The 60,948-nt window shown below is 35.5% G+C and overlaps 2 protein-coding genes and 1 long non-coding RNA gene across 9 annotated transcripts; 2 read left to right on the top strand and 1 right to left on the bottom strand.

Annotated features, from left to right (window-relative positions):
* Positions 1 to 454: 454 nt before the first annotated feature.
* On the top strand, positions 455 to 18,835 carry LOC131163755 (uncharacterized). Of its 7 annotated transcripts, none has more exons than XM_058120472.1 (7): positions 455 to 976; positions 3,192 to 3,232; positions 12,439 to 12,609; positions 12,721 to 12,859; positions 12,937 to 13,065; positions 13,140 to 13,230; positions 18,238 to 18,835. In XM_058120472.1, exons 3-7 carry the CDS (start codon positions 12,530 to 12,532, stop codon positions 18,408 to 18,410), a joined length of 612 nt encoding a protein of 203 aa, XP_057976455.1. In that variant the 5' UTR covers positions 455 to 976; positions 3,192 to 3,232; positions 12,439 to 12,529; the 3' UTR covers positions 18,411 to 18,835. The 7 variants fall into 7 exon arrangements, with proteins under 7 accessions (XP_057976455.1, XP_057976454.1, XP_057976453.1 ...); XM_058120471.1 differs by having other exon boundaries at positions 12,434 to 12,609; XM_058120470.1 differs by lacking the exons at positions 455 to 976; positions 3,192 to 3,232 and adding an exon at positions 7,379 to 7,880.
* Positions 18,836 to 26,347: 7,512 nt separating this feature from the next.
* On the top strand, positions 26,348 to 28,273 carry LOC131163533 (uncharacterized). The gene is made up of 2 exons (XM_058120127.1): positions 26,348 to 26,356; positions 27,248 to 28,273. The coding sequence occupies exons 1-2, from the start codon at positions 26,348 to 26,350 to the stop codon at positions 28,271 to 28,273; spliced, it is 1,035 nt and encodes a 344-aa protein (XP_057976110.1).
* Positions 28,274 to 31,794: 3,521 nt separating this feature from the next.
* Positions 31,795 to 33,353, bottom strand: LOC131164278 (uncharacterized). Its single transcript, XR_009139240.1, has 2 exons — positions 33,193 to 33,353; positions 31,795 to 32,034 (listed from the first exon to the last, which is right to left on the bottom strand). It is a non-coding gene; the product is annotated as an uncharacterized LOC131164278 (long non-coding RNA).
* Positions 33,354 to 60,948: the final 27,595 nt, after the last annotated feature.

Here is a 60,948-nt window from a genome sequence, read left to right as displayed (position 1 = left end):
GGCTTGAATCGAATAGGGCTGGCCTTAGAGTGGGACTCCACTGTGAAGACCTGGCATAAATAATGCCTAATGGGTCGTGTGGACAATGTTGGGGCACTGGGCTTTCCATAGTTGGGCAGTGGGCTATGGGCACTTCTTGGGTTGGGTTAATTAGTAATGGGTTTTTAAGCGGTTTGGCGGATATCCGCCGGATAAAACCGACCCGACCCGCTAAGGAGGCAGATATGAAAATTGAAAACCATATTCGACTCATTTAGCAAGCGATTGATTATGAGTCAGTTAAAACGGGTCAGATGCGGATCGGATTAACGGATTTTTATCCATTTTACCAGGTCTATCCCAAACTACCTAGACAACAAACCAGCGCACTGCACACTACCTACGCCTCACGCGCACACTGCTACACAGCCCACACCCAGCCCATATTCTTATTGGATTAACAATAGTATTCTAGGCATTTTTTTCGCCTAGACTAATCTGTGCCTACGCCAGCTGTGTCCACAGCCGTAGGAGGTAAATTGTGGATATGCAGCGGGAGTGGCAGGAATCAAACCCAGACCGGGGTTACCAGCATGTTCTAAGGCTCGCCCTTACCACCCGGCCCAGGCCAAGCCCAGATTCTCATTGAGATTCACGATTCATCAATTTCGTTTAGAAGATTTTGGGCATTTAGGGTTTCATTTTCAACCTCGCAGAATCGCAGTCGCCATCGCGGACTCACCGCCCATCGCTCGCTCGCTGCTTAGCGAATCACGCAGGGAGCCTTGTGACATCCCTCGCAGCCTCGCCCTACCTTCGCCAGTTTGCCCATCGCTCGCTCGCTCTTACAGTGTAGACTCTGTACACTCGACAGCCATACTGCCTGAATCAGCATCACCCTACCTTCGCCAGTTCTCCCATACTGATTTTCTTGCCAGAAAATCCTCGGTTAGCCCTCCTGCAAAGTAAGGCAGCGGCTACCTGCATCCCTTTTGGAGTAAGTATCACGTTGTTAAACATTATCATCTTGAGATTGTGATAGGCTTATTCATTTGAATTCTTTGACATTGTACTTATTCGTTAAATGTTTGGTTTTGCTTGATCTAACGACTACAAAATCAATACTGGTGTGTTATATCGTTAACAAGGAGTTCCAAAGGTTCCCTTCCAGAAGAGCTGCAAGGTAAGCTCCAGCCAGCTGCCTTGGGGCTTGGGCACATGGAAGAGACGAGTGGGTAGGGTAAAATAGGGGTCGTAGGCTACTTTTACTTCCAGGTTTTGTTTGGGGGACCCTAAGGGGGCTAACAGAGTTCGGAGGGATTTGCAAGGTGATCTCAAGGCTGCCACCATGGCTGGAGAGAAGGGGGTGGCTAGGTTTTGGTCGTGCTTTGGTATGTTCTGGGAAAACTTCCTACATATTGTTTGAATAGTGGGATTTACCATGCTACAACAATGGATACAAGCAGCTTATCCTGCAGTACAATTCATATTCACAAAGCAACCAGCGAAGTAGCACCACCATGTTAATGACTTGTATAGTCATTGAGGCACCTATCTTACACAGCTGATGGGAGAGTGTTTGTCTATGTTCTTCCTGGTTGGGAGGGACCTGCAGCTGATGGGAGAGTTTTTTCGTGATGCAATCAGTAGGAGACATGGGCTTAAAGTTCCGTATGGATTATTGTAGAATTACCTAGGTGCTTTAGATGGGACTTTTATTAGAGTTAGGGTACTCGTGGTGAATAAACCTAGATACCGAAATGGCAAAGGTAATATTGTAATGAACATGTTAGGGGTATGTACACCTGAAATCCAATTTGTCTATGTTCTTCCTGGTTGGGAGGGATATGCAGCTGATGGGAGAGTTCTTCTTGATGCAATCAATAGGAGACGTGCTTAAAGTTCCCTATGGATTATTTTAAAAATTTGTGAGTTGAATTAGTTTTATAGTGAAGTGTATGTAATTTGATATTTTGATTTTGGTTTTTATTAAAATTTTAAATTTATTTATATATTTATTTTTTTAACTTTAATATTTGGGAACATATAGCTCGATGGTTCAAATTATATGCATTTTTAATTTGTATTTTTGAAAATGTGATAATTGAAGGAGATGAATGTACTTGCATTTATTTATTTATTTGATAATCTGAAGCATATGATAAATATTTTCATTTTTTGGATTATATTCATGTGAAGGCAAATTGGAATTAAAAAGGTGAAATGCAAGTGGGACATGCTTAGGGAGAATTGGGAATAAAAACAATAAGAGTGGATATACCTTTTTGCAAACCAAACAAAGGAATAGGAATAGTAGTTCTATTCCTTCTCTATTCCATTCATATGGAATAACTATTCTATTCCTAAGAATAGGTATTACGAAAATCAAACGTAACTTTATTGTCTGTTTGGAACTTGAAAAATCTTAAGGATAGGAAAATATGAAGGAATCCACTTTTTCTTGTTTGTTTATCAAGGAAAGTAAGAAAGAAAACAAAAATTATACCAAATCAATGAATAAAAATATGAATTTACACATCATTTACATTTGATTTTTCTTTATTTTTAACCATTTTAAAAAAAATCATTTTTAGTAGTATTTGGTATAAAGGGAAAATATAGTGGAAAATGAGTTTTCTTTTTTTCTTCCTTTCTTTTTCTCACCCAAAATTCTTGATCCAAAAGGACCCGTGGAAAATTAAAAATTGAGAAATGGAAAATTCTCACAACTAAACCGTACCTAGTATTTTTTTAGTGCAAAAGATTAAATGACATCGTTATTAATGACCTAAAATCACCAAGGCAAGTAACTGTGTATGGAGAGTGGATGGGAGCATCAGCTAGCAAGGCCCCTCCATCAAAATGGGAAGCAGCAGGGCAGTGTTTATGCTTTGCCAAATACCGACAAAGCATTGCCTTTGTAGCCGCCAAAGCTGCTTTGGAAAAGAGTTTATGTGAAGAGTCCGGAGCTACTCTGCTCACTCAGCTCTGGATCCTCTTTGATGTGCCTCGTTTGGCTGAAACCGCTCGTATCTCTCTTACTCCATCTGTGGTTTAATCTCTGTCTTTGGTCTTGCATGATTTGAGTTTCTAGCAAGTTTTCGCCCAATCTAAGAAGTTGAATTTGTTCATTTTTAATTTTAGAAGAAGAAAAGCTCTTCCAAATTGTTGTTTTGTACTTTTTAACTAATTTAATTCTCATTTGTATGCAGGTTGAGGAATTTGCTCCAAAAATTCAACAAGTAATAGACTGGTACTCCTTTCTCCATCTCTCGCTCTTGTGTGCAGAAATAGTACGCACCGACTTGCACATGCTTAATTATTTGTGGTTATTGTATATTGCATGAACTTGAGGATTTGGTTTTTCTGTTATGCATCTGTTCCATTGTTGAGACAATGGAGGAAGATATACTAAAGATTTTTGAAGTAGTGCCTCATTTTCTTTTATGGAACTTAGTTTATTTCAAAACTTCGGCCTGAATACATAAAACTAAACCTTTTTTTTTCCTTTTCAAGAACACAATAACTAAATTACAAGAGTCCCAAATTCTTTTCTAAAATCTCAATAGAACCAGTACTCTCTGAGTTGAATATGGATCTGCAATTATTTTTAAAAGTAAAAATAAAAATAAATGATACTTTAGTAACGGCAGCAGTATCAGTTCCAAGAATGTCACAACATTTAGTCATCTACTGTTACTGTTACTGTTACTGTTACTAAAATTTGCCCCCATATCTATAATAGATCTATAGTTGCTCTTATAAAAATTTGCCCCTATAGTATTTGGTACTAAAATTTGCCTCTATAATTAATCCACTGTTGTTGTTCCATTCATTGGGTTTTTGTTGAACACTTGAACTTAGAATGGTAAACTGGTAGCTCGTGTATCATTTATTTTAAAATAAGGAGCAAATCCTTTAAACTAACAACATCATAGTAGACAACACCAACACAGGATCGGTTTTAAGAACAACAAAGAAATGATCCAGCAGATCTAAGAAATGAGCCACCAAATTTCCACAAAAAGCTATATCTTGTTAATTTAATATAATCTAAGCACACACATTTCAGAAGAAAAGCACCATGTTCCACCAGACGCTCGCGGATGTAATAAAACCTAATCAAGAAAAGCCGATGGAAATGAAGCACGGAGTATTGAAATTGACAGCGGAATAAGAGCTAAAAAGAAAAAGAAAAAGAAAAAGAAAAAGAAAAAAGAAAGACGAAGAACCAAACATTTCCAGTACAGAGCTTAGAGAGAGACTTCAAGCAACAAAGGTACCTGGTGAAGAACCCAATCGAAGAACAATGTAGTTGGGTTTGAAGAACCCTAAATCCAACACCCAACACCCGAAGAACTCAACTGGAAACTCAATGAACTTAATTTTTAGCAACTAATCAAAAATTTTTGGAATGTTTGTGTTAGAAAATGGGTACTATTCTCTCTGTGCTCCTTTTAAGCTAGGGCATTTTCTTTTTCTATTTAGAGTCAAAAGTAGAGAAAAGGGCGGGACATCTGAGCAAATGAAAAATTTTAATTATTTTATATAAAATTAATTTTCAGTTTTTTGTTCCTTTTTTTAGAATCAAAACAAAAATAGAATAAAATAATTATTGATTACTCCAATGTTGTAAATGAAATAAAGAGAGAATTATATAAAAGATTAAAGTAAAGAAATTTAGAGTTATAAAAATTCAGTCGTCTAGTTTTTCAGGAACTAGATGTTACTAATCATCTTTTTATTATCAATTTTGGTCGGAAATCATATCCTTGTATAGGTAAAGATTGGCATCCCAAAAGTCAATTCCTTAATGAATCATTATGTGGACAATCAATTTCATAATGAACCATTATGTGAGCATACCAAAAGTAATTAACTATTTTCAAGATAGTCCACATGTATAATATACACGTTTTACAACATCCGAGGTATATCAGTTAAAATTGACTTTTGCACCACCGTAACTCGAGAAGAGCGACTAGTGTTTTATGCTTAAGATACATTTACACCCCTTTGAAGCAACATGCCACAAATTCACTCCTTAAAATTATAAAAGTATTTTTAAAACTTTTAAATTATTTATTTAATTTCAAAAAAAAATATTTTCATTAAATATATTTTTTTATGCAATGAATTACGTATTTGAAAAATTTACAATAATAATTTTTCAGACAAAATTACTCTTGTAAGTTTAAAAGTGGTGAAGTCTATTTTGTGACATGTCTTGATTGTGCTTACTTATTATTTTGTGTGAAAAAAAAAAAACAAATCATCCATCCAAAAATAACTTAACCAACAAAAAAAAAAAAAAATTATCATCATCTTATTATACCAAAAGATTAACACAAAAAGTGGGGAAAACTAAGGGGGCATGTTTAGTTGTTGGAAACAATTTTCCTTTCCCATTTTAATTTTTTTTTTTAAAGAAATAGTGTACGACATTTGTTGCACATGGTGCTATGTTTTATTTGCAACTATAGGCATTAAAAAATATATAAACGTCTATAATTAATTTAATTAGTTAAAAAAATAAATGTATGATTAATGATTTTAATATGCTCACCCAACCCTAATCCCTTGTAATATTTTTAAAAAATTATAAATGCTTAAAATTAATTTAATTAGTCTAATCTAATAAATTTATGACTAATTATTTTAGTGGACTAATCTAACTTTAATTCCAACCTATAAATATTCTTTGTGGCCTTTCTCAGGAGTTTTTTTTTGGGGGGGGGGGGGGGGGGGAGGCGCGGAGGAGAGAAGGTACACATCAACCTATTCTTTGCTCTTCGACAATTTTTGTAATCGTGGAATATCAACATATTTTGGATTGTACTTGTGTTCTTTGTTCAAACATCTATCATTTATGATCAAACTTGCACCTACAAATATTAGATATGGTTCCATCTTCCTATAAATTTCTATTTTGTCATCTGGAAGATTCCCACTGCCTAATGGAAATTCACTCCTCAAGCCCTTAAACCAGTGGATCCACTCACCAGGATATTAAATCATAGGGATTCTTAATTCTTCATTGTAAAGAATTCATGCAAGTATTGTACTCATTCTTTATTTCATACAAAATCGAATATTTGTATAGAACTTTCCTATCTTAATTTTTAAGGCATGAATTTTGTCTTTACAAATTTCTAACGTGCTTAGTAGGAAATCTCAACATCTCATCTCTTTCTCTTTCACAACAAATTTTCAACAACACATTATCAAATTTGATGGCTCCCACCAATAATCAGGTCATCAATAATGTTGCTACTGCCTCCATGGCTTCTCGATCTGTAGGTGTCAATGTTAACACCACCAACAACTTGACTTTTGTGGGTCCACTCACTCAAAGCAAATCAAGGACTCTTTAGACTGTAAGGTCAACTCAAGGAGACCAAGACAAAACATACAATAATGTTAGATCTCCTCACAAGAAGATGTCAAATTTGATGGTTTCTCTAATATTAGAATAACCCAAGAGCATAACGAACCTAAATCCACATAACAAAATATTACACCTTTAATGGCTTATAGGGGTCATCCCCTGGAAGCCCTATTAAAGAGATCTACCCACGCAATTGATACCCTTTCATCCATTAACGTTATGCTTGTTATGGTGACGAGCAATACCATTGTAGAGGAAAATATCATAGAAATGGAAAAAATATGGCTTATAGGGGTCATCCCCTGGAAGCCCTATTAGAAAGATTTACCCACGCAATTGATACCCCTTCATCCATTAACATTATGCTTGTTATGGTGACGGGTTGTTATGGTGACGGGTACTATCATTGTGGAGGAAAATATCATAGAAATGGAAAAAATATCTTCAAATTGTCTTACTTATGGATAAGCTTGAGGTGCAAAACAATGGCGAGTCAAGCTAAGATCCAAAATTTCCTATTGAGTTTACTCCAATAATGTCAACAAAAAAAAAGTAAAGAGAAGGAAGTCCTATAAACTTCTCAAGCAAGCCATTCCACTTCAATTGCCTCATTATCTATCCAACAACCACAGGATATGATAAAAAACATGATTTGGCCAGAGTATGACTATTGACCTTACGGGTCATATCTCGTTTTGATTATGACAAATACCTTTATATTTAATGTTTGCTGAGTTTGTGTGCAGGATCAAATTGGCGATATCATACGGTGCATATGGGCTAGAAGGGAAATGAAGACCCAAAACTCATGTTGTGCATTTGGACAGTTTAAAATTAAAATATTATGCATACATTAAATCATAAGTTTGTTCTGAATTTTTGTAAATAATCACATTGGAAATATGATTCAGCATAGACATGAACAAAAAAAAAAAAAACATGGTTAATTAAATTTTACACAAACTAAAAATAAAGTTCAAATTTTACACATGACACGAAATAAATGATTAATAAAATAATAATAAAATTATATTTGAGAATGGCGGATTATCTATCATCCTTCATGAATTATCCGACATGAACCGCAACCAATCCGTCACTTAAACGTGTCGAATATGGATTATGATTTCTTCACCCGATAATCCGCCTAATTCGCCCCGAATTATCTAACCTGATTCGCTTTGTTAGGTCTACTTTCAAGTAATTTAAAGCGAAAGTGTCTTGAAAGTGTTTATTTTACACAATTAACTTTCAAATAGATTTTGGACTCCAAATGATTCAATATTCAATCACCGGGCTTTGAGTTGGCCCTAAACAAATTTATCAACTCCCCTAATACGCCGATTCCGTCTGCACTGCATCTTCCCAAATTAAACGCATTTTATATTTGCCCTCCTTAAACAACCTAATTAGACTATAATTCCTCAAACTCAAATCCCCTCCTGTCCTCTTCTCCAGGCACAGCCCAGCGCCAGTCCAATGCGCAGTTGCCTTTCCTCTCCCCTCTTCTGCGGTAAGCTTCTTCTTCTTCGTCATCTTCCAGGTGGTCTGCGTTGTCTTCCCAGTAGTTATGTTCATCCTTATTTATTTAAATATCTTGGCTTGTGTCGGCAGATTGTGTCCTCACTTTTTTGTGAGATCGATTTCAATTTGATGCATAGATTGATTTGGTGAATTATTTTGCTTTCATTTGTTTATTCTGTCTATAAGTTGGGCCAATGAATAATTTGCCCAAAGTTGATTAAAGAGTGGGAATCAATGAATTAAAATATTTCTATTAACAAACATGCTCTTTAATTTTTTGAGGTTTGACCTCAATCATCCACCCGAGAGACAAATGCTTCCTTGCCTCTCCCTGCCATTCTCTCCAATTTGTAAAGGGAAAATTTCCAGGATATTAATAATAAATTATTATTAATTTATTATTATTTGCTTTTACCAAACACAATATAGTATAGTTCATAGCGCAATGAAGGCAAAAATCCATCCATTATGATGTATTATATAATTGAAAAATGCAGAGAAATACATAAAAGGCCAAAACAACATTTAATGTTCCCAAGTTTGATCACTCTGCAATTGCCAAGGGTGACCACATACAAAATAACTATAGTTTCCTACTCCTAAACAGATTCACATGGCATATGAATATCATAGTTCTCGAAGAAATATTGAGGCTACATGTTTATTGTTTAACAATGAATGTATTCTTTTGCATTGTACAGGAATTAATTCAATCCAAATATTCACATTTTTCAGGAATATTTGAATCTGTACCACCCAAAGGTCATCAAACCCATTCAATATTATAAGATTATTCTAAATGGGTCCATTCATTTTTGACATTGCATAATATATTTTTCCTGATAATAATCTATTAAAGTGGGGTGCACTATTATTTTTGCTATAATAAAAAAAACATATTTGATTTCGGGAAATGCCTTTTATTTTAACAAACAGACCTGTTCTTGATGATTCTGAGGGTTAAAACTGGAAAAAGGCATATTTAGAGGTTAGTTACCAAACGAATGAAATAATTTAGCATTCAGATTTAAAGACTTGTTCCAGTTATATACAGAATCCAGTTCACAGATTCAGAATTGCATTCAGCGCTGTCTTTAGAGGTTAGTTACCAAACAACAGAAATAATTTAGCACTCTGATTTAAAGACTGATTCCAGTTATACACAGTACCCGGTTTACAGATTCAGAATTGCATTGAGCATTTAGCGCTGAATGCTAAATTTTATCAAACACCCCCCTTACAATACCTCCTTGAGGATCTTGGCCCTTAGTATCAGAGTCGGATTCTATTGGACTTCACTCCTTGATGGCCTGATTCTCAGTCCGTCAGTGGCTCGATCCTTCTTCCTCCTCCTCGCCACTTTGGGATGCTTGGACCCTTAAATCCTTCTGCACAAGCCTTTTCACTGCTTGACAGGTAATCTGGAAAGAGCTAGATTCTTTTATATGGGCATTCAATTCTTGGTGTTCTTTGTAGGACGAAGGCTTTGAATTTGGCGTCTCCATAAGCATTGTGTGTTTGTAGCTTCACTTCATTTCATACCTTCTTCTCTGCAAATCATATCAAAATTGTTCTGAATTGGAGGCTTTCAGAGTTTGGTTGGTTCAGTTTTATGCACTGCTGAAGCAACCATTTTGGTTGGTTTAGTCGTTGGTTCTAAGATAACTTTGGTTTGGTTTCGTTGGCAATCCTACCAAGCCAAAATTTTTCAGTTCTCAAATTTTTTCTCCCAAACATTGCACAACCTCATTTATAGTCTATTATGTTTTACCATATTGCCTTCACCTTCACACCTGTAGAGCCAGTTTCAATCCCCACAAGGACACTGCTCTCTCTGTCTATTCCCCCAATATTTGTTTATGGATGAAGCATAACTGGAATTGCATAGACAATTTGAGCTTGGGACTGCGAGATAGAGAAGGGCATGAAAGAAAAACTTGGAACACGTGAGCAATTCTATTCTCTCTCTCTCAATTGATGTCTGCATTGGTCCAACGCACACTGTCTTTGTTATTCTCTTTGTTCTCTCTCTAATCACACATTTGATTTTGTGTTTCTTTGTTTGGTTCTTCTGTGATACTTTTAGTTGCTCCAGCTGTTAGTGAGTTAGAGTTTTCTTGCTTGAGAATACTCTATATGGAAAGTTTCAATGTTTGGTTGGCATGTTGAAGAATTTTTCTTGTAAATCTTAAGAGTTCTTGTTACTGTGCTTGCTTCCTGTTTGATGAAATGCCTATTTGAATTGGATACTTTTATACGTTTTGTAGTATTTTATTCATGTTATTAGTTGGGGTAGCTTAATTTCCTGCCAATTTGTCTATTTCTTTTCCTGAATTTTATATGAAGGGCATTGGTTCTGCTAGACACTGGAGAAGACACACCTCCCTGGACAGTGGGTGCAACAGTTCTCTAAATGTGTTGTCTGCCAGTTGTGTCACAAATGTATTGTATCTTTGTTTATATTAAGGAGAGTGAAAAAAACAGGTCAAGACATCTTCTATTCACTAGCTTGCAATCCGTGCAGTGTGCAAGATTTTACATTAATGATTAAAATTAATATATTAGTTTAAAAAATAATAATAACGATAGAATATAATACTATTTCACTAATATATTTCTTCATTTTAACATAATTATTATACATAATGATAAGTAGAGCAATTCAACAAAGTGCAATGGTTAAACTGAAAAATATTACTGACAACCAGGAAAGCATAAGACCAAAGTATCCTTCACCCAAGTATAGGTTTAAGCCGTGGTCTTCCATACTTATCATCTGGGAAAAGTAAATTCCACTTATCAAAGGTTTCTAAACAGGTGAAGTAAATACACTAAGCGGCCAACCTCCACCACCATATAAGGACAAATATCATGTATGTCTGAAAAGGTAAAAGGAAATTACTGAGCAAAATACAACACCATAACTGATGGGAAATTTTGAAAGGGAAAGTTATTTTTTTTTCTGCTTAAATAGAGATAAATCATTTGTTTTTGCTAGGTTGTTTTGGATTCTCAAAATTCAAGTGTAACTTCAACATCAACCATTGAAATGCAATCTTTCAATCTCAAAAAAAGTAAAGCCAAAGAAGCCATACCCATTCTTCTTTCCCATGGCCAAGCATCTTTTAATTAGTGCTTCGACCATGCCTTCTCTTCCTCATGGATGGAACTTCATCCACCAAGAAGAGGGGGATGAGTGGGATCCATGCCACACCAATTTTGTTGCATTTTCTCTGACCCTCAATGCTGAATTAACGAATTTAGGAGGAAACTGGAGGTTCAAAGAAGACAGGTTGGGTGCATCTAACGAACCATTGATTGACTGCTACCAGGTATTCACCCTCCTGGAGAATTGGCTGATACTTTGCTTCTTCGTGGGCGGATTACAACACAGGCAGAAGTCTAGATCGGAATGACACTCGAACACTTATAAATGGAGAACTGGAGACAGGCATGCTTGAATGGAGAACTGGTTTTCTCTTCTATGTCAACAACAAAATGAGTTCTTTGAGAGGATTTGCAGCTTTTTATGAAAATATTAAGAGAAACTTTCTGATTAAATGTAATCCCTAAAAGGAAATTAAATGGGGAGAAGATCAAAGCAAAGGGGAAGGAATCAAAGATTTGAGAGGCAAAATGCCATTGCAGGGTGGTGAAAACAGTAAAGAAGGAATGCTTTGGACTGTGAGGTAGCCTCTCTCACATGGGAAGTGAAAAAACACCAAACACATGGATTGCTGAGAATTAGCTTCCATTTTTATATAGTTATTATAGGTGTGAGATTTTTTGATTTTGTGGTAGAGGAAGGTAGACACACTTTTAAGTGCTTATATACATGTTTGTGTACATGCCTGCATGTCATCTTAGTGCATTAAATTTTTTTTTGGGGTATATTGAGCTTGAGCTTGGCTCAATTGTTACTGAAATAAAGGAATTTTCTATGAGTATAATCCATTTTTATTAATTTCTCACCTTCTTCTTTTCCTCCCAATTGACTTCATTGCCCTTACTAGGGTTTAGATATTTGGGATTACTTGTTCTACATAGCTGGGATATTAACATTTACACCCTGCTTTATCTTCTTCATTTTTGTCATTAAGGTGACAAAAGGCACTGACCTTTCTTAAGTTTGGCAGAAAAGATGTTGACCCTCCCCTAGGTTAAAAAATTCCACAAACCTATCTTGAGGTTTGGTAGACAGATACCTTCCCTGAGGTTTCAAAAAAACCATGGATCTCCCTAATATTCAAATTTTTGGGACACTTATACCCTCCCTGTGGGCTTGCCTTTTTGCTGAGCCTTGGGGGTGGTTTGTGTCTTTTTGCCAAACCTCATGACAAGTCCTTGTGATTTTTGAAACCTCAAGAGAAGGCTATGTCATTTTGCCAAACCTCTAGGGCAGTCCATGAAAAATTTAAAACATTAGGGGAGGTCCGGTTCTTTTCACCTGACCTCAGGAGCTGTTAGTGTCTTTTACCCTTGTTTTTATGTTCCTTCTCATTTGTCAATGAACTAGAGCATTAACTTGCTAACTTGTTGCAGTACAGAATGACAACCACTTGACAAAAGTATTCAATAATTGAAATGCATGGTTGTGCCATTTTGGGCCCAAGAAGTTGAAGAGTTTGCTGTTCTGCAATGCATTATGCACTTGTGAACAAGTTTTTTCTACTCTACATTCTGGTCATTAGTGGCATATCCTTCAATAATGGGAATATGTTAGTATGCTTTTAAACTTGCATCTGTTGCAATCTTTTTGACATAAATATGTTATTGACGGAACCATTTTACATGAACCGTGTATCTTTTTGTTCCCCACTATTTTACAGAATTGACAACAAAGTTTTGAATGTTGGGGAAGAGCTGCAGAAGGAAACTCTTCCATTACAAATGGGTTCTCGTCTTTACCAACTGCAAGGGCTCAAGTCAAATACTTGGTACGAAGTGAAGATTTCCTATCCAGCTTCTGTATGTATAACATGGCTTTAGTTGTGGCTTGTACTGCATTCTTTTTGGGAAGCTTTCCTTATTTCATCTACAAACAGATTCCTTCAAGCTTTTCTGTACAACTGAGGAAGGGGGTCGTAGATTTTGGGCTGAATCAGAACAGAAGATTACTCAATACTGAGAAACTAATTTTCAAGACTGATAGTCTTAATTTGCTGGGAGATCAGGTTGGTTATGCTTCTGAATTTTTGAATATATTTGTTGATGTTTTGGGAAGCTAATAATTTGGAGTTCTCATCAGGATGGAATGTATGTTCTTGTGACCGTGGAGCCTGAGGGAATTGTTGCAATTCCTCGCGCACAGGAGAGGCAGTTTGTCATTTTCAATATAGGTAATTAGATTTATTATCCTATCACACCAAATATTCAAATCACAACTACCTGATGGAAGCCTGTTTATTTTTCATGCAATTCATCTGGTTGAATTGTTTGTTATCAGTAGCCTAAAAGTTTGCTAAGCCAACTGACCATATCTTCAGCCTTACAGCCCTCATGTCGGGTGCAACCTCTTTTCTTGATAAGTGCTCACGCAGAGCAACATTTATTCTCTCACATGTGCAATAACCTTTCATTCTTGGATGAAAAAAGGGGGGGGGGGGGGTGAGAAAATATACTACTGTGACAAGTTTCATGAGAAGCTGGCTGGGCTAAAGCCTCGCTGCTGCTGGAACAGAAAATTTAGCAACATTAGTTGCCTGCAGTTGAATAGGATTCTGTAAAATTTGTGTTAGTTACACACGCAGTAAGTATTTCAGTGTCCTGAATCTTTGGTCTGAAATTTATTCTATAGAAAATACTTTAGGCACTGGGTACCTTGATCATCATCACTAGTAATTAAAATATCATCTGCGTACATAAGCAGAATCCTATGGGATATATTGTGATGATAAAATAGAGAATGATATACCATGCACTGTTAAAGGCCAAACTCAAGTACTATAGTACTAAATTGTTCAAACCATGCTCTAGGGGATTGCTTTAAACCATATGATTTCTTGAGGCGATACACTAAGCCTAACTCCCCTTGAGCAAGAAACAAGTGGTTGCTCCATAATCCATATAAACCTCCTCCTGAAGATCACCATGTAGGGATGCATTCTCCAATCCAACTAATGTAGAGACCAATGATATATGGTGGCTAAGGAGATGAACAAATGAAACGAAGCAAGTTTAGCAACCTAGGATAATATGTTCAAATTATCCAAATTGCACACATGAGTATATACCTTATTAGTAAGGCGGGCCTTCAAATGGGTCATATAACCATTAGGATTGACTTTGATTGTATAGACTCAGCGACAACCAACTACAGAATTATTAGGAGGAAAATGTACCATTTCCCAAGCACCAATTTGTAATGCACACATCTCTTCGATCACTGCAGTCCTCCATCCAGTATGGGCCAAGGCTTTAGAAACAGACTTCTGGATGGTAACGTAAGGAAGTGTACTAATGAAACAATAATATGAGGATGATAAGAACTCATAGCTAACAAAATTAGAGATGGGATGTTGTATATGGATAGGGTTGTAATCAGTTCGATTCAGTTTGGTATTGAACATGACCAAACAGAAGCTATCGGTTTTTAAATTTGAAAATTGAAATTGAACTGAAAACCGTCGAATAAAAAAAAACAGTAGCTGGTTTTCCTTTTAAGTTATTTTTTTGTTTTTGAAAGTTTAGATATTGACTAATATTTGGTAAAGGCTGGGCTGAGCACAAAGGCTAGAAGGTTAGTTGATTTGATGGCCCGAAGGCTGAACCATTCAAATGTTAACCCCCATGCAATGAATTATTGACTTACATGAGCTTATTAGCAAATCACTGCGGCCTAAGAACTAGCATGGGTTGGGGTTGAGTTTTATAAGATGGAGAAGCGTCTTGCCTTCGTTCTCTTAGTGATGTGGGAAAAAATTATGTTCTCAAGTCCCAACACTACATAGAGCAAGCAATGACTCTGTTTGGGCTTGTCATCACCAAGGATTCCTTATCGTACAATGAAAATGAGAAATATTGGGGAGGCTCCCCTTCTCCGTAAAAGTCTCGCCCATTTGCTTGTACACATAGTCCCACTCAAACTCTAATTAACAAAATAACAAATAAAATTTGAATTAGCGATAACTTAGGCAAAAAATCAATGTATTAAAAGGCTCAATCGAGGCTCGTATTTGGGCAAGGCATGCATAAAATGCAAAATTAAGGCTCACACATTTGTACAAAAAGCATGCATTTGGCAGCAGTTTTGGCAGGTTCTGTGGGTGGTTATGATGCTGGAGGCATTTTGGACATTTTTTAAGGGATCAGAACAAAAAGTATAGCAAAACGAATTCTTGCACATCGGCACGTGGAGTAAGAGTTTCTGGCTTTTGGCTGGCGCATGGAACACCCTCTGGCTGTGAAATTTTTAGGGCAGCAGTTTGGCAGGTTCTGTGGGTGGTTATGTGGTTGTTTTGCAAAATATGAAGGTTTCTTTGAGTCTCCGAAAGGGCAGCAGTCTCCAAGATTTTTCCGGTGATTATGGTATTTTCTGGCATCTCTTGGACTTGCTTCTGGTTTTTGGTGGTGTGGATGATCCTTATACAGCAGTAGGTTTGAGGCTTAGGATTTAGTTTTGGTGGTGGCTATGCACTTAGGGTGTAGGTTGGATCTTGCTTTGGTACCATGTTGAAGTATGTGGTTAATCGAAAAACCTTTTCACAATGATTTGTCACATCCTCTATTTACAATATATATCAAGTACATAACAATGAACACAATACCTCCACTAACTCATGCCTACTAACATAGCAATAACTCATGCTAAATGACCAAAATAACCAGTGACAACCAAAAGAACCAGCAACAAGGTGTCTACTATGTCTTTCAGTAACTATGAGACACAGGAGTCTTATATTTGTTTCTTCTATGTATCCAACTTATTGGTAAGGGGATGGTACTGGTTCAATTCATCAAGCATCTCTTTTAAAGTGCCTCAACACAAAGCAACTGATTTCTCTTCTCGTGCAGCTTAAACATGTTACATAATACTCAGAAACTGATTTATCTTCCCAATGCAACTTAAATATGTTCTTGAATATATTATAAACCGGAGACATATTTTCATCCATAGAATATATCTCAACAATGACATCCTCGATTTCCTTTGCTTCACATTTGAACTAATAGATGGCCCAAGACCATTCCATAGCCATGATATGACAGCCCAATTTTCGATTGCCACTCAACATAAACGGAGGATCTGCTGTAATTAACCTTAACTTCTTCTTATCTCCAAAAGTGACCATCATGGGTTGTGTCGAAAGCAAGTTATGGCCATTTAACTCTACAGTCATTATCTAAACATTAACTTGACCTATAGAAGATATTGAGGGAGAGATAGAAGCTGGTTTATGATAATTAGAATATTCCATGCCAAATACTCAAAACACACTGAATAAAAGTGCTAGGCTTGCAAATTGTCACAAAGACACCTTTAATAATTGTAAAGAAGAAAAGATCCAAACTGAATCAGTTTGGAACACATCTCAGCAAGCAGCAGAAACTGAAAACTTCAAGCAGCCGTGAGACCACCAAACTAGATTACTTTGAGATTGAAAAGACCCAAAACAAGTCATTTGAACTTTTCTGTGTTTTTCTATATTGATTGTATGGACATGGAGCATAGAAGTCCATATGTTATGGACGTGATTTTGCTCCTATTCCTCCTCTCATTGCTTTCCGTTACTTTCTTTGAGGTTTTTGCCTTGTTTCCGATGGCATGAAAGAAAAAGAAGAATAGAGAAGGTGGTTCTAAGTATTTCGAAGGATTGTAGGCTCTGATATCATGTTAGGATTGATGAAAGAGGGAAAATACTTCAGAGTTCAGATAACAGATATGTCGAAGAGACTGAGCATCCTATCGCAAGGTCTACACCATTACTCATGTCACTCCTAACATGAAAATCCGAAAAAGCATTTGCCCTTTTCCAATAATGCTAACCCTTCAAGAAAAATAATACCTGGGAGTTTATCTTTCCTCCAATAGGAGAGGAATCGGTGGGGTGTACATGGGTGTTCACAATCAACATGGAGCATATGAATCAATAGAGAAATACAAAACTAGTTGCCAAGGCCTTTGCCTATGCCTATGACATGAATTATGAACAAAATTTTTCCCCTGCTACAAAAATAAATTCCATACCAGATGCTTCTTTCCTGTGCTGCTACTTTGGATGGAAACTATAAAAAGTGGATGTAAAGAATGCCTTGATATCTATGTGACATTATAGAAGAGATACTGTAAGTGGAATTTTAAATATGATCTTGGTTAGTAAATTAATATTCAATGGACTGATAGAAGCATTGTTTGGGGCGAACTTCAATCCTAAATTTGAAACTTTTCAATATTCTGCTTGCAAAATGCTCATTTTTGTTACTGCAGATGATGCTTAACTCTTTGAAAATTATCACCTATTCATGCCCGTTTTAAATTTGCTGTGAATTAGTTGTTTTTAGAGATTTTGATTTAATTTCCATTGGTATTTTGGTTCACTCAAAAGCAAAGGACGCCTGCATAGAAGGAATCTTTTGTTACTAGTTTCCTAGTGACTAAGCGAAATGCATTTTGTGAGGGATACTGAGTTTAATATTTTTTTTTATCTATAGCTTTGTTATCTCTACCTAAACAAGTAAGTCTTCCAGTGGTCTCTCTCTCACCCACTATTTTACTTTTCCAGAGAGAGAAAAGAAAGAAATGTCACTATTCTTTTGGTTCATTGGGACGCCTGCATATCCTAAATACCACCCCCCTCCCAATTAGGCTGTTCCTTGGAAGACTTCCCTAGGCACTCTTAACGATGTTGTACTACAGATATGATGACGGAAATTTTTTTACAAGTCTCAAAATTTTCTAATTTCATCAAAATCTGGGAGGATTTGAAACAAAATGAAGGTTCAAAATTCTTTTCTTTTTGCAAAATTTCCACAAGAATTCTGGAATAGTGGGTGAAATTCAGGGATTTACTCAAAATTTCCCAGAGTTCCATTCATAATTTCTATAATTTATTATAAGTTTCCATTGTTTCTTTTAATCAAAATTGAAATTCCGTTCAAAATTTCCTTGAATCTAGACCCTTGAAATTTTTAATGAAATGAAACCTTAGTCGTTGCTTCCATGAGAGCAGAGTGATGCCCTGTGCAATTAGTCCTTAAGATTGCATAAGGTGGCTGAATGAGAAGCCGTGTTAATATTATTTTGTTGTTCTATGCTTTCATGACAATAGCCATTAGATATTCTTTATTCATTTTGTATTGTTTATTTTTCTAACATCTTGTTCTTATGTTTTCTTTCTTCATGATAGTTTGCGATGAATTATTATTAGGGATTCCGCACAAGGCTTGGTGGGTTGTTATCTTGGTGTTGCTCTGTTTGGGATTGGCACTATTCATTCCTTGTTTTCTTCCATCAAATTTGCTGCGGAGGGACCATAATATGGGACATGCTGCGCAGCGACTTATTTCTAAAAATTCTTGAACATGAGATGGTACTCCTCCCTCCAGTTGTTGCCTCTATTTTGACTCTGGTGTTATTGCTTAGGAGTCGGGATGTCATTTCTTGGTCTTGGGGGAATTTCATTTTCCCGTCAGCACAGTTCTTTGCACTTGGTTTTGTGCAGAGGTTAGTTTTGAAGTGATTCCTCGTTAATATCTCTGCTTGACAAGATCTACAACCTCTCTTTGCAATTCCACATCACCCTCTGCTTTGTGATCTCCGTAAACAGTGCCGCTGTTTACTTTGAGATGCTCCCCCACTCCCTCCCTCCCCCATTTCATATTTATTTGTTTCAATATTTTGTAAATAAAAGTCCTTTAATTTGTACATCCAGTGATACCATATTTAAAGGTGCTGTTGATTTTGGTTCGTGAGATTTAGGGCACAATCTGCTGTTTTGTTGCAAAGAAGTTTGCAATAGTTATTTCTTATTTGGGCGTATGAATTTCAGACTTTAATTTGGATTTGAGTGGATCTAGATAAAATTCAATATGATTTTATATTATATTTTGTTCAAATTCATACAAATTCAAATAGAAAGTCTCAACCGAATAACCGGGTTATGTATTTTTTTTTATTCAATTGGGATTTTCTGTTATTTTAATAAAAAATTTATTCAATTGGAATTTTCTACTTTTTCTTAATTTTTTGCAATTGGAATTTTTTAAATTTCGTTTTCACAAACCTTGGAGGAGAAGAATTCTGTCTCTGAAAAAATTTCTTCAATTGGAATTTGTCATTTGGTTGAGAAAAGTAAATAAATGAAAGAAAAAGTTGAGAATGAAAATAAATAAAGACTGAAGTTACCTTTAAAAAAATGATCCTAGTCCTCGGGATATGGTAATGCATTTAAAACATGATTCCAACAAATGACTACGTCAACTAGGAGTTCTAGTTTTAAATTTAAATTGGTGATAGAGTTGGGAGGTAACATGTGATTTTTGAATAGGATTTTTAATAATATAATCCTGGAGTGTTTTAGAGTTTAGCATTCAGTATTATTACCAAAAAAGAACCTTAAATCATAAATTTTCCACCGCACAATTGATTTGTGTCATCATTTTCATACCATCAAATTAAATGAGGATATGGTCCAAATATTATGACTCATCTAGGATGGTACAATGGCATAAGTTTATGTTCGACTCAAAGACATGAATAATTTATTCCAGAAATTATTTATTTCTGTTGAGAATGTGTTTGTTATAAGAAGACATTGCAAATTGATTTTAGTACATAATAAAATTACTAGAAATCTATAAGCAGTAAATTAGAAGTGTTTTTCTTTATAACTTCTTTTAAAATACTACATTTGATTATGAAACAAATAATAGAGTTAAATGAATATTTGATTAAAATATCTTATTCATAGAATTGAAGAGTGATTAATGGCATATACATTCAAATAATCCAAGTCTTTTTCTTACACGCAGTACCTCCTAGTTGCATTTATTAATCCAGGTCGTATTCTTACATGTAATGCCTCTTGGTTGCATTCATTTAATTTAGGTCGTGTTCTTAGTACATGTCATTGGTTGTATTCATTTAACCAGGTCACGTTTTCCATGTGTTGGCTCATTGCAGTTGTTTAGGAAAATTTAGCCACTTGGCATCTCTCAGTGCCTATACATTATATTTAAAAGTTGTACAATTCTCCAAAGCATGCCTCATTGCTCCCCAATGGTATTCACATCATACCACCTGGGGTATGGTGGCTCTAGGGACTGGACACAATCATGTGATTCTACATTAGCTGTGGAAAGAGTTTTGTGTACGTCATCTGTGTAGGCTCAATTACATTTCTTTCCCTTCTCCCCTTTTATTGACGTGGCTCAAATTGTTGACTAGCTGCTGAGTTTAAAATCTTTGGTGACTATCGGGCCACACTATGAACAGTGGGATAAATGGTGATTCCTTGAGGGGATTCACCAACTTTCCCTATGCTTACTCTCCCATTTCCATGTCCTTCAACCATTTGTAATTCCCCTTCTTTCTTCTTTGACATCATCATCTTCTTTGCGCTCTGTTCGAAATTTGCACGAACGAAGGGGATTCGTGCCCTAATATGATATTTTCTATTTCTTAAAATATTTATATTATTTAGAAAATAGATTAATAAGAGGATCAATAGACATACGCCTTTAATTTTGAGGCATGAAAGGTGCGTTTTTTTGGCTAAGGTGTATTCCCAGCTACAAAAGGCATACACATATGGAGAGTTATTACATTTTAAAATACGCCTTAGTGCGTTTTTGCCCAAAAACACATTGAGGCACACCTCAAGGCGGTGCTTAAGAACGCTTTTAAAAGACTAATGATGACTATGGAAAGAATTTTTAGAGTCTATAAGTTTTAGGATAAATAAAAAATGAAGGAAAATGTATGAAATAATTTCAATCATGGTAGGAGTAATATTAAGGAAAGTTTAAACTTGATGGTCAAGAAACTAATAGTAATACTAAATTTTGATACCTTAAATCTATTATGCAAGCGGAAGGAGAAATCGAAGATGTTATACATAGAGTTAAAGTATGATTGATGAAATGGAGAAGTTTGTGTTATGTGATCATTGAATACCCTTAAAATTAAAAGGAAAGTTTTATGATGTGACTAGAAGATTAGCTATGCTTTATGAATCAAAATATTGTAAAACTAAGAAATAACATATCCAAAAAGTAAAAGTTGCTGAAATGTGAATATTAAAGTGGATGAGTGGTATAACAGTAAAAGATAAATTAAGGTATGAATATATTCACAGTTAGTTAGGCAATCGCACGAAGATAAGGGAAGAGCGACTTAGATGGTTCAAACATCTGCAAAATAAGCCAAACAACGTAGATGAGTGAGCTCTAAAAAATTGCATTAAACTCATTTGCTACGAGTCCACTATGCCAACTAGTAACCATAGTAAAGCATTGCTCTTTACTGAAATGAAGTGTCAAGATTGAATTTTTGAAAACTCTCTTGTTTCTCTCTTTCCATGCGCACCAGAAAATTATGAGAGGAATGAGAGAAAGCCTTCCTCTTTTGCTTTGTTGCTTGAATCACTCTCCAAACCTAGAGCTCCCCTCCAACAAATCTAGTGGTAACCCACCTTTGTTCGATAAGAATCAAAACCACATTCCAAAGGTTTCTAGTCCAAGGACAATAAAGAAGGGCGTGGTCTACTAATTCAATCTGAACCATGCGAAGGGCACATCTGTTGGCAAAGGAGAACCTCCTTTTTTGCAAGTTGTTGAGGGTCGAGATCTTACCATAAGCTACTTCTTAGGTAAAAAATGCAACCTTATTTGAGGCATTTGTCTTCCATAATTTAGAGCAAGGGGAGTGAATGTTGATCGACTCCTGGATAAAGAGTTTCTTGTAAAAATATTTGACAATGAAGATCCTTTTTTTGTCATGATTAAATCATGACATGTGCAGTAAATCGTACGCAGCATTCACAGTCTATTAAAAATAATCATACATGTGCAGTAAATGAATTGCGAAAATATAAAGTGCACACACGATATGTTATCCGGATTTGACCAATACTGCCTACATCCCCACCTTAGCTCGCAAGCCCGATGATTCCACTAATACTCACTTAACGGGTGGAGCGGCGCCGAATATAATACCAGGTCAAATTACCAAGGCTAACCTCAACCTTTAAAGCCTCTCCTTAACGGGGCAGAGAAGACTCACCTCAAGCCACGCCTGAATTATAACCGATACTTACGGGTTAGATCAATACCCCCTCAGGCCACACCTAGAATTACAACAATGAACATAAAATTGCGTATAATTAAAGATGCTTCTAACACAAGCAGATTTGCACCGATACACACAAGCAATAATCAATGCACTTCAATAAGATAGGAAGTATAAGCTCAGTGAAGATATATAAAACTACTCTCAATATAATGTCAATATGCAATCAAAGTGTGAGAGTGAGTTAGCAGCATTTCTTTGAAACAATATATATAAATATATCAACCACAAATAAGGTTTCAAAGATTTTCAAGAGTATAATCAAATATCTCAAAAAGGATTTCCAAAAGTTTAAGCACAAGAGATATTTAACAAATAACCTTGTCAAAAATATTTTCTACAAAACACAAGACACGCTCAAGAGTCTTGCAATAAAAATACAAAGACTCACAAGCTTAAGAAGGTTTCCCCAAAAATGAATTTATGAATTAAATCACCGAGGAAGACCTCTTGGCTTACTCTCACAAAAATCAATAATCAATTCACGTATTTGAGAATATAAACACATGAAAACAATATGGGGTATCTCACAATACTCTCACCAAAGATATTTTAGCAAAGGAATGAGTATGGGCTTGTATGGAAATGAAAGGCACAAGAAATTTTAAAGAAATTTTTAATCCATGCTTAATCTTCCCAAATGAAGTAGTATATATAGACATACTCAAAATTATAACCGTTGGAGTACATAGGTGGAATTTTAAAAAAAGATTAATGAAGGTTAATTAAAATTAACCTCATTTAACTTGAGGTAAAAATGTCCAACCCGAGAGTTTTCGGTCAACTAAAAAATAGGTTCGATCCACTATATTGATAAATACAGTTGACCGAGACACTTTTGAACTACAGATATAGTCGACTGAATTAAGGCAATTTTGAACCCCTTTGAGGTTTAGTCGACTAAGGCTAAGTTCGGTCGACTGAGTCAAAAATGAACTGAACATTCGGTCAGCTAAACCGTTGGGGGATGTCAAGGGTCGGTCGACTGAAGAAGATATGTTCAAAAAGGTTTGGTCGACTGAGCCTTGGTCAAACTCTTAACCACTGAATGGTTCAGTCGACTGAGCTGAATATAACTAACTGAGTTCGGTCAACTGAAACTCATTCAAAGGTTAATTAAAGTCCTGAATTTTTACTAGAATTTATGGGGACCTAAAGTCAATCTATGGTCATTGAGTTAACCCCAAAAATTCAATGTTGGTCGACTGAAGGTGATCCCTAAAGTCATTCTATGGTATTTGAACTTATGCATCCTATCATGCATGTAATGCAATTATTACAACCATAATGTTACAGACCAACAAATATAAATGCAAATACAAATTGAAACTTGTAGTCTTCATTCCCTTTGCTTTTCCAAAAGCTATCAAGTGGTGTGATCATTCAACTCTCTTATGACATCAACAGTATCTTATCATGGCGTGCTAAGAATAGTCCTGTACAAACACTTAAGACACTAATAAGATACAAAGTCATTTGTCATTATCAAAATAAGAAATGACTTATAAGGTCAACAAAATGTTTAAGTCTTAAGAAAGTCTTATGTAAGTACTTCAATTTAAAATCAATATGGATGTTTTAAAGCTCTTAAGAATAATTATTGACTTAGAGCCATTTTTAAAATACTTACAAAATATTTTTTAAGGTCAAAAGTTATTTCAAAAAAGTTAAAATTATTTTTGAAATGAAAAACATCTTTCATTTGCATTGATGAGCAATTTTATCTATCAAAAACTCCTTATCTTAAAAAGTGTCCAACATGAAAGTTGTGGGATTTTTGCTTAGATTTATGTTGATACTAAGAACGTTCAAATTAGAGGTGTATAGTGAAAGTTATACCCAAAATAATAAGGGGTGGTTGAAGCTGACAACACCTCTTTTTGAAAGGCGAGTGACTTTTTAAATTTAAGATAAAGTAGTGTGGGAAACTTTCCAAAATTGTTTGCTTGGGCTCCAAGCTTTGTATAAACTTGGAAAATACTCCAAATAAACTTCGGCAACAAGAAATTACTTTTAGAACTTTATAAATAAATGGAAAACCAAAGGATTTTTACACACTACTTACAATTTAGCAATCAAAGTCTCTAATTTTAAAAGTTCTCTTACTCACACATCCTTGTTGAAGTTCTACTGAATTCCTACTAATACAACCACTCGGTTCTTGTGCTCTTACTAAGTTTCATTCAATCTAAAGAAGAAACCGATCATTAATTTCTTGAGCTTCAAATTCATTCTTTATTGATATTTAATTTGAAGTTAATTAGTGCTCTAACTTGTACTAATCAACTCTATTGTGAGAGTGTCTTTGTACACAAGAATTTGTTCTTGTTTCTTGTGGTTTTTTATGGTTTAGGTTGTTGAATCGTTGGTTTACCAAGCATGGGCTATCGCTTGGAGAGGAGAGTTCAATCCTATTTGAAGGAGTGTGTAAAAGGTTTGCTCCGCCTGATTAAGGGAGTGATATAGTGAATCCTTGGGTGGTGTACCTAAGGCGAGGACGTAAGCGGATATAGCCAAACCTCGTAAAAATCTTGGTGTCACTCTCTTCTCTATTCTCTTTAAATTACAACATATATAAACTGTGTGGATGTTTATTTGAATTACTTGATATTAATTTATTTTTAGGAATTTCGGAAACTGTAAGGGAGTACGTTATTTAATCAATATGATTGCGGAAACTACAAGGGAGTACGTTGATTGATTAGTACCAAAGCTCATTAATATATTGATTGGTGACATACTTAAAATCAAGATACTTATTTGATATTAATATTTGAATTTTGAAAGTTTGGTTGAATTTTCTATTTTTGTGATATCAAGCTAACTTCATTGATTGGATCGAATATCAATTGTACTTGTGAAGTTTTTGTGTTTAAAGAGTGTGATTGTAAATTAACTCTAATTGAAAAAGGAGTTAACTCTTAACTAAAGGAACTTGTAAAACAAAGGGATTTCAAAGAAATTTTTAAAAACCCAATTCACCCTCCCTCTTGAGAGTACACCTAACTTTTCAATTGGTATCAGAGCGGGGTTATAGAAAATCTTAAATTAGAAGCTATATAAAGATCTCTATGGCACACTTAGATGTATCTCCCTTTGCCAATGGTCAATCCTCAACTAGACCTCCTATTTTTTTTTTTTTTGTGGTGTTTACTATATCTTTTGGAAACAAAGAATGAGAATCTATTTAAAAATTATGGATTGAAAAGCATGGAAAGTTGTCACACAAGGTGACCTTATTCCTACTAAAATCGTAGATAATAAAGAAATGCCCAAAGAGGAAAAAGAAATGACTGACAGTGACCATAAAATGTTGCAAGTAAATTCAAGTGTTATGAATGCATTATATTGTGCTCTTGACATAAATGAATTCAATAGGGTCATCACATGCAAATCAGCTAAAAAAATATGGGATAAACTAGAGGTAACCTATGAAGGAACGGTTGATGTTAGAGATAGTAGAATCGACATGCTCACAAGTGAATATGAGGCCTTTAAAATGAATCCAGATGAAAACATTACTAGTATGTACACTAGGTTCATTCATATAATCAACTCCCTCAATGTCTTAAGAAAGAATTACTTTACATATGAGATGATCCAAAAAATACTTAGAGATCTTCCACCCATTTGGGAACCTAAAGCCACAGCAATTATGGAAGGAAGAAATCTCAAAAATACCTCCCTAGGCGAATTGATTGGATCACTTCTCACCTATGAGATGACTATGAATGAAAGGAATTTTGAAAATAACAAACAAAAGAAATCAATAACCCTTAAGGCTGCCAAAGAAGACTCTAGTGACGAAGACGAAGACAATGAATCAAAGTATTATGCAAGCACATCTTCCACAAATATCTATGAACACATTACGTGCTTCTTATGTAAGAAAAAGGGACATAAAATTTGAATGCCCATTTAAAAGAAAAAATATTAAAGTCAAGAAAATATGGAAAGTCAAAGAAAATAAATCTGAAATAAAAAGACCTAAAAAGGTTTGGGTACCTAAAAATAACACGGTGAACCCTTCTTGTAGGTTTGCATTAGGATAACCCCATCAAAAGACAAATGGTACTTGGACAATAGGTGTTCAAGGCACATGACCGGAGATAAATCCAAATTCACCACACTAATGCAAAAAGATGGTGGATACGTCACGTTCGGCGATAATGTTAAAGGTAAAATCATTGGAATTGGAAAAATAGGCAAGGAACCCTTTTTGACCATTGATGATGTTTTGTTGGGAGATGGGTTGAAACATGATTTCTTAAGTATAAGCCAATTAAGTGATAAAGGATTTGACATAATTTTCAAACAAGACAAATGCATTGTTGAAAATTGAGAAAAACATAATGTTCTATTCACCGCTAAAAGAATTGATAACGTGTATTGCATAAATTTTAACAATTTAAAATCTCAAAATATCGCATGCTTAGCAGTCATGAATGAAGCAAGTTGGCTATGACATAAAAGACTAGGACACGCTAGTATGGACTTACTATCAAAATTAGCTAAAAGGAACCTAGTTAGAGGACTAACAAGCACTAAGTTTGAAAAAGATAAAATATTTGATGCTTGTCAACTAGGAAAGCAAACTAAGTCCAACTTTAAGAAGAAGAAACATATTTCCACTAGCGGCCCTTAGAGTTTATTCACTTAAATTTATTTGACCTTACTAGAATACAAAGTCTAGGAGAAAAGCAATATGCTTTCATTATTGTTGATAACTATTCCAGGTTTACCTAGGTACTCTTCTTAGCTTCAAAAGATGAAGCTTGCAATATGTTGATAAACTTGTGTTAAAGACTTTAAAATGAAAAGGGATATGGTGTTTTAAATATTAGAAATGATCAAGGAAGAGAATTCAATAATAAAGATGTTGATAAATTTTTCAATGAACAGGGAATAAAACATACTTTTTCAGCACCTAGAATTCCACAAAAAAATAGAGTTGTTGAAAGAAAGAATAGATCCCTTCAAGAAATGGCTAGGACCATGTTAAATGAATACAAATTACCTAAGTACTTTTAGATTAAAGTGATTAATATCGCATATTATGTAATGAATAGAGTTTCATAAGATCAACTTTAAATAAAACCCCCTATGAACTTCAAGTTAGAGATGCAACACGAGTTGGCAGAGACCAGGACTGTGATCACCCAGGGATTGGGGGTAATCTTTGTGGCACCCAGAGTCTACTTCCCGCATTCTTTAGAGATATTTGTATTTTCGGGATTCGCAACTCCAGCTACAACCCCTGGCCCTCGGTTTCTCCAGCTCTTCCATCTTCACCTGCCCATCAGTCGCCAACACTGCGTCCTTCCCCAGCTGCGCAGTCTCCCGATCCTCAGTCTCTAGCCCCACAGCCTTCACATCCATCTCTAGTTCCACAGACTACTCTACCGGTGAGCCCGGTGGTGATGATCGATGTTGACACTTCCAATGAGAAGGAGATGGAGATTCAAACTAAGGAGGTTTCTACACCAGCCACGGCATCCGCGGGCAAGGCACAGTCCCCCGCAAATCCTCAGGCAACCCCTACTCCCGCGAGTCCTCTGGCCGCCTCTGCTGAGCCACGTACAGAGCCTGCCGATATTCTATCATCTCCGGTTGCCGCCACAGAGCCTCCACAGGTGGAGCGTGTCCATCCAAACTCTTCCATGATGATGGTGCTCATATTTCCCATCGATGTCACTAAGCGCTCCCTCTCTATTGTTACACCTCCTATCCCTGGCTTGCGACGTGCGATGGTGCATCTGTCGAGGGACATGGCAGTCAGCATGGCACCTGCATCATGTGCTCCCGCCACAAGTACATCCTCCACTGCTCCAACCTCTCGTGCACCACCTACTACCCCAGCTGCTCCCGCGTCTCCCGCTGCTTCCACAACCCCTGAGTCACTAGCTGTTTCTGGTAGTTTTTCTGAGGATGATGTGACTACTTCGAGCACGCCATCTGATGCGGCTCACAGATCTGATATGAGCACCCAGTCCGATGATTCTGGAGATCTAGGGTCGGCAACTCCGATGATGACGCGAGTGGATCTACTGAGGAGGGGTATTGATAGCTCCGTGGAGTTTTATGTTCTCTTATGATTCTGAGCACTTCTTTGTATTTGTACTATGCTCGAGCACATTGTGGAATTTCTTCTTTTCTTTGTATTTTCTGTTTATTTTGAATCACCATGACTGTTATTTGGTTGTACCGTTACTTATATTGTATCCATTTGTCGAATGTACTGCCCGATTGATTAATGCATATATGACGACTTGCTTCTTGTTATTTGTGCTTGGTGTACATATGTTTTCATTCCTCATATTCTGGTTTTTGCGTGCTTGTGCAGGAACACTTGTTTTACTTTTTGTCCTTGTGGGATGGATCCTTTTTCCTTGCTTCCTAGGTGTTCTCTATCCTTACTTCAGTGGGGACACTAAAGTCTTAAGTTGTGGATCGTAGGGGTTAGGAAGGCACTACACGTTACATCTAAAGCACAAATATGACATATTTTTCAAATTTCAATTGAACATTGTATGCAGTGTGCCATGTTAACACCCTTTATGCCCTTTACATACTTTTATCTAGCATTTGTGTTACAATTTCATGTTGTTTCTTGTAAATGAATTTATTATGCTCACTAATGATGAAGTGAGTTGTTTGAGCATAATTTCATGGGGTATAGTCAGTTTTATTATTTGACAACTCGATGAGAGTCGATTAGGAGTTCATTCGTTTTAATGTTGTTGTATAAGTTTTGGTATTCACATGGTATATTATAAGGCTAGGACGCACTTTCACATGATTTGTTTCACTTAGGTTCCCTTGTGAGCATTGAGAGAACAAATGTGGCGACTATGACACCTTGTGAGGCTTTGTTGAGCTTTTCATTTTTTGAGAGAGTCATTCACATGAACTCTGAGTTCACGAAACTCAAATTTTCTTCTCTAGATATTCTTTGCATGCTAGTCTCCTTATTTGAATTTTCTAGTCTAGAGGTGATGTCTAGTAGGGAGATATAAACTTAAGTCTTGTAGCCTACTTAAGACGTAAGTATTAAGCCAACCCTAGAGATGGGCACAATTAATGAACTTCCTTTTTGAGCTTAGTTCCTTATCAGTAGCATGAAGACAACATAAGTTGTGATGATTGTCCTAATTGGTCATGAAAGAGAAATATATAAAGAAAAGAATGAGCAGAAAAGAATGAAAAAGAGAAAATGAGAAAAATACATAGATGATTGCTCTAAATACAAAAAGGCCAAGCTAGGGGCATAACACACCACATTCCTACACGTATGAAGCTTCTTCGGGTGCTCTGATGCATATGATAGATTCACGCGTTGGTTTATGAATTATGAATCTAGAGTGGTCTTGGTAGGATGTGGCAAGTAGGTAAGAAAGCGCTAAAGTGAAGGACCCGACACGTTAAATAACTAGATTCCATTTTGATGAGACTAGTCCACTCCATCTTCATCGTTGGTTCTTCTATGTATGTGAGATGTTTGACCATGCATGTTTTTGCTCACATACGAGAGTGACCCCATCTTTATGAGTGTTTTTTAGAGTATACTAGTGAGACTGAGTCAAGACAACCGTTCTGTAGGTGGATGACCCGAGTGAGATGAATCATTCACTTTACACATGCCTTGTAAATATGCGTGTTTATACTTAGATTTATATGATTGTATAACTCTGAATTGGACTTACTGATTGAATCTCTAAGGGTTTGGATTTTCTTGAAGGCTATACCCAGTTGAGACATGTATGAGTGATTTGTTTCGAAATTGTCTTTATAATGGAGCTATTTATAGAGAAGCATGATTGTAATAATGTTATATATCTGTAAGTGGAATGGCATGATTGTGTTACTTGTTGATTCTAATTGAGGTTCACTGGGATATGTGTTTGTGGGTATCGCCCTGGAAACCCTCACGAAACTATAACTCGTCCACTAGGGCCACCTAGGGGTTTAAAACCTTGTTGCATGTGGTAAATGCAATTATGCTTCCCACAAAAGAGGAGGTAGTTAGGAGTTTGTTTATCTTTTGTAGGTTTTTCTTAGTTGTCTTTGCTCGAGGACTAGTAAAATATAAGTTGGGGGTTGTGACGTGTTCCTAAAATATACTATTTTAGGCTCCCATTTACCTATGCTTTGTTCTCCTTTTCTTTGTAATTATCTTTTTTATCCTAGTTCGGAGTTACACATGATTTGTTTATGTTTCATGAAATTGGAGCTTAAACTTAGGAGTTAAGCAATACAAAAAGCCAAGGAAGCAATTGGAAAGTGCAAGGCTCAACCAAGAGCTCAACTAGGTCTCCAAGGCCTCATTCCATCCAAAGCAACATGATTCTGCTTGAACATATGGTGCGACTAGGCCATCACAGGCGGCAATCAGGTCATGAAATGAAGACTCCAAAGTGCTTATTGAAGCATAAATATTGAGAGCTTTGACCAAAGGCGTGACCAAGAGGTATTGGGCGTGCGACTAGGTTGAGGAACCCTTTAGCTAAACCTTAGATTTTCTAGAAAATATCGACTAGGGTGCGACTAGGGGAAGTCCAGGGCACGACCAGGTCGACTAAGATCAAGTTCAGAAACTAATGCACGAAATTTTTGGCGAAACTTTCCCGATTTGAAATCAATCGCTTGTAAACCCTTTTGGGTATAAAATGAAACTTTGAATAGGTGATTAAGGTTCTCCTTTGGCCCTTTTTTAGTTAGTGATAGACCTCGAAGGCCATTGGGTGCCATTTAGATTAGGTTTTCATACTTTCTTTACTTTCATGTGTGGTTCCCAACCACGTAGAGTAGTTGGTTCTCAATTGTATTCTCGAACAGCTAGTGACAGGCCTTCGAGCTTCAATTGATGTCATTTTCAATTAATTGCCATTTACATTCCTTTGATTTAAATTATGCAATTTTAATGTCATGTCTTTAATTTCTTGCACATTTAGTTCTTTGATTGTGATGAAACCCTAGGGGATAGGAGAGCATAGCTAGGGATTCAGTCACTTATATGTAATAGGGTACGACTTCTATAGAGGGTTCCGTGTTCGCTGGATAGGGTATACCTTGGTTTCCAATTGTACTCTAGACTATTGATGCACCTTCGTTACCCTATGTCACTCGAGCGGTTCACTTGACCGTTGAACCTAGTTTGGATAGCTGACCGAACATAGTTATCGCAAATGACAGCCTAAGCCAGATTCATAACTACAAACTCGCTTTCTATAAGTAGTTTTAATACAATTTACTTGCTTTTGTAGTTGATAGAAACACCATCAAATCCATATTTCCATTCTTGTTTCAGCGTGGTAAACTTTATTAAAAGTTGGTGCATTACTGCGCTAGAGTCCCTGAGATCGACACTTGACTCACTCCCTGTTCTACTAAACTTGGGATTACTTAGATTATAAATATTATTTTTGCTAGTTAAGGACCCAAGCCTTGACGAGCCAACCACCTTGCCTCAAGCAGTTGCTGTGAGGATTTCCTTTACCCACTACGTTCAATAGGTGGAGCATGCCTCTCTCTATTGAAAGGTGGAGATCCATCTCTAACGAGAACACCCTCTCGCTAGGCAACGATTCTAACCCCGAAACATCCAATTGCAAAAATAGCAATATAAATTTGTTCGTATAAGAAAAACACTCTCACAATAAAGTAGAATTTGTACAAGATTAAGCACTGTATACTCAAAACATCAATATGCAATAGAAGTGCACAAAGATAGCAAACGACGTACTGCTTGTTCTTTTCCATTAATTACTTGTAGTAGGCACATCCATGCTTGGCCACAAACCGTGAAGCTTCAGCAGCCTTTGACTGCAATTGAACTAACTTTGACGCCATGAAAAATCTAAGCAATTGTGCAAATGTGAAATAAACCAATTAATTATCGTATACAACATTTTCAAGAACACAACTTGAACAATTGCAATGAGGAAAAATTTCATCAATATACACAAAACAGCGCTCAAAACAGTTTCATACATGTATCACATTCAATTTGGAACAATAAACTTCCACGGAATATATTCATGCATTCATGTTGCTGTACTAATCCACAATTTCCACAAAAATATCTGTAATACTGGCATGGATTAGACTTCTCTGTTTTATTCAAAAAGAAGTTCAGAAATAAACAACTTTTTTCTGTTAATTCCAAAACCTCAGGAACTATATATTAGTTCATCCAAACTGTCTTTTTTTTTCCCTCCATTTCACAATTTGAACAGCATAGATATTTTTCCTTTGAGCATTAGCTCTATCAAACAAGCTTCTTGGTTTGGTCTTACATTATTTTCTATTGTAAAAGAGAATAACCATCTTTTGTGCAGACAAAACTTGCGATACTTGCACAGATCACTTCTAAGTTATTAATTTTACATAAATTCACACTACAATACATGAAATCATTTCTCATCTTCTGAAAACATATCTAAGCAAAACACAACCTATGGAGCTGTTTTTTTTTGAAAAAAAAATTCTCTTCCCGTTGAGAAATCATAACCAATACACCTAATTGAAAATACAATAAACCCCCACAGTGATGACGGTGACGAAACATCCATACAAAAGAAAGTAACGAACCAAACATCAAAAAACCTCTTAAGTCAATCCCTCACATAGGCATCGGTGAGATCCCCGGAGTACACCCGGGTCCTCCAAGTTTTACTTATTTATCCTTTTTCAGGTGGTCATAATTAAGATCGGGAAAGTCGTTCAATTTTTGATTACAACAGAAACAATTCATAAACCTAGGAAGATTCAACAATAATATTCTATACATTAAGGCCCAATGTTCTTTTTGGAAGCTGAGAAATTGTAGAAAGAGAAACTAAAATAAACAAATTTATGTTCATAATAACGAGATTCCCAGTTTCTATTCATTTCGTTTCCTCAACCATCTCAGTAATCAAATGTACGCTACAGGAATCTAAGGAGAATTTTTACTACAAGAATCTAAAAAACGAAATAAGAAAAGTTCAAATAGAAAATGAGAGTAAATAAATACCTTTATGAATTTTTTCTTTAACGATTGGAGATTTGCGGATTGGTGTATGTGGATTTTCAGACCAGATCGTTCTGGGTTTTGGTGCGGGTGGGGCGGGAAAGAAGAAGCCTCAAAACCCTTAGATGACTTCACCCACGAGAAGCAGAAAGAAGAAACAGCTTGGGGGCCCTCAAGATTTGGGTACGGTCTACATGTATGAAAAAAATATTAGGCAGTGTTCCATCATGCTCTTGGATATTAAATTTAAATTTATATATATTTGAACAAAATTTAATATATTTTTATAATATAATTTGATATTATATTTTTTTTTTTTCAAATGTACACATGCAAAATTCATATTATATCATAAAATCATACAAATTTGATCATCAGGTTAATTAATATAAAAACAGATTATATTGTGTGAAAATTCATTTATTTTGATTGGATTAGAAATTAATAAATTTAACCTTATGCTATGTTTGCAGAGGCTGAGGATTTAGGTTCGTATTAGATTTGGATAATACATAACATAAAATTATATTAAAATTTATTCAAATCTCACCTGAATCTAAATCGAAGGTCCAAAATTTATGTTTTCAAATGCATTATAAGGTTTTTTTTTTTTATTACATAGGAACTCCAGCCACCAACGAGCCCTTCGAATCTCCTGGTACGGCACCAAACCTACAGATTAGCGTCCTCCGCCCCCAGGTCTCACTGATTAGGGTAAAGTCCGGAATGCGAACACGGCTTTTGTGCATCAGTTGGACGGTCGGCCAACCCGGCCCCCGGGATACATTTCCATTATCATCCACGGTCCCCGCTAACTCACAGAAAACTCTCATCATCTACGATTCCTGCTGGCTTACAGAGCGAACTCTCACTATCCACGGTCCCCGCTGGCTCATAGAGTAAACTTTCATCATCCACAGGTACTGCTAGTTCCGTGAGTGTATCTACCTGAAATTGAAATCTCGATACTCTTTCTTACTTGCTTATGTCTTTCCACCTCGCCATACCTGTGGGGGTCATTATAAGCTTATTTATAATATGATATAACGTATCAAACACTACATATTTTTTGATTGGTTTTAATGTACTAATTAGCGAGTTGACTAGTGCATCAGGTGTTCTAATTATTTGAATTTTTTCAAACATCGTCTCAATTGGGTTTTTGGCCCAAATCTTAAGAAAATGTGTTTAATATAAAAATTATGAAATTAATAGAAAAAGTTTTTTTTATAATCCTAGAACACAAATTCTAATGATTAGGGTAAAAGACTTCAATATAAGATTTCTCGTGAAAAAGGTTCTAGAATGAGGATGGGTTGCTTTTGATCTAGAAGTTAGGTTCTAAAAATATTTTAATAAATAAAAATTTATATACTTTTTGTGTATAAAGTACCGTATTTTATATAAGTGAACAACAAAAAAGTCAAGACCTATAAAGGTTCATCGTCCTTTCAAAGTTGAAGGGTATATTTTAAATTACACATTGTACATATTTTCCCCAACCCCAACTCCTCTTATATTTGAGTTTAAAATTTCTTTTCACTTCTCATATTTGAGTTTTAAGTTTAAACTATATAAATTTTAATATAATTCAACATGATTTTACATTTTTAATTTTATAATATATATTTATTATTTGTCATGTTTTACAAATCACATAATTTTATAGGGTAAGAGACATTGAACGACCACCCTAGAAGTTTAAAAATCTCATTAACCTCCTCTAAGGTTTCAAAATTCTTACAGACCTCCCCTAACATTTGATTTTTGGAATAATTACACCTCTCAAAACTCTTTTTTTTTTAGGTAAAAAACACTCACCTCACATGAAGTTTGCAAAAAGACAAAAACCTCTCATGATGTCACATATCTCTCCCGAGATTTTAAATGTATTAGAGACCTCCCTTGAGATTTGCCAAAAAGATAAAAATTTCTCTTAAAAAAACTTATCTTTTGCAAAATACAATGAAAGATTTGTGTTTTTTTAGCAAATTTTAGATGAGACCCTTGGAATTCTTGAAACCTCAGAGGAGGTCTTTGGAATTTTTGAAACCTCAGTGGAGTTAATTGTCTTTTGTCAAACCTGAGGGGAGATTAGAGTTGTTATTTTTATTTTTTTGTAAAATACAAGGAGAGTTTAGTGTCCTTTTAGCAAATCTCAAGAAAATTGTGGATTTTTTAAACCTTATGGCGGGTTTTTGAAATTTTTGAAATCATAGGAAAGGCCATTACCTTTTTATCAAATCTCAGGGGAGCTTAGAGTTTTTGTCCAATTAATATTATATGTTCTATAAATGATATAGTTGTAATTTTGTAAAACTTTACATCACATTTTTGTACACACACACACACATAATCTTATGCAGAAAAAACATTTCTTATAAGTATTTCTTGTGTGTGGTTTAGGGACTTATGTGTGGGATAGGGTGTTTGGTGCCAAGATAGGGTGCATTCTACAAATAGAAACTAGAGAATCTCTTCAATGACAACACAAGACTGCTTATAGAATTACATAGGCTCCTTTTTTTTTTACTCGTTATACATGCACGCGCGCACACACACACACACAAGTACACACACTCACCAATTAAGGTGTAATAAATCATGGAGTTCTTTACTCCTTATGATTGATGAAATCATAGAAGGTCTTTATAGACTTGCAAATCTAGTGAGGGGGTTCTTGTAGCTTGTACCATTACTGGACAGCAACTATTGACTTTTTGAGTCTGACCTCTATTTTGATGCTGACAAAGTTCAAATATCTTATGTGTGTATTTAGCTTGTAAATAGGTTTATATTTTGGCACGCACATAAGACAAAAGGAATTGAAAGCTAGAAGGACCTCAAGCTCACATCATCTTGCGCATTCCATGAAAACAGAAAACCAAAAGAAGAAGGAGAAGAAAGACTTATTTCAAATTACAAATGCATTTTTAGTTTCTATTTTTGGTTTGTAATAATACATATCATGCATGATATGAATGAAAGTTCAGGGTGACCATAGTCTGACCTTAGGAGACCACACCGTTCATGAAAATCCTTTTCATAAAAAGTTAAAATCAAACAAGGATTTTTGGAATAACTTTAGGGTCAAATTTGGGATAAAATCAGGGCCAAAATTAATTTTACAAAGACTTGCAATTTTAGGCTTAATTAAAAAGCCTAGGTCGATTGACTATTTTACGTTCAAATCCCTCAGCTAACCGACCAGCTTGGCCGACCGGTCATGTTTTCTCTTAAAAATGCCTCGCCAACCGACCAGTATTTTTAGCCTATTTTTCAAGGATGGCCGACGGGGCATCTAGTTCAAAATATGCCCGACCAACAGACCTACATTGACAACCAACCGGCCTTGAGCCTAGGTCGACCAAACCTACGAAGGTTCGTAAATCACCTTTGGGCGGTCGACTGTCACGCTCCTCAGCTGACCGAACCCATTAAGAAAATTCAAACTTTTATTAAGGACAGTAGACTGGAAAAGCCCTGGGTCAACCGAACCTCTCAGGTTCCGGTATTTTTCAGCGCTTAAACACGTTTATTTTTTAATTAAACAAATTTTAAAATACCAAACATATCCCCAACGGTTAAAATTTTCTAAAACTCTATAAATACCCATTTCATAACCTTGATTAGCAACTTTGATTAGTCAAATTTTTCTTTCTAATTTTTTAGGCAAAATTGTTAATTAAAGTCCCCCCAAACACTTTTTTTATTGCAAAATTTTTGTTGGGGCAAATTTTTAATCTCTCCCACTCTCTTTCCTTTTAATCATTTGAAAAATTCTTTTTAGAAGAGAGCATTTTATTTTTGGGGCATTCATATTTTATTCAAAGCATAATACTCTCATTCATTCCTTATTTTTGAAAATCAATTTTTGAGAGTTACTTATAGTTTTTCCCATACATTTTTCTTGGTAAATATTTTTGGGAAAAATCATGTTCTTGCTTGTGAATCTTTTGTACTTCCATTGCAAGATTCATAAGTTCATCTTACTTTATTGCACAAATTCCTTTTTGAGCTAAAACTCTAAAATCTCCTATACTTCGTTTTGAAAATATTTTTGGAAATTTCATTTTGAGGATTTGAAGATCTTTGACGTACTTATTGCATACTTCTTTTTAATCAAAGATCATATTTGTTCAAAATATTTTGGAAGCAAAACCCTAGGTTATCTTAAATTTTTATTGAAAACTTTTTTTGGAGATATACTTATTAGGGTTCAAATCTTTGTAGCGCTTTATCATATACATCATTTTCAATATTACAAAATTATTTTGAGAAAAATACCCTTACTCACTTGAGCTTTATTTCATATAATTTGTGAGTGCATTTGTGCTTATTGTTGTACATCTCTGTTTGTTATAGAAGCACTTTCTTGGTACATAAAATATTTAATACTATTGTATTCCCGGCATGTAGTCGGAAGAGGATTGTACTAGCCTGTAACGTGCACCGAATAAACTTAGACTCGATTAAGAAAGTCCCAGATTAGTTTAGACCCGATTAGGAAAACTAGGAGCATCATTCTGTAAGGTGTTGTAAATGTTGTGGTCAACCTTGTAATGTAACCGAGAGTATTTCTCGCTCAGTAAGGAGAGGAGGTTTGTAATTGGTGACTCTCTACCCGTTAGGCGAGTATTAGTGGAATCTTTGAGCTGCTGGCTCAAGGCGGGGACGTAGGCAAGTTTGGCCGAACCCCGATAATATTTCTTGTGTCAGATCTTTAATTTCCTACACTTTAATTTTTTTACTCAAATGTTTAGTTTATATGTTGTGCATGATTTGTTATTTATATTTACATGTTTTAAATGATTGTGAAATACTAAGTTTGTTATATCTGTTTATATATCTGCTCAGTTTAATATTGTTCGGTGATTGATATTTGCTTAAATAGACCCTAGAGTGTGATATATTGGCTATGCATTTGAACCTGACTTAGGAAGAAATTTTTAAATTTCCAATTCACCCCCTCCCTCTTGGGTACATCAATTCCAACAGCAATATTTGCACACAGGCAAGTGTACAATTGTGCCTTTGATCCTTTGGGCACATAATTAATTTTTAGAACAATGGGTCTGATATATCTCTCCGTACTTCTCTTAAATATTAAGGTCTTATCTCAATTAAAAAAAATCATATCATTCAAAACTTGAATCCTAACTTCTAGTTAATATCAAGGTCTCATCTCAATTAAAAAAAATCATATCATTCAAAACTCGAATCCTAACTTCTAGTTAGAAAATTTTTAAATTTTTCAAACCAAAAAAATTGGGAGGGAGGAGGGGCAATATGATTAATGAGCACTATATTGTTTATCATCTCTTCCTTGCCATATTTATTATATGATGACGAGTGTAGCAAAAAAAATTTATGTTAGTTGGATAGTAATTGTTGATAAGATGCAATGGATTTTTTCTTGGGTAACGGTGCATGCCTAATTATCATTAATAGAAGATTTTAGAAAATATCATCCAACAATTGTTTGATGAAATTCTTGAGAAAAAGTACTAATTAGATTTATTAGTGGGTTTCCTTTATGTATTAATGAATCCATAACTATTATAATTTTAGAAAATTTGATCCACCATCTATTTGATGAAAATGTAAAGAGAAAACACTCATTGGAAATATTTTAGTATTAGGTTATCCTTGGACATTAAGGAATCTCTAGTTATTATCATGAATTTCTTAATATATTTACTAGGTTTTCTCTAGGTTATCGTTCAATACCTATCATCATTATAAAGTATAAGCAAATTGAATTTTAAAAATTGTTCTCAACTTTTTGATGAAATTCTCCATCATACACATGAAATGGGAAAGAGTGGAGTAGGAAACAAGTATTTAGTGATTATTTATGGCTCTTAGACCTTACTAACATTGTTGAGAATAGAGAAAATGCCATCATGCTCTTGGATATTTATATATATTTTAACGAAATTTAATATAATTTTATAGTACAATTTGATATTATATTTTGTTGAAATGCACATTGTAACAATCCGAACCCGAGTGGGTTCCTATATATAATTTTTCAATAGAAACAAATAAAACTTAATTTTATTACCATAACACTAATTAGTTTCATTACAAATGTATCTCAAATATTTAAAAATTCTCATTTCCTAAAATTCTAAATATACAAACGTAATCCAAATGGTATTATACTAATTCTTATTCTACTCTACTCTTTCTATTCTCATTCATGCACTTGTTACGCCAAATTCCTAGGACATTTTTTAAAATTATTTTTAATATAAAATACTGATTGGGATGAGACGATGATCAGTAAGTAAATAAGATTATTATTAGTGTGTAACCAAAATGAGTTTTTATAATATCTTATTTTTGTAAAATAACATTTAATACTATAATTTCAAAACTATATTTAAATAAAAGTAAATTTAAAAATTATTGCATAAAAATTTTACCATCAAATATAGTAGTAAAATTTTATAACCATACACTGCAACTGTTAAACTGAACTTGTTAACTTTAAAACTATAACTATAATAATTAATTATATATATATATATATATATATATATATATATATATATATATATATATATATGCACAAATCATCATTTAAGTACAAAAATGGCATTGTTCACATAAACATATGTTTTTCCTTCAAATCATCATTTAGGCATAAAATAGCCAAGTTCACATAATTATATATATACATATACCATAAAAACCTCCCTTATACCTGTTAACCGTAAGTCATGTTTACCCCCATGACAGGGTTGTATGGTCTGAAGACTGGACTTAACTGGCGAGCCGGCCAAACTAAATCAAATTGTAAATTGTAAGTGAGAATTTCCCTACTAAGCCCTAGTCCGACCCAGGTGTGTACTCAAGAGAAATCTACTACCATATAAAACCACTCTGTACACAGTGTGTATTAGACGTCGTAGCCCATGGAGTATATATGCGTGCCCTACAACGGATATACAATGTAGAGTCAGAGGGGGGTGTGTAACATCCTTAAAATTATTATTATTATTATTTATATATATATAAATTATTATTATATATATATATATATATATAAATTATTATTATTATATATATATATATATATCTGTGTATCTACATCCATACCTAAGTAGCGGAAACACAAATCATATAACCATTCACATATATATTATATAATAACAGAATCCAGTATATACAGACCATAGCCATACAAAATACCTCTCCAGCATCATCTACCCAAAAATATAGACAACTCTGTCAAAAACTCACTCTATGACCAGGGTAATCAAAACACTCTCTATCCGCGAGCCTGATCTGCTCGCCTAATTGGCTCACCTGAAAAATGTTAAAGTAATGGGGTGAGTCGACGCTTAATAAGTGGAAATATGCTATTACTAGTGTGTGACAACTAAGTTAAGAGTAGTTATAAATAGTAACTGAACTGTAATGTAATAAATAATCTGTAAAGCATATCTTTCTTTCACAATTTAAAATATACTGTATCGTCTGTATTCTTTACTTTTCATATTAATAATATCATACTATACGCATCATCTACTGTAAAACTATATACGTATACATAACTGTGCTTTACCCTGGGACTCTGTACGTCATGATTTGACCCCTTATGACAGGGTTGTGCAGCCCGTAGGCGAGACTTCATCTAGTCAGCCCTCCACATAAGTCACTATACTCTACACTACCTTAGCCCAGCCAAACAACAACCTCTCCTAAACTCGGGACTAGCTACTACCTCGTCAAACTTGCCCCCTCCATCCAATGAATTGGGGAGCTGCATACTCTCTGAGCACGGCTGACAGTACCCACACATTATCTGAGATATGTGGTTGCACTCTTTCTATATCCAGCAACGGTACCGTGCTCAATATTCTATATCTGTATCTGTCTGTAATCTTTTCACAGGGATCTGATACTATATATATATATATATATATATATATACTCTTTTACTGTTTTCTTCATGTTTCCAAAATTACCATAATGTTATCTTTCTGTACTGTAAATACTGTAATCTCTATATACTATATCTGTAGCATCTTGATGCTACCTCTGTATATCTGTCTGTATACTCTGTATGTTATAGTAATAGGAAACATGACATACTATAACTCTGTATATACTGTTCTGTATAAAGCTGTGATGTATATACTGATCTGAATAAAACTATATGCATGTATATGTATATATATATCTGCTTTATGAAACTATTCATATAAAAATTGTATATGCATGTAAATTTCTCTGTATAATCTCTGTAAATATATATGTATATATATCTGCATATTCTGTATAGTATGATACATTATAAAAGTTGTATAAATTCTTCATCACATGTAAATCTACTCAGGCCACACAAGCATTTAAACTCATATTCTGTAAATACTATATAATAAACTAGAATAAATATGTGTCTATGAAATCTCTGATATCATTATGAAAACTCCTAACATAGCATATTTCTTTTACCTTAACTCTGAAAAGCCCCTATAAAACTCTGGCTCTATACCCACAGGGTTCCTAACTCAACATCCTGAAAACAAAATTCCCCAAAATAAAATATCAGTATTTCTTCGTCTACATGATTTCCTATAACTGTCAGAAGGCCAAAAATGGGTTAAAAGGCCTTACCCTGAGTTTGGGATGAATTTTAACTCGATCCCACCGACGATCCGTCCTTGTAAACTTGAAGAGAACTCCGCCAGGAACGTTGTGGTGGCTTCAGATCTTCGATCCGGAGAGGAATAGGCCTGGAAACGAAGAGAGAAGTGAGAGAGGGACGTAAAGAGAGAAATGAGAGAGAGAGAGAGAGAGAAAGAGAGAGAGAGAGAGAGAGAGAGAGAGAGAGCGGCGTTGAAAATGGATAAAAATATGATTTTTAGCTATTTATAGGGCCAGATTCGTCGACGAGATACGTCACCTCGTCAATGAATCCTTCAGTAAATTCGTCGACGAATCCTTGTATTTGTCGACGAAATTCAGAGTAGCCTAAATCTGCCTCCCAATATTTTCTCGTCGACGAACCCCTGTATTTGTTGATGAGTTCCTTTATGCACTCGTCGACGAACCCCTGTCTTTGTCGACGAATTCTGGAAATTTCTTGAAATTATTATTATTTCCAAAATGTGATGTCGTCGACGAACGCGAAGTCTACTGCCTCTTTCTATTCCTGTTTCCATTTTCCTCTCTCTTTAATATTTAAATATCAGTATTTTTCGGGTCGTTACATCCTCCTCTCCTTATAAAATTTCGTCCTCGAAATTTACTATCTGTATCCCCATCTATATATTCCATCAATCCGTAGAAGAAAAAGGGTCTACTTATTTTATTACTTGCCCTCACTTGTGGCGGAGGAATATCGTGGTTATATTTACATTTTGGGAAAATTACACATGTAAAACCAAAACCATCTACTAACTAAAATCATTACATGTACCTGCAAAAGAAACCTATCTAACTATTATACTTTACCTAAGTACCTTTATACCTCTTAGAACAACTACGGGTATCTTTGTCTAATCTGCTCCTCGAGCTCCCAAGAGCTTCCTCTATAGCGTGATTCCTCCACAAAACTTTTACTAATTGAATTTCTTTGATGTGCAGTACTTGTGTCTTTCTGTCTAAAATCTGTACTAGTGTTTCTTCATATGCCAATTAATCCTTAAGCTCTATCTCTGCATAGCTGATGATGTGTGATGAATCTGAGACATATTTCCTTAACATGGCAACATGAAACATGTCATGAATACGAGCCATAGTTGGCAGTAAAGCTAGCCAGTAGGCAACTAACCCTATTCTCTCAAGTATCTCAAAAGGGCCAATATACCTAGGAATCAACTTGCCCTTCTTCCCAAACCTCATAACTCCTTTCAGATGAGTTATCTTCAAAATACTCAATCTCTCACATCAAGTTCCAACTCTCGGCGGGGAGTGTCTGCATAACTTTTCTGCCGACTCTGTGCTGTACTGATTCTTTCTCTAATTAATCAGACTTTGTTAGGCTCCTATTGTATTATCTCGGGACCGAAAACTCGTCTTTCACCTACCTCATCCCAGAAAAGAGGAGAACGACATCTCCCGCCATATAATGCCTCATATGGAACCATGCCAATACTAGCTGATAGCTATTATTGTAAGAAAACTCAACTAACGGTATAAATTGGATCCAACTGCCCTCAAAATCAAGTACACAAGCACGAAGCATATCCTCTAGTGTCTGAATTGTTCTCTCAGTCTAACCATCTGTTTTGGGGATGAAAAGCAGTGCTAAAAGCTAATTGCGTACCCATAGCCTCCTGAAAACTTTTCCAGAATCGTGAAGTAAATCGAGGATCTCGGTTTGAGACTATGGATACTGGTACTCCATGAACACGTACTATCTCCTCAACATATATCTCTACCAATCTGTCCATGGAATAACCAATTTTTATAGGGATGAAATGAGCGGTCTTTGTTAGACGAGCTACAACCACCCAAATCGCATTCAGTCCCTGTCGTACTAGTGGTAACCCCGTAACGAAGTCCATCGAAAAGTGGTCCCACTTCCACTCTAGAATTAACAAGAGCTGTAACTGCCCTGCTGGTCTCTAGTGTTCGGATTTAATCTGCTGACACGTCAAACATTGCTGAACAAACTCGGCTATCTCCCTCTTCATTCCACTCCACCAGAAATATTCTCGCAGGTCCCTGTACATTTTAGTACTGCCAGGATGGACCGTGTATAGGGATCTGTGAGCCTCTTCCAATATAGTCCTCCTGTTCTCAGTATCTGTAGGAATACATAGCCTAGTATGGAAATGCAGAGCTCCGTCATCAGATATGCTGAACTCCGCACCCTGACCATCACGTACTCTAGCCATCACCGCTGACAACTTTGCGTCATCATCCTGAGCTACTTTAATTCTCTCGTATAGTGTAGCCTGAACCACTAGACTAGCAATAACTACCTGAGGACTCTCCTCCACTAATTCTATACTGACCCTCTCCAAATCCACCAGAATTGAGTGTTGAATCTCCATAGCTGCCAGTACGAATCCCCCTGATTTCCTGCTCAAAGCATCTGCCACAACATTCGCTTTTCCTGGGTGGTATTTAATCGTGCAATCATAGTCTTTAATAAGTTCGAGCCACCTTATTTGCCTCATATTCAACTCTTTCTGGGTAAATAAATATTTCAAACTCTTATGATCCATGAAAATCTCGCACTTTCCACCATATAAATAATGCCTCCAAATCTTGAGAGCACACACCACTGCAGCAAACTCTAAATCATAGACAGGATAATTATTCTCATATTCTTTAAGCTGCCTAGACACAAATGCGATAACCCTGCCGTGCTGCATCAACATGCATCCGAGACCCCTCAAAGAGGCATCACTGTAAATTATGAACCCACCCTCCCCTGGAGGAATAGCCAGTACTGGAGCTGAAACTAACCGCTGCTTTAACTTTTGAAAACTCTGCTCACAGTCATCAGTCCATTCAAATTTTACATTTTTTCTCGTAAGTCGTGTTAATGGATATGATAGCTTGGAGAAACCATCCACAAAGAGCCGGTAATAACCTGCTAATCCCAAAAAACTCCTAACTTCTTGAACATTTCCTGGCCTTTCCCAACTTACCACTACCTCTATTTTACTCGGATCAACTGATACTTCTGCTTCTGAGATCATATGCCTGAGAAAAGTAACCTACCTTAACCAGAATTCATATTTCTTGAATTTTGCATATAATTTCCTTTCCCTTAGTACCTGCAATACCAACCTCAAATGATGCTCGTGCTCCTCACAACTCCTCGAGTAAACCAGTATATCATCAATAAACACAACCACTAACTGGTCCAAATACTGGTGGAACACCTGATTCATCAAATCCATGAACACCGCTGGTGCATTAGTCAACCCAAATGGCCTCAATAAAAACTCGTAATGCACATACCTGGTACGAAATGTGGTCTTCAAAATATCTTCTGCTTTAACTTTCACCTGGTGGTAGCCTAACCGCAGATCAATCTTAGAGTAAACCTGGGTCCCCTAGAGCTAATCAAATAAATCATCAATCCTAGGGAGAGGATATTTATTCTTGATTGTCAGTTTATTTATCTCCCTATAATCGATGCACAACCTCATGGTTCCATCTTTCTTTTTCACGAACAGAACTGGCGCTCCCCAGGACGACATACTAGGCCTGATAAAACAATTATCCAGTAATTCCTGTAGCTGATCTTTCAGTTTTTTCAACTCGACTGGAGCTATACGATACGGTGCTTTAGATACTGGTGCAGATCCTGGCAATAAATCTATCGTAAACTCAACCGCATGATCTGGTGGCAAACCAAGAAATTCTTCTGGAAATACATCTGGGAATTCCCTCACTACCGGTATGTCAGCTTGTCTCAATTCTTCTTTTTGCAGTTCTTTTATGTATGTGACATACCCCTAACAACCCTACTGTAGTCTCCTCACCTGAATAAACGACACCATCTGTGGCAAGGCATGCACACGTGAACCCATAAATCTAAATTCTGGCACACCCGGGGGACTGAAAATTACTTCTTTCTTATGGCAATCTATACTAGCGTAATAAATGGCTAACCAATCCATACCCAGTATCACATCAAATCCCTGCATATCCAGGACCACAAGATCGACTAAAAGCACTCTCTCCTGAATACTTACTGGAAAATTCTGAAATACCCTCCTGCATCTAATCGCAGATCCCATCGGCGTACCAACAGACAATTCTATATCTAATGGTTGTGTCTCTATTCCAGCTATTTTCACATATCCCGCCTATATAAAAGAGTGGGTAGAACCTGTATTAAACAAAACAATCATTCTATATGGTAAAGCAGTAAGAGTACCTGTGACCACGTTCCCAACCGTCTCAGCGTCTCCTGGTGTCAACGCATAAACCGTCGCCGGCGCAGTGTTCCTCTGCTTACCACCACAGGGCGTTTGATATCCACCTCGAAATGGTCTGGAAGCCTGTGCATAATTTGACGACATCTGACATAATCGAGCCATATAACCGGGTCTCCAGCAACGGTAGCAAACATTCTCCCCGAATCGACATTCACTCGGGTGTCTCCGTTCATATCTGGTACAAATGGCGGGAGGCTGACTGCCCTGAAATCCACCTTGCTCTACCATCTGTCTCTGACCCCCACTAGATCTACCTCCTCTCCAAGGGTCTCGATTGGGACCTACCTAAAAACTCGAGGGCGCAGTCCTCTTCTTCTAACTCTGCGTCTCCGTCTCTCTAAACAGACTCTCCTCCACTATAGTGGCCCTGTCAACCAATTCTGTAAAATCCTGAATTCTTAGTATTGCCACCTGCCGGTAAATATCACGTCTCAAGTTTCTCTCAAACATTCTAGCCTTCTTTGCTTCATATGGAACAATATAGGGACAGAAACGAGAGAGCTCAATAAATCTTGCTGCATACTGTGAGACAGTCAACGATCCCTGGAACAAACTCAAGAACTCCTGTACTCGAGCATCCCTAACTGAAGCAGGATAATATCTATCAAAGAACATGTCCCTGAATCGGGCCTAGGTCATCTGCACTGGTATAGCTCTCAGTTCCTCCAACAACCTGGTGGCTGCCCACCATCTCTCGGCCTCCCCTGCCAGCCTATATGTAGCATATAAAACTCTCTGCTCGTTGATGCAATGGAGTACTGTTAGAATCTTCTCTACCTCCTACACCTAGTTCTCCACAACTGCAGGATCAGTCGCTCCAGAAAAAGCTGGCGGATTCATCTTCATAAATTTTTCTATGGTATATCCCTGAGCTAAGGATGGACCTCCCTACTCTATAGAACTTCATGCTATCTCAGCCATGACCTGCTGAGCCACACTACGTAGCACAGCATCTGAATCCCCACTTGTTGTGCCAAAAGGACCAGCTCCATCATCCCCACTGGCGTGAGCGCTATTGCCTCCTGACTCCATCTTGCAAACACGTAAAACACCGTTTCATAATTCTATTTCTCCACAGACCCAGCTTACTCAACTGAAACTCCAAACTCTCTATTAACTATCCCTCATGTTTCTAACCCCAAAATCCACTCCTCCAACCCAAACACATGACTCGTCGACAGTTTACTATGGTTTTCCTGAAATCATCACCCCAGGAAAAACACGGAAACAATCATGAAATTCCGTATCCAGATGACAGAACAAAACATCAAATCTTTTTCCTATATTCTGGTATTGTTTTCTGCTGCACTCTAGAGTCTACAGAACCTAGCAACCTAGGCTCTGATACCAAAATGTAGCATCCTCAAAATTGTTATTATATATATATATATATATTTGTGTATCTACATCCATACCTAAGCAGCGGAAACACAAATCATATAACCATTCACATATATATTATACAATACCAGAATCCAGCATATACAAACCATAGCCATACAAAATACCTCTCCAGCATCATTTACCTAAAAATATACATAACTCTGTCAAAAACTCACCCTATAACCAGGGTAATCAAAACACTCTCTATCCGTGAGCTTGATCTGGTCGCCTAACTAGCTCACCTAAAAAATGTTAAAGTAATGGGGTGAGTTGACTCTCAGTAAGTGGAAATATGCTATTACTAGTGTGTGACAACTAGGTTAAGAGTATTTATAAATAGTAACTGAACAATAATGTAATAAATAATCTGTAAAACATATCTTTCTTTGACAATTTAAAATATACTGTATCGTCTGTATTTTCTACTTTTCATACTGATAATATCATACTATACTCATCATATACTGTAAAACTGTATACGTATACATAACTGTGTTTTATCCTTGGGACTCTATACATCATGATTTGACCCCTCATGACAGGGTTGTGCGGCCCGTAGGCGTGACTTCATCTGGTCGGTCCTTTAGATAAGTCAATATACTCTACACTACCTCAGCCCGGCCAAACTGCATCATCCCCTAAGCTTGGGACTGGCTACTACCTTGTCAAACCGGCCCCCTCCACCCAGTGAACTGGAGAGCTGCATACTCTCCGAGCACGGCTGACGGTACCCACACACTATCTGAGATATGTGGTTGCACTCTTTCTGTATTTAGCAAAGGTACTATGCTCTGTATTCTATATCTGTATCTGCCTGTAATCTTTCCACAGGGATCTGATACTATATACATATATACTCTTTGACTATTTTCTTCTTGTTTCCAAAATTACCAGAACGCTATCTTTCTGTACTGTAAATACTGTAATCTCTATATACTATATCTGTAGCATCTTGATGCTACCTCTGTATATCTATCTGTATACTCTGTATGTTATGGTAATAGGAAATATGGCATACTATAACTCTGTATATACTGTTCTGTATAAAGCTGTGATATATATACTGATCTGAATAAAACTGTGTACATGTATATGTATATATATATATCTCTGCTTCATGAAACTATTCATATAAAAAATGTATATGCATGTAAATTTCTCTGTATAATCTCTGTGAATATATATATATATATATATATATATATCTGCATATTTAGTATAGTATGATACATTATAAAAGCTGTATAAATTATTCATCATATGTAAATCTACTCAGGCCATACAAGCATTTAAATCCATATTCTGTAAATACTGTATAATAAACTAGAATAAATATGTGTCTATGAAATCTCTGATAGCATTATGAAAACTCCTAGCATAGCATATTTCCCTTACCTTAACTTTAAAAAGCCCCTATAAAACTCTGGCTCTATACCCGCAGGGTTCCTAATTCAATATCCTAAAAAAAAAATTCCCTAGAACAAAATATCAGTATTTCTTCGTCTACATGATTTCCTGTAACTGTCAGAAGGCCAAAAATGGGCTAAAAGGCCTTACCCTGAGTTTGGGATGAATTCCAATTCGATCCCACCAACGACCTGTGCTAGTAAACTTGAAGAGAAATACGCCAGGAACGTCGTGGTGGCTTCAGATCTTCGATCCGGTTAGGAATAGGCCCGGAAACGAAAAAAGAAGTGAGAGAGGGACGTAGAGAGAGAAAGGAGAGAGAGAGCGGCGTTGAAAATGGATAAAAATACGGTTTTTAGCTATTTATAGGGCCTGATTCGTAGATGAGACACTTCACCTCGTCGACAAATCCTTCAGTAAATTCGTCGACGAAGTCTACTGCCTCCTTTTGTTCCTATTTCCATTTTCCCTCTCTCTTTAATATTTAAATATCAGTATTTTCCGGATCGTTACAAGGTGAATGACTCTTTTCACGTATTAAAAATTTCTCTCTACAAACAATAGTCTTGGCAAGATGGCAAGCAATTGTATCACAATACACAAAATATAAATCATGCACAAGATAAATAGTAAAATAAAGAGTAGGAAAAAAAAAAGCTTAACACCGGTTTTAACGTGGTTCAGCAACAAGCATTCGTTCACGCCTTGGCACCAAGCTAAGGATTCCACAATCCACTATAAACGCTCATTCCCTAGTGGAGCAAGCCTTACAACTCGGGCACATAACCCTGTACTTGGGAACAAATCCCTACTTACTCACAAAGAGCCTTTAGCAAGTGGTTCACCAAGAACCCTCACAATGGTTCACAAAGAACTTTACACGAAGTAGATGATTACAATGAGAATGCTCCTTGAATGAGCAAATATTAAATACAAAGCAAACCTCACACTTCTCTCTCAAGAATTGAACTAAGATGCAATGTGGTAGGTTTTGGAATCAAGGATATTTTTCACTATAAGCTAGTATATATCATCAAAACTATGTCTAAACAAGTCCAATAGCTTGTATTTATAGCCAAAATTCCCAACTAGTCGTTATTGGACTGTTGGGAGCAAATCCCAAACAAAACTAGCTGTTTTTACCTGTTAGCATCGTTCTGCCCGTTGGGCTCGTCAACTAGTATCAACTAGTCACTTGTTGACTAATCCCCTGTTCTCATCAAAGAGTGCCCTGAATTAGAAAAAGTCATCAACATGAAAGTTGTGAGATTTTTTTCTTAGCTTTCCAAGGATATCAAGATCGTCCTTTTTGGACTTTACTAGCAAAAGTTATGCCCCAAATACCGGACGGTGTTCAGGAAATTTGATAAGTGCATAATTGAGATTTTAAACCCAACCAAAAAGAGTTTTAGTCACTTAAAATTTTTTTGGACAAAAGTATATAAAATATATAAAGTCTAATGAAGATTAAAACTTATCCAAGTGAGTTTCCACTTAAATATAAGATATCTTGATTTAAGAAAACATCTTTGAAAGATCATTTGATATCTTATATGCATAGAATGTCCTTTATAAAAAGTATTTGACTTCTTTGAAGCTTTAGGACATTAACCATACTATAACAAAACCGGGACCAAGTATAAAAATGTTCTTAAAACTAGGATGCTAAAAACTTGTCCCTTTGAAAACATATTTTAAGTTAAGGATTGTTTTTGAAAAACTCTTTGAATTTAACTTTAAAAATTATGAATGTGAATTTGTGACTTTAATGCAGTCCTATAAACTCAAGTGTCCTAATATGCATATGTTATGCTCAACTCTGGCTCAGAAAACATGCAAGAAACACACCCGCAAGAGTTACAACATAGGCTACCTCAAACACTCCCTAAATACATATAAGACTACATTAAGCTTCCTTTGGTCATGCTTGGGTCCTTCCGAGTACGTGTCTATTTGATCTTTCCTTCTTGACGTCTACTCAGTTCGATCTTTGCCTTCGATCTAGTACTTCATGTATGAGTACTTGTACTCAACATGATCTGCAAAAGTAGAAAAATACTACGAACCATGTATAGGTTAGTATCATCAAAACACTTTAAACAATGATGATGTACCCACCAAGGCTAACATTCTCCTCTTTTTGATGATGACAAACCTATTACTAAATTTATTAATCTTTGCATTCGTATTTATACTTACTATAACTTGATATGCAAAGATAAGCTAACCTAGAACCACTAATGGGCTGTTATCATCAAAACAGGACAATTAAGCTTGCGTAGCCTCTAAGGCTAATAGTGTGGGTGCACTCTAATCCGTTTAAACTTTAAGCTACAATATTGAACATCTGTAACTTTAAACTTTCTTCGCCATAAGGGGTTTTAAAAATATCTTATTATAATTTATACAATTAAAATAATATCATGAAAATCTCATTTTTACTAATATTTTCATGAAACATGTAATGTAGAAATAAACTCATGTCATCTTTATACATATTTTCATGAAACGTGCAATATAAAAATAAACTTATTTCACACAATTTTTGTGTTAAAAATATTTTCTTGAATAGAAAGTAATGCTAAAAATTACTCGAGCAGATTAGAACATTTCTTAACCAAAAAAAATAAACTCAAGTATAATAAAATTAAAACTCATATAATTAAATATACGTAAAAATAAACTTGGGTAAAATATAATAAAAACTTAACATAATCAAATTTACTTACTTGACTTAACCTTGTGAAACGTTCACAACAAATTTTATTTCTTAAGGTGAGATTTGAAAGAGTGGAGGAATATAAATTTTATGTATAATTAAAATTCTCCTAACGCCACTCAAATTTTTCTCACTCTTCTTCTCTCCTTAAATTCTCACGTAAGTGAGGTTGTGTGATTTTAAGGAATCGATCGTTCCCTATTTATAGACCGACCAAAACCATTGGCGCTTACCTTTTCACCATCCTTCACGAGACATACATATCCATTATTATCCTCATCCTATCATATTAAACATCTCTCCCTTCTTCTTTCTCTTTTCTTCCCTTTCTCTTTCTTTCTCCATGCCTTGCATTGCCGACATAATTTGGATTGGATGATGGTAGACCATCATCATTACACTATATATGTATATAGTGTAACTATTCATGCATGCATGTAATCATGCATGCATGTGGGTGATGATCTGAAGGTAAGCAAATGATAGGATGGGCTCCATCTCCATCCCATTTATTATTATTATTATTATTATTATTATTATATAAAACTGTGTATTAAGGAATGCTGGCTGAATAATAATTGGAACTTTGATTTTTTACTGGAATTGGTTGGTGCTAATAAAATAATGGAAATTTTGCATTAGGTGTCGGCTGGTAAAAGTGGGTAGGATATTTTTGTCTGGAAGTTTGCCCGTGATAGTAATTTTTCTACAAAAATGGCTTGGGAGGCATTGAGGAGCAGAAGTGAGAATTTTGTGTGGAATGACTAGCTTTGACATTCTTTATTAGCACAAAAGAATCTCAATGTGTTTATGGAAAGTCTGGTTTATATGTTTGGCTGTAAATCATATTCTTTATTTAGGCGAGGTGGCTTCAGAGGTTTGGCATTGGGCTAGTGTGGTGTCGGGCATTCCTTGCCAACAATCCCTTCCCTGGAAAAACAGAATGGCAAATTGGTTCTACTATGCTCAAAAATCGTCTACTAAAGGTATTTTAATGGGGCTGATTCCATGTTTGATTACTTGATGCCTCTAGAATTGAAGATGTAAAGCGAGAATGGAGGGAGTTTATCAAAGTGCAGATCAGATGTGGAGAAGTGTTCGATTCTGGGTTAATTTTATAGCTGAGAGCACCAATTCTTTTCAAAATTTGAAGAAGTTGGACATTATGATTTTGAATGAGTTTCAAATTAAGCATTAGGGAATTTGCGACAGGCCTAGAAAAATCATTTCGTGGGTTAAACCTCTAGCAGGGTGGATAAAACTTAATTGTGATGGGAGTTGTAAGTGCAATCCGGGTACTTCAGGAGGTGGAAGAATTATTCGGGATTGCCATGACATGACAAAAGCGGCCTTTTCAAGTTATTTTGGCAATGGTACGAATAATAGTGCAGAATTAAAAGCAATCAGGGAAGGAATTCGTTTATGCAAATGTTTGCATTATTTTAATGTGATTATTGAAAGTGACTCGCGAATTGTAGTTGATTGGCTTCGAAAAGGTAGATGTACTTTGTGGTATCTTTGGGATTTTTGAGAGGAGCTCGTAGTGGAGCTAGAAGGAGTGAATGTCATGGTGATGCATCGATATAGGAAATGCAATAGTGCGACTAATTTTCTTGCTAAAGAAGGAGAAATGAAAAACAATGTAATCTACGAAGAACAACACCTTCTACCACGTTATCTGAAAAGTATTCTTCGGATGGATAGGCGGGGTCTCATTTCCGTTCGTCATTAGTTCAACTCTAGAGTTTTGTTTGATGAATTTTGATTTGTTTTTGATTGTGTTTATGTTTTTATCTTCTTTGTTAGTTATGTTAGTTATGTTTAGTTTTATTGTCCTGGTTTGGTTGGTTGCTGGTGTTGTTTTTGAGAGGATTTTTCTATAATCTCCCTTTTGCTTATCTTGTAACCATGGTATTTCTCCGCCAAAAGTGAGGGTATATTAATAAATAAATGGATGTGTAGCCCTCTTTTTTTTTTTTTTAATATATATATGTCATTATCAAATACATTATCATATATATATATATATATATATTTACTATGCATATTATTTGTAAAGAAAGTGTGAACGGTAGAATGAGTACAGTAAGAGTCAATATCAATTAGATTATTTTATTATTTATTATGAAGGAAGAAGCAAGTTCGAGTCCAAGACTCATGTGGGCCCCACACGACTTCGAGACTTGTGTGGGTTCGGTCATGTGGGCCCCACGCAACTTCGAGACCTATGTGGGCCCCACACAACTTTGGGACTCATGTGGGGCCCCACATAGTTTCGAGAACCCATATGTGTTGGATGTGGAAAAGATCACCTATATTGCGAAATTTATAAAATGTATACAAGGATACCTATCTAATTATTATTATTATTATTATTATTATTATTATTATACAATGTATGTCAGATAAAATATCTTTTTACATATATGTACTTATATATGTACACTAACTGTAGAGACCCAGAAAATAGAAATAACAAAAATCGGCAACGGTTTTCTGGAGTGCTAAGAAAATCGTCAACGATTATATTTTTACCGCGGTCAGGTTAAGGGTAAACAATGAAAATCAGTTTGGTTAAAGACCAAACTATTAACTATTTTCTGGGAGCCTAAGAAAACCGTCGACGATTTTTCTCTAGGACAGAAAAGTATATAAGGTTGCATGTTAAATTTTCTTGTTAAATTACAAAAGCTCTCTCTCTCTCTCTCTCTCTCTCTCTCTCTCTCTCTCTCTCTCTCTCTCTCTCTCCTCTCTCCTCTCTCAACTGTGAAACCTCTCCCTCTCTCTCTCCACATTTTCTCACTCTAAACTCACCCCATCAACGATCAGACTCCACATCTAACACCTAGCGGCGATCTTCGTCAATTTGACCAGAACAGAATTATGTTTTGAGGATCCCAGACACCACTCCAAAGTTGAGGTAAGAGTGTTAAATATTGGTATTTAATTGATTAAATAAAGAATATAGGTTTAGAGATATTTAAATGATTATAATTATGAGGTTAAAGTTAATTGAACTGGGAAAAATATAAATTTCAGGGTTTTGAGTTCCGAATGCTGCGGGTGAGGGTATAGAGATTTTAGTAGGCCTCATAGTGTCAAGTAAGAGAAATATGTTATGCTGGTTATTTTAGAAATTTTTACTAGTAAAATATATATATATATATATATATATATATATATATATATATATATATAGTTATGCGATTTCAGAATATGATTTTTGGGATAATTTAGAAATATGACATTGTGAGTATGAAATTATGTATTTTCAGGAAAATTCAGAAATTTTGGGATACAAAAAAGTTTTACAAATAATATATATTATTTTTATATAGCAGTAAAATACAGTTGTTCTCGTGCAGATTATAGTATAAGAGTTTCATTTAAATGGTGTGGCATGAGAAATATGACATATAGTACAGATATTTAATGCAGAATTTTATATAGTTTTTACAGAACCATGATTATATAGTTTTTACAGATTCATGATTATATAATTTTATAGAACCATGATTATACAGATATTATAAAATCATGATATTTCATTTTATACAGAATCAAGGTTATTTCAGTTATATAGAATCATGGTAAAATAGTAATATACAAACATAGTATTGTATAGTATTAGATCCCTGATGGACCAGAACAAATTACAGAGCATGGTATCGTAGCTAATACAGTATACATAGTGCAACCACACATCTCAGATAGAGTGTGGAATAATAGTCGATTGTGCCCAGAGGAGATACAAAGAGCTCTCTGGTAGTCAGGACCAAGTTGAAGGGGCCAATCATACTATGGAGGTTTACAGTTTGACTTAGCCTGGTAGGCTAGCCAGAATTAAGTCTAGCCCACAGGCCGCACAACCTGAGCATGCGGGGTCAATTCATGCATATAGTTATCCATCCAGGGAAGTTTTCAGAATCATATATGTATAGTAGTATTATATGTCTTCGGAGCGAAGTAAACTCTCCACTTGAGGGCTTACTGAGAAAGGCAAATGCCTTGATAGGTATCAGTTGTAGCCATACTAGGTTACATAACGTATTAGAGTAGGGGGAAGCTATATGTATGGGCGTATGATCTCCCCTATCTTCGGGGACTTTCGCTTATAAATAATTGTGAGTGTGTGTAAGTATGGTTTGAAAATGATTTTATTACTGTGGTTAATTAACAACTGATGATATTTTGTATACACTAAAATCATTTGCCACACACTGGTAATAACATATTTCGTCTTACTAAGAGGTGTCTCACCCTAAAATTACAAACATTTTAGGTGATCCAGATAAGCGTGCAGAGCGAGCTTTGAGATAGAGGGGACTTTAGTACTGCCCTTGCTGAAGAGTAAGTGTTGTATTAGGAGATGTATTTTGAGTAGTCCCTAGGAGTTTTGTGTGGATTTTTTGGGAGATGTATATGTATGTTTGGAAAATACTAAAACTCTGATATTGTAAATAAGGTTAATGTATTTTTATGTTTTCTGCTGCATAGGTGGTATGTTTTGTGAACAATGAGGTCTAAGACGTTATAGTAGATATTATTATAGGTATCAAAGTAATATTATATTGTTATAAGATATATATATATATATATATATATATATATATATATATATATAATGGTAGTAGTTTTTGGGGTCATTACACTAACCGTGTTTACTCTGTTTATCCTATAAAATTATACTTTGACCAGACCGACCTCTAGGGAGCGACTGAGCTGCAATGGTGTCTGAGCACTCACTAGACAATGTCTTTCTTAAGCATCAAATATGGAATCAAAGATTCTAATAAAAAAATACTTTTGTATTGATACTAACTTAATGACCATTTTTATTATTTTATTATTATTATACTATACTCATATATATATTTTGGAGGTCATCACACACACATACAAAATTCATATTATAATATAAAATCATACAAATTTGATCATCACGTTAATTAATATTCAAACGGATTATATTGTGTGAAAATTCATTTATTTTGATTGAATTAGAAATTAATAAATTTAACCATATGTTTGGAGAGGGTGAGGATTTAGAATCGTATTGGATTCGGATAATATGTCAAGTAAAATTGTATTGAAATTTATTCAAATCTCACCCGAATCCAAATCAAAGGTCCAAACTTTATGTTCTCAAATACAGTATAAGGTTATTTGTAGTATGATATAACGTATCAAACACTCCATAGCATTTGACTGGTTTTAATGTGTTAATTAGCATGTTAACTAGTGCACCAGGTGTACTAACTATTTGAGTTTTGTCAAACGTCATCTCTCAATTGGGTTTTTGGCCCAAATCTTAAAAAAATGTGTTTCATATAAAAATTATGAAATTAATAGAAAAAAGTTTTTTCTTTTAATCCTAGAACACAAATTCTAATGATTAGGGTAAAAGACTTCAATATAAGATTTCTCCAATTGAATAAAAGTTCTAGAATGAGGATGGGTTGCTTTTGTTCTAGAAGTTAGGATCTATACATCTTTTAATACATAAAAAATTATATAATTTTTGTGTATAAAGTACCAGCATTATATATAAGTGCACAATAAAGAAGTCAAGACCTATAAAGGTTCATTGTCCCTTCAAAGTTGAAGGATATATTTTAGATTACACATTGTACATATTTTCCCCAACCCCATTTCCTCTTAAAATTTCTTTTTACTTCTCATATTTGAGTTTTAAGTTAAAAATATTTAAATTTTAATAAAATTCAACATAATTTTATATTTTAATTTATAATATATGTAGAAACCCGAACTCGGAAAACAAAAAAATAAATAAGAAAAGAAGGAAAGGGAAAATAAAAAGGGGGATACCAGTAGGCTTCATCGACGAATCCCTTGTTTTCGTCGATGAATTACCTTCTATAGTTCATCGATGAAGTTTAGAGCGTCGTTGATGAAGAGATCCCGAACGACTAAAAGTTCAAGATTAGGGTTCGTCGATGAAGCTCCTTCTTTTTTTGACGAATGGCCTTCTGTAGTTTGTCGACAAAGGCACCATTTCGTCGACGAATTTGACCGATTCAAGAGGGCTATAAATCGAAATTTTGTTTGCTTCTTCATTAAGAAACATAACTTCTCTCTCTCTCTCTCTCTCTAACCCGCACCAACACTCTCTCTCTACGATTTCTTGCCGCTCGTTGACAGATTCAACGATCGGAAGTTACTACAAGGATCTAGGGGAGATTCTCTACAAGTCTAGCGGAGCAGATCTTTGATATGAGTTTTTTGGGTGTTACTCCAAAATCAGGGTAAGTAGGTTATTTTAAGACTTTACGATTGTTGCGGACTATAGGGAGGCCTAGGAAATGATTAATGGTTGCTGATCTAGAGTTTATGTTGATTTATTTAGGGGAAATGTGGTTTTAGGATTTTGAACTGCAAACACCGTAAGGCATAGAGTTTAGGGTTTCCAGGGGGCTTTCTTGTAAGTCAGGTAAGGGGATTTGTCTTACATCTGTTACTTTCAAAATTTGAACCGATTAAACTGTATTTTATGGTTTCGAGAAAATTAGGGTTTTGGGGTATGGTATCCATCTTTCTTTAAACTTATATATTCTTATTATATTAAAAATTGGAGATGCTTGAAACCTTGTTTTATGTAAATTGTATTCTTACAAACCATTTATTATATTATAACATATTTAATCAAATGAGTGTGACATGAGATGATAAATGTGAATAAACTGGACTGGTGAAATATCTGTATGAGATATGGGAACTAGAGTTCCAAATTATTTTCAGGGGATGTGGAAAATGAGATGCTGGTTTAATACTGAGGGTTATGTATGTCAGGTAATGCCGATGAATAAATAAGTTTTGAAAAATACTGGAATTACTTAAATGCTTTATAGAATGAAAACATGTTACTGTGCTTTCATTATAAATTGTATATATGGTATATGAACTACTTGAAGAGCTTGTTACTATAAGGGTGCGGTATCGTTGCTAGTGATTGATATAGTGCAACCACACATTATGTTTCACGCCCCGAACCCGCGGATGGGTCCCAGGTGTGAATTTAGTAACCTATCCTGTCTCTGTATCAATTAAAACATATATGATATTACACTGAATGAGGATCTGACCCTGTGGGGTACACGTATACCCTATACACATTCACATACACATACATACACATCATATATGCAACGAAAATGTTCTTTTTATACATACATCATACCATACTAGAGTTTATACATAACTAGAGTCTACGCTCCAAAATATAGTACATACCTCGGGTGTCTACAAAACCCAATAATGACAACCCGGTTACAAAATCCGTACTTACACAAGTACTATGCGCAGCTAACCGACAACCACGCTCCCGTTACGCTAGGACGCTAATGACGGCTACTGGAAGGACCTGAAAAACATTTGTATAATCGAGGTGAGACACCTCTCAATAAGGAAGAAACATGTTATATCAGTGTGTGGCATACAAATGTTATTTCGACATAAAACATAACATGATATAGTTCCAATATTTTTCTAATTCTAGTACATACGATACAAAACATATGGTCAGTGTCGTCACACTCTTCAGCCAAAACCAGCTGCATTACACGGAGCGCCTGATAACCTATCATTAGACGAAGTCTCACAGAGATATCAATGCTAATACGGTGTCCACTCACACCCATCGGTGACTAACCGAAATAAATAGACGATATTTCACACCCTCGGATATAGAGTCAGATACTCTCGCCCACGATATTTAACCAAGACATGGCATTTGCCCATGGTAATTAGCCAAGACGTGGCAATTTCACAAAACCTGGAACATTTTTGAATTCATGTTCCTATATCTCTTAACTTACGGTAATTAGCCGCCACAACTGTTTTCACACACTTGGAACATTTTACATATAACAGTTCATTCCAAACTTATTTGGTATACAGCAAATCATATCTTTTTCAGTTCAAGAATATAGTTTAATAAAAATATAGGTACGGTCATCTCAATATCATAGTTTTATACAACATACGATTTTCCAACAGAAATAGAGATGTTACCCGAAACCCCCAAATTTTCTTAAAACAGTAACCTGAAAATCAATTATCTTCACTCTGTAGATTTTCCCAAATAAGTAGTCAAATCATACATACAATCATAAACTACATGTTTACCGATTTCGATTTAAAAAATAATTGATATAAAAGAATCCCCTTACCTTTCCTCGAATACTAAAAATTGAACTCTACGGTTCCAAAACTACGAACCGAGTTCCCAAAAAATCGGTCTCACTTACGGGGTTGAGACTCCCCAGTTCAATTCCGGGCTGAACCCAACCGTTACATTTAAAATAATTTTTGTACATGAAAATGCTTCTGAAACATACAAGCAGAAATGTACACATTTAAGCTCAAATGCAAACATTCTAGGATGATATGAAATGTATGCTTAATAGAGTAAGGGTGCTTTTCTAAAAAGGATTTTGCAAACTTTGAAATGTATGTATATAATAAAAAGCTTCAAAGATTTAAACCCTAGAAAAGATTTTCTCCAAATAATATTTTTCAAGAACGAACCAGAGAACCTAGGGTTTTAGTTTCAAATGATTTTGCATAACAAAAAAAAAAAATACAAGCATTTAAAAACTATATGTGCAAATCAAAATCAATGCCAAATTAAAATGTTCTCTTCAAAAATATTTTCAAAATAATGAATAGAAGAGAATGGAGAGTATAAAATATAACCCCATAAAAGATTTTGCAATAAAAACAAGTTTTGGGGGAACTTTGATTAGGATAAAAATTAGAAAGAAAATGGGCTAATCAAAGTTACTAATCCTGGCTTATGAAGGAGTATATATAAACTTAAGGAAAATTTTGACTGTTGGGGACACACTGGGTATTATTAAAAAAGTTTAATTAATTTTAAATCTGTTTTATCATTTAAAAAATACACCAACCCAAGAGTTTCGGTCGACTAAATCATAGGTTCAATCACTCGAATAGACACAATAGAAAAAGACAATTTTGAAGTTTGGGGTGCCTGAGTCTAGGTTCGTTTGGCTAAACCAAGGCGAAAATCATTTTGTATGCGTTTCGGTCACCTGGTCTATACTTCGGTTAACCGAACTTAAGTGTTCGGTTGCCCAGGAGTAAAATGAACGTGAGGTTCGATCGCCCAGGTTGGAGAAAAGGTGTCAGGTCAGGGATTTGGTCACCCGTAGATGGTACGTTCATATTTGGTTCGATCACTCGAAACCAAGTCAACTCGCTGACTTCCTAGCGGTTCGGGTGTCCGAGGTGTTTTGAACACCACAAGTTCGACCACCCGACCTCTCACAAATTTTCCTATTAAGT

Source organism: Malania oleifera, chromosome 9 (genome assembly GCF_029873635.1).
Source record: "Malania oleifera isolate guangnan ecotype guangnan chromosome 9, ASM2987363v1, whole genome shotgun sequence".
In the NCBI taxonomy this organism is placed as follows: domain Eukaryota; kingdom Viridiplantae; phylum Streptophyta; class Magnoliopsida; order Santalales; family Ximeniaceae; genus Malania; species Malania oleifera.
The sequence above is the reverse complement of the archived record's forward strand: the minus strand, read 5'-3'. Positions and strand labels throughout refer to the sequence as shown.

Excerpts from the sequence above, each read along its gene's own strand:
- LOC131163755 (XM_058120468.1), top strand. The coding sequence starts at position 9,258 with ATGCTTGGACCCTTAAATCCTTCTGCACAAGCCTTTTCACTGCTTGAC. Across the intron at positions 9,308-9,690 it reads GCCTTTTCACTGCTTGACAG|AGCCAGTTTCAATCCCCACA; the intron begins GTAATCTGGAAA and ends TCACACCTGTAG. Across the intron at positions 12,860-12,936 it reads AGATTTCCTATCCAGCTTCT|ATTCCTTCAAGCTTTTCTGT; the intron begins GTATGTATAACA and ends ATCTACAAACAG.